Raw genomic sequence first — 72,089 nt, forward strand, 5'->3', positions numbered from 1 at the left:
CTGTCAGTTTGTGAGTTTGGGTTGAGACTGGGAACGTGCGTAAATTGTAATAAATCTTTTCCAATGTGTTATTTTCATCTATCTATCTATCTATCTATCTATCTATCTATCTATCTATCTCTTTATCTATCTATCAAAATATTTGCCAAAAACAACACGTTGCAGCGGTAGTTTATTTATGCTCATTGGCTCCTACAGAGAAACATCCAAAACAAATAGGGCTAATCCTCTAACTGCTTTATCCCATTAGTACCCCGCTGCTGCCTTCACACTTTATTCAATGGCTCCAGTGTAAATTAGACTCAATCCGGTCGCTATCGCAGCAGCTCCAACAAAACACATCTTTGGTTGCTGCTTCATTAATGCTGAACCTCGATAAGCTGAGAACCAAAGGCGATACCGGAGGCGCAAGGCGGAGAGGTCAAGTCCCCAGCTCTGGCCTTACTGAGCCGCCGTGTGTGTTTATTCTCTCGCTCTGTTTACTGACCGGCGCTCGGCCGCTTGGCAAAGTTTCTGTGCGTCTTTGTGAGGAATAAGGTTTGATAGGCGAAAGGCTGCGTAAATCTGAGATAGAATTGCGTGAAATGACGCACAAAGAAAGATTTTGCTTGGGGTTTCATTTCAGGCCCGCTGCAGTCCTACACATGTGACTTTACTGCTTTGGAAAAAAGTGTCTTAGAGGGCTGTACTCAAAAATAAATGATGCAACGGACAAATAGATGATTGCATGGACGCACGGATGGATGGTATACACGAGTAAAACAATTGTTCAGCTTATGTGAATACAGCTGCGATGAGTGATATTTCAGCACCAATAGTCAAGTTCACTTTCCGATGAGACCCACTGCAAAAAATGTCCACCTTAGCAAGCCATTTAGTCCAGTGTGTACTCTGAAAATCTGATTTTTCGTGGAATAGGTGAAAAAAAATCTGCTAATGTGGTGAGATACTTGCTTTCAATTCAGTTCCACTTGTTTCAAGATCCTTTTTTTATTACTTGAATTAAATACCATTCCATTCCTTATAGTGGAGTGGCCTGGCTTATTTCAACATACTTGATTCCAGAAAAAGAAAAAAAACCCTCCAAATATGTAAATTGGAAACAAATTTAATTATCTAGCCTCGATACATGTTTTCTTCTCTTTCTTTATGGAAAACCAGATTTTAAGACTCCATCCTCCCCCATATGACTCGCTCAGATGGACATTTTTTGCAGTGCAGAGCCTGATGTTCCAGGCGAGCTCGAGGACGGAGCAGCGCTATCTGGGCTCGGACAGCTAAAACACGCACAAGCATATATAGGCCTATAATTTACTGGAAAAGTGGCGCACTTTGAAGCCGGACATTGCAATGACGTTGGAGCTGAATTCAAATGACTGACAAGGTCTTATTGAAATAAAACATCCAGTGCAGAGCGCACACACTTTTTTCCTACTAGTGCAAGGGAGGCGTGGATCTCTCTCACTTTTGACATTCTCGCAGCAGTAGTAGCTTCTCCTCAAGGCAGGACTCAGATGACACCACCCCGCCACCGACTGGAGGGGAAACAAGGGAAGCTCTCTCTCTCTCTCTCTTTCTGTGCGCGGATGAACCATGTTTTGATACCAAAGGACAAGTTTTGCTGGTTGATCGAATGAATCTGAGCAGCGGACAGGGTTTCGCGTCTTCAAGATAGCCGTGGGAATACTTTCAGAGCAGTCTCTCCAGCTCGCCAAACTCCCGCACCCAAGGAGCGCCGGTGGCGGAATGTGAAAACCCCATTTTGGCGCATGTTCCTCTCTATTGTGCGCAACCTTCTCCTGCTTTCTGCGCGGTTGGAAAGCGGAGGAGGAGGAGGAGGTGGGACGGCTTTTCCCGACTCGATCCCTCGCCTATGGACGACGGCGGTCCCCTCTCTCCAAAGGCAAATGCTTTCAGTATTGCCTCTCTGATTTCGGCTGCAGAGCAAGCAGGAAACGCAGCGTTTGACAAACAAGGCACCGGCCTGGACAAGCCAGACCTGCACAACCACAGTTCCTTTAAAATGCACTACAGCACTGTCACCCGGGAAATGGAAGGTAAATTTGTTTGTTGATGCCCTTGGTGTGTATTATAGCTGCTGTAGCATGTATACATCTCAACCCATAACACCCACGAAATAACACAATCTGCCCCGTATCTGTTCGGTTCATTTGTCTTTTCAACCAAATAAGAAAAACCTCGGAGGGATGAGTGCTGCTTTCAACGCATGAATGAATTAATTTCAAAAATAAATTCTGGCAAAGTCGGCCGATTTAAATAATTCAAATTTATGCAAAGCCTCGTAATCACCATCAGAGAGGAGAAGACTATCCATACAAAGCAGCCAGAGTGGGGGGAAAAAAGTTTCCCACTCCAAAACCCTAAAGAGTTGTACAGTAGAGTCAACTTCAACTCATGGACAGGAGCACATACATTGAAAATGAAGCCAGGAGGAGGAGGGTTTACACGGGCACCCTGTGTGCGTAATGGTAAAAACAGACCATAATAAGCATATCCAGCTCAGGGGGGATGAAATCCAATTCCATAGATCTACCATTTGTCAAATAACGACGAAGCAACTGTCACCTGCAGCCTGTTTGTTTGCTCATGCAAATCAATGTGTGTTTACCTTGTAAACCGTTTACACTCCACTGTGCCAGCCAGATCCTCTATTGTTTGTGAACGGAGGGCGATGTGGGCGATACCCTTATCCAAAAGTTAAATGGGTGCCGGAAAGCCCATTAAAAAGGGGCGCACTTCTCTGTCAATCAGTCTCGTCCCAAGGCGAGGAAAAGGCACATTACCTGCAGTTCCTTATCTAAATAGAAATAAGAACCGGTTTTATCGTAAAGGGGAGGCCCTCTGCGTCAGATAAGAGAGGAGACTGGGTTGCAGTTTAACACACAGCAGTAGCGCACAACAGAGGCCGCTTGGAGTTACTTTGGAGCGCAGTAGGTCGGTTAAAAAAAGACATTACGCACACTCAAAGCTCGTTTTGCGCGGAATAGTTCTATGATTCTCCGCGAACAACGTTTTTGGTAAACCTATCGTCGTTATTCGGACGTTTTGCCATTTTAGAGCAGGCAGCCTAGTATGCTGGCAGTGGATGCAGCCTCAAGGATTAATGAGCAGTCGAGACGGAAACTTTTGAATCGAAAGAGGTGCATTTCTGCCTGACATCTTCATTTGGAGATCACTGAATCCTGCTTCTGTTTTTTGCTATTGTGTTATAACCCACCCAAAGTGCAAGGCATATTTGGTAAATCCAGTTTTTTGGGATGATTTCAGCCATATCCAGCCCGTGGCTGACGCAGCTGTCCCATTTTTGCGATGTTGCAGCCTTCACGACGAGCAGCCTGAGTAGCCTCAACACGCCGGGGGGCTACCACCTCTCTCCGTCCCCCGGGGACCCCTACAGCCAGCATGAAGCCCACTTCGAGCCCTGCCCGGCCGCGCAGCACAACTACAACTACCCGGGCTCCAACCCGGGCCAGGCCCAGCCGAGCGACGCCGGGACTCCCAACTGCTCCTCGTCGTCCTCCAGCTCCACGCCGAACAGCAAGAGCATAGTGAAGAAGAACCCCAAAGTGGCCAACATTAACGTCCAGCTGGAGATGAAAGCTTTATGGGACGAGTTTAATCAACTGGGCACGGAGATGATCGTTACCAAGGCCGGCAGGTGAGTGGAGGAGTGAATAAAAACACAGGCCTGGATCTGGGAAATCACTTTTCTTCCCAGGCCGTCATGCAACTTTATAGACTGGACTAATTCGTTTATTCTCAGTTTGGATGCATACTTTTAATATAGCATATAAATACTATGCATTTTTATTCTAGGCTATATCCTGCGTAAAGAACCATCATAACTTCTATCAGACTTGCAGGTTTTGTATTATTTAGTATAGTAGCAGTATTTGTGAGACATTGGTGTATATTGTTGAGTGGAAGGCAAAACCCATTTAAATTCAGTTTACCCACCTTTTTATTTAACATTTTAAGGCTTATATAAAGGTATGTGATGTAAATGCATAGTATACATCACGGGTAAATAGTATCAAACTTATGTAAGTTATATAAGGATAGGGTATTTTAATGAAACAAGCATAAATTAATGTTTTTCTGAGAAAAAAAAACAAATGTTTATATTGATATATTATTATTTATATTGATGATAGTTTAGCCACATTTTAATTTTCCATATCATTGTTTATATTTATATCAGTATATATTTCAAACAGCATGTTATGGGATCAGACTGGTAAAAAATAACCCAGCAATGCAAACATACTACAGGAGTGAACCTAATCTTACTTCTCACGCATTACTGCCTGTCATTTTGGTTTTAGCTTTATTCAAAACACATTCAGCATAATCTTGAATAAGCTGGATGGGCTAAAATAATAATAATAAATAAACACACTAACTTAATCTTTGTGCTAACGCATCGGGATATATTTTCCATTTGGTGTTCTTAAAAGTATTTTAATAAAAGCTCGTACAATAGAGCAGCATATGCCTGCTTAGTAGAGATGTTTTATACTATTCAGGACGCATAGATTAAGACACGCAGACGGTTTGATAGTTGGACGCTAACCTTACAGCTGTAAACACCATGTTGATCTGATCCTGCTGGGCTTTAAGGGCAGTCTGCGCGACTCTCGGCTGTTTCCCTTCACCGTCAACCTCAATTTTACGCACCGCTGTTACGGGCCATTATACGGCCTTTAATCCACAGACAGTCCTTACGTGTGTGAGCGAACAAAATCATAACAACCGAGCGTACATATTCTCCCTATAAGAGCCTATTACACTGTTGCAACTTTGTTTTTACTCGGGTCTCGACATGCGTTTGCCTCGGATGACATTATTTCCTAATTATAGGTCTACAGTTTGTCCGCCTCCCACCCTTTCCTCTTCACCGTCTCAGAAAGAAATAGCATTTTAGTTAAATAAACAGCATGCGCTTGGCATAAACCTGGTTTCGGTTTGGTGCGAGTCTGGTGATAAAACAGGAGGAGAGCTGCTTCTGGAGTGGGACTGCGCACATCAGGCCTTAAATCTGGCCTTTGTATTTGGACAGCCTCATTTAGTAGCCTAATTCCCTACTGAATTCGCTTATATTAAGCAGCAGGGTGGCCTGGTGGTTAAAGAGACCGGGTTCAAGCTCTTTACGTCGGCTAACATCCAGCCTGCTGAAGTGTCCTTGAGCAAAAACACTGAAACCCTACCAGATCTGACCTCTGACCTCTCTGTGCAGGGGGGAAGAGAAAGGAGGATTTCCCTACAGGGGGCCGTAAAATATCACATTATCATTATTATTTTTCAGCCAGTAAATACTAGACATGGCGTGTATTTAGAGGCCCTATTTAATGCCATACTGTAGGCTAAGTAAGCAAGTATTATGGCATAGAAACAGGTAGGCAATTGATTTCTTTGGTTCCAGAAGTGAAGGTAGAGCTGAGCCGCTCTCCTCTCCTCTCCCTGACAGCGGAAAGGAGATCCGCAGCAGAGCACTTTACAGGCTCCTTCAGCCTCACCTAGCCACGACACTGGCGTTAATTGAGCGTTGATTTTTTAGGATCCCTTTCACTGACTCGGCGGATTACTCAACTTTCAATTTACGGTCTTGGGGAATACACCCCGCAGAGCGAAGCTGGACGAGGAAAATAAGGGGAAAAACAAATGTGTTTGTGCGGCGGGGGCGTCGATTGATTAAACCCAAAGTCCCTGCATCCAATTCATTTAATAGCCAAACTTCACTTATATCCACTGAATGTCTGGGGACAAAGTTGAGCGATGACTAATGACAAGATTTTATTATTTGGTAAGTGTGATAAATTATTAGACGTGGGTGACCAATGTAGAGGGAATATCGTCTCTCAATGCTCCGTTGTGTGATTTATTTTAGATATGACTTCCAAATACATTTCTGGCAATATTTTGCTCTCCAGTCTAATGATAAAAACTAGTGCGACAACACCTTGCCATACCCAAATGACGCCCATGTAAATTGTGCATGTGTGTGTTTCTGTGTGTACGTGTGTCTGGAATTCATCAAAAGGGCAGAAGAGAAATTAAAGCGCACTGCCAGAGCGTATAAAGTGGAACTATAGGAGACTACAGACCCAAAGCCTCATTTGGATCAGGCAGAGTTTTATCCACGTCCTGCTCCGGTTACGCACGGACTGAATCACGTCATTTTCAATAGCTCGGGGCCTCTGTCTTCTTCCTACAGACCCAACCTCGGGGGCCAGAGACCGTATTGGCTCTGCAGGCCCGGAGCAGACTGTCGCTCTCTAAACACGTTGGCTTTCTGAGAAATATTTTTGGCAATATCCGTTGGCTGCTCTGACGCATTCCGAATAATTAAAACACTATTTTCAAGCCGGGCACAGGCTATTTAACAAACCCCCTCCACACACACGCACGCACGCACACACACACACACATACACACACACACACACACACACACACACAAATGATCCAATTTTAAAAAGTGGAACATGTAAACAAAATGTGCACCCACCCACAAAAGCAGCAATAGCGAGCATCTAAGGCCTACATTTAACTCATCCCACGTTTTCTTCCTCGCCAGGAGAATGTTTCCAACTTTCCAAGTGAAAATATTTGGGATGGATCCCATGGCGGACTACATGCTCCTAATGGACTTCCTACCAGTAGACGACAAACGATACAGGTAATGTTGAGTGTCTTTATAAAACTGAAACACATAATTAGTCATTATGGCACCATCAAAATATTGTAATATGTCCGTAGGTTTTTAATGGGTTCCATATCCACTTTGTGCAGCTTTTAGTCCCATGCGCAAAAATACATAAAAAAATCGTATAAAACATATTTAAAAATATATATTTATATATATTTTTCAGTAGTTTATCATAGCAAGCTATTCCAAGTAAATATATTTATATATAATGTATCATTGGGTGAATACATATGTTTAAAAAAAACCCCAGTAAAATTATTATATATTATGAATGATGTATTGTACTGTACTATACTGTACTATACTCATATTTCAAAATATACTCTTGTTTAATGGGTCCTGGTAAGCAACACTCAAGTTATTCCACGTCCAAAGTATTTCTGTACCATGCATTTAAATACATGCAAATGCACTAGAGCATACGTAAATGAAAGTGCACCATTGTTTGTAATACTGACATACGTTTCCTCCATATATTGTAGCATATATATATGCACATATGGTTAAAAGATACAGCATTTTATTTTATATAAATATGTGGTTTCCATACAGCAAACATGCATAAAAAATATATGCAAATACATAGGCCTTTATCTGTGTATGGGTATTAATGTTCTAACGTTGGTTTATTGAATTGAGTCCACAGAGATCTAAAAGAAGAAAACTAATGATGGCACATCTACCTTTTTGGTTTATTTTGTTTAAATGTATTTATTGTTTTTTGTCCGATAGGTATGCCTTCCACAGTTCCTCGTGGCTGGTGGCCGGTAAAGCTGACCCCGCCACCCCGGGCAGGGTGCACTACCACCCTGACTCCCCGGCCAAAGGCGCCCAGTGGATGAAGCAGATCGTCTCCTTTGATAAACTCAAACTCACTAACAACCTGCTGGACGACAACGGCCATGTGAGTACACGGCTGGAAGAGTAAATAAATCACATGCATGCAATAAAGATTCCAATATGAACACAAGGGCATCGCTATAGCCTACAGGCCCAGGGGTCAGAGAGTTCACGGCCTTATGAAAAACAGCAAAACTGTGGTAATTCTATAATCAATTTTAGAACACTAAATATCACAGCAAACTAAGTAATTATATATTACAGAAATACGATAGTGATAGGAGATAAAAAATAAAAAAACATAAATTAGGATAATCTCAGTTTAAACACGCTAGGAATATTACACTGATACCATAAGAGATAGAAATAGTCAATATTGAGTATCACAGACACGCAAAGTCCCTATAGGGATATTACAGGAATATGTAGTGATACTATAGGAGATTAAAAATAGGCTACTATAAAGTAGGATAAGGTCACTATAAACTCACCACTTAGACACACTAAGTTCTTATAGGAATATTCGTAAGGGAGAGGTTGAAGAATTTTATTCACCTTCAAATTGATTGATACAAGTACCGATACATAGTATTATCCTGTAGTAGGCTATTACTGATTGTAAAGTTTGATTCAACTTGCAGTAAAACTGTATATTTTCTGTAATAATGGGATGATATAGGGTTGCAAAACTCCAAAAATGACGGCAAGGCAATGGAACATTTCACCACTGGAAATTAATTCAGCCTTTTCCGTTTGATCTTCCTCTGCGCTTGCCTGTATTTCCGCGGGTGCCTGCATCTTGCATGGAATTTGAAAGCAAAGGGGAAATTTGAAAGGATTTTCAATTTAGCCAGCAATGAGGACAAAGGTGAAACATGCCTACTGGATGGAAATGGGCCTAAATGCCACCTCATGCATATGTTCAGCATATGTCTGTATGATTAGGATACAGTAGGCCTATAGGCCTACTTCATTATTATTGTTGCAGGGTTACTTTTTTTAAACGTGTTTAAAAATAAATTCTTACACTCCAAATGAGAATGGAGCTATTCATTATTCTCAGGTAGGCCTATTCAGGGCGATGACTTTTCTGCAAGCTCAAATTACACGTTTAACTGCACATTTAATAGGAGCGTCAAACTGTATAACTGCATCTAATAACATTTGCCAGCAAAACTTAGAAACCCGCTAATATTGACTACATTGGTGATGACTGAAAAAATATTAGGCTATTTGGTCGGTGTGATTAGTATAGGTCACCAACAATCATCTTAGAGGGAAGTTTATTTTTTTAGATAGGCTATGGCTTCCAAATAGCCTACATTTCTGGATTTTTATTTATTAATTATTAAATTCATTTAGCTTGATCTTTGCTCGTCATTATAATGATAAAAACTTCTATATGAGTGCTAATGCGTCCTCTTTCCATTGCAGATCATCCTCAACTCCATGCACCGCTACCAGCCCAGGTTCCATGTGGTTTATGTGGATCCCCGCAAAGACAGCGAGAAATACGCCGAGGAGAATTATAAGACCTTTGTTTTTGAGGAAACCCGCTTCACGGCGGTCACAGCATACCAGAACCACCGGGTAAGGAGCCGGCATGACCCACTAAGACTCACATGGGCTGCTGCAGCAGTTTCACCTAATGTGGCAGGGCAAAAACACAGTAACACTGCAGCTATGGAGGCATGTGACCTGATTCCATTATGAAAAACAACTGTACTTACAGACATCACAGCAAAATTAGATATAATATCATATTGGAATATTATAGGAATATTATAGTGATACCATAGGAGATAAAAAAACAAACAAACTGCAAAGTACGAGGTCACTATAAATCCACTAAATATATTATAGGAATATTATAAGGATTTTTTCTTAGGGCTATAACAAGAAAACAAAGTAGGTGTTGTCGGTTTACAATACGGTCTATAGAGATAGTATAGCGAATCACCAGTAGTATAATAAAAACAATATATTGAGAGACCAACAGTTTGCGCACGGAGAAAGAAACAAATCAGTTATGCTAAAGTCAATACATACCACAGTCTATTCAAGTGCGGGTGTTTTGTTTTTGCGCCTAAACGTCGGCATGCCGCTGATGTGTGCGCACAGCTGTCCGATGCCTCTCGTCTTCGTGCGTCTTTTCCTGCTCTGTTTTCCATCAGTCTGACCCCCCGGTGTCGGTTTCCACTCGCACCAAAATGGGAATTTTACATTTTAGGCATTCATCGGTGATTCAGAGCGACTTGCGATGAGTGCAACAGTAGAATAAGATTAAATTCCTAGATCAGCAACATTACAAAGCAACCGATAGTGAGGAGTGCAGTGCCATTATAATATTCCCGTGACCACAGGTTGATCAGTGTTAAGAAATGTAGTAGATAAGATAAGGATAGAGTTAGGAGGGATTTTGGTATTTTACGTCACTGATTTTCTACGGTGGAAATTATTTTTACACTTGAAGCCCTGATAAACGCTGATAGCCTACAATTTACATAAAGTAGACGCTAGCTTGCCTTAATATCAATTCATGAACAACTTAATTTGATTATGCTGCCCTTCTGTGGTTGATGATTGTTTGATTTTTTTGTTTTGTTTTTTAGCTCTATTTCTAATTGCAAGGTCTCATTTAAAAAGTAGATTCCTAATCTCAGTGACTAACCTGATTAATTCAATAAAGGTTAAATAAAATATTTCTTGCGATTAATGTAATTGGGACTGTCTAGAATTCATAGTCTTGATCAGTCAAACATGAGCTGGTGTCAGGACGCATAATAACTATTATGAGACACTTTCTCAGTGCATGTTATGAACGGATCAGTTGCCTAAAACTCTTCAGAGCATCCAAAAGACCTGGGGTGGGAATGTGGTTTGTCTGTATGGAAATCGATGAATGAAAAGCTAATTATACTGCACGAATATCTTTGCAGCTCTAAAAGGTGCAAACAGTGCACAATATACAGGAAATAATAAATAAGAAGGCTGCAACCAGCATTTACATGAATTCAAGTTTGAATAGACATGAAGCTGGTGCTCATCTATTCACTTACATATTTTACAGATGACAACCTAGGGGTTTATTGAGATTTGATTTTTTTTAAAGTGGCTTTTTCAGCTCTTCATCATGCCAGCCTACGGCCACTAATGGGTGTCTAGGCCTATCTGAATATACTGGAAATGACATTGTGACTAACGATATGACAAGGAGGTTTATTTGACGCTGTCTCGTGGATTTCAGATCACACAGCTGAAGATAGCCAGTAATCCCTTCGCAAAGGGCTTCAGGGACTGCGACCCAGAGGACTGGTAAGCATCTGCATGTAGAAAAAAAGTCAGACAGTTTCATTTGCATGTTTCCACACAGTGTGAAGAGGCACAAAGGAGCCGACCTGGGGCCAGAGGGCATTTGCAAAATACTTTAATTGTTTGCTTTGTCACGCTTGGGTGCCAGATAGATGGAGTTTGCCACATGAGAGAACAAAATGAGTGTGTAGACAATCACTGGCTAATGTTAACTGAGTATACATTGACAAATGTGATTGACAAATTACTAGACACTGAATTGTCCTAATGCAGTAAACTCGTCTAGTTCCCCAAGCACTTCAAAGCAAACGCTTAAGACTCATTTCCAAATAATATTCACCTAGGTCTGCATATGACTTAATTATTTTTTATATGAATTGAATTTACGACCCTGGAATTTACGGGGATCCTTGCTGTATCTTATAACAGGTTAATGTGAATCATGTAACAGGTTGCTTTACATAACTAACATTTTAGTCTCAGTAACTCAAGGGCCTGTTAATGTGCAAATGCTCATTACATGCATCAGTGTACGCTCTTAAAATGCACATACATCATCTATCTTAATATATAATACAGAAATTGCACCTTTGACATTCATTAAATGAGTATGTAACTGAATCCATTCTCCCTGCTGCAGGCCCAGGAATCACAGGCCAGGCTCTCTGCCAATAATGAGTGCCTTTGCCAGAACAAGAAACCCAATGTCATCTCCCCCTCAGCAGAACGGCACAGAGAAAGGTCTGCAGCTCGCTCTTTGTTTCATTTCAACACTGCTTCTTGCTATCAAACCTGAAACAAAGTCACATTAACTTATTCAACCTTTGCGAGAAATATGGTTTTTGGCATGGTCGCATATCCCCCCCCCCAATTTTCTTTTACATTCTTATCCTCAGCATTCAGAGTAAGGTTAGACTGATATATCAGGCAGATTTTGGACTTTTATTAAATATCACGTATCAGCCAGTCAATGTCATCCACCTCTGATACAATGGAGGTTCCTCCCTGACCACAGCTACATAAGAATGTCTGTAAAACCTGCAATTGAATTTTATTTTCTTAACGCATTTTATTAAATCAATTAATTCTTCATTTAAAAGCAGTAAGTGACTTTCCTCTACCACTGAATAGGTGTGGTGGGTGGTGGGTCACGCTGACTTAAAGAGCTGCTAATCCACCTAAAAGAATTTCATTAGTCTGGGGTTCAGTGCAGAGTTTTAGTGTGCCATAATGGTCTAACCGCTGTTTCAGAGGCTTTTCCACCCTGAAACACTGAATACTTGTCATTTTTGGGCATGAAAATGATCAAATTCGAAGATTTTGTATATCAGTGCAAGATATTGAGTATCGCCAGCTACAATTGAAAAGTATCAGCATTCAAAAACCCATGTCTGTTGAACCCTATTTTGGAGTACAGAACTAGAAATGCTTAATATTGGAACAAATACACACAACCTGCCAGTATAACCAAGAAGCGCTCAGCTGTTCCTGACTAATCCTGGTTTCTCTTCCCCTCCAGAAGACAGCAGGCGGGACTACGAGCGAGACCCCAGCGGCACGCCCATACACGCCGACCCGGCTCACCAGCTCATGTCCCGGGTCCTCAGCCCCGCCCTGCCCGTCCCCGGGGGCCTCCACGCCGTCCCCCTCACCAGCGGCCGGCCCAGCCCTCCCCACGACCTCCGGCCGGACGCCCACTCGCTGCCCCCGGACACCCTGCACCACCACCCTTACAAGTACCCCACCACCTACGAACACTACCTGGGCGCCAAGACCCGGCCGTCGCCCTACCCTTTACCCGGCATCCGAGGACACACGTACCACCACCACATGAACCCGGCCACGGCCAACATGTACTCGGCCACCAGCGCCCCCGCTAACTACGACTACGGGCCCAGATAATGACTGCTGCCCACCGGGGGGCGAACGGCCAGCGGCACTGCGGGAATGCGGACAGGCGGGAAAAACTCAACGCAAATCTGTCTCCACGTGGCTTACGCAACCCTGCGGGGCGCGTTCACAAGCTGCACGCTCCTTGTCGCTGGATAAACCCTGCCGTATTTATTTAAAAGGAAACGCATCTTTGCAGGAAGGACGGGCACACGCTCTGAGCCCCGGAAGAGGTCGGCTTTGACCTTTGAACCCAAAAAAACGGCAATAGCCCCGCATCAGGGCACCTCTCACCTGAGCAGTGCAGACATTGAGCCAGCAAACAGAGGGGACAGGAGGGACCTCTCCTTAACACACGGACGATACTTTTGATCACGGACTGGAATTGAATTCTTTTTTTTTTGTTGTTGTTGTTTTGTGTTGGATGCACTTTTTTTTTTGATTTTCTTTGTTTTCTCGCTTTCAAAAAAGCCATACGTTATATAGTCCATCAACCTTCTAGGTAGACGAGATGTTTGCATGTTGAGCTCATCAGAGAGGGTGTCGAAACACATCGAAATGTTTTTGTTTGAGGAAAAAAAAAAAAAGAGATATGATTTTGAAACGTTCTGAACATCTTGAGCCGCTCTGAGAAGCTTGTACCATGGCACTGACTTGCAGCAATTCAAAGTAAATAAATGAAGCAGAATGACTGTTCTGTATCTGTAAAATAAACATTAAATTCTTGTAATTCATAAAAAAAAAAAAAGAAAAAAAAAAGGTCTTTCTACCGGTCTTCCATTCAAAGCGCTGTCTGCTGTAGCAGGGCTAGGAGGGAGGGAAAAAAGCTTACCTCACTGATAGCATTGTTCGGGGTTTCTCCGACCGGATTTGCCCTGTTGAAATGGGTTGTGCTGCCCGCCGTTCCTGCAGTCAGTGGGAATGAGGACTTGGAAGCTGTCTAAACATTAGACCGCACTATTATGCACCGCAGTTCAAATGTTGAGATCTGCACCTGGTTCTACGAAAAACACACGTACACACACACGTACACACACTCACTCACAGAGCATACTTCCCATACACACAAAGACATAACTCTCCCAGTCTCTAGACAGACCATGTGTGCAACTAAACTAAGGACTGTGATATCATTACACACCGTAGTCTTCCAGTGATTGATGATGATTAAAATAAGCAGCTACAGGGCATTTATGTATTGTTGCAGTAAAAAGGTCATGACATCACATTTTTCATAAGAATAATAAACAGTTGAAACAATTAATTGGAAAAATACATTTAAATAATTAGAACACATGTCGTTCCATAGTTACTTATTAGGCATTTTTGCATGTATTTTTCATCAGACTGCTGCCCTGATAAAAATGTTATTTAATTAATCTTCTTTTAAAAGTGGTCAAATGTCCAAAGTGGGCTTTTCAACAACACCACTTCCCAGAAAATGAGAGCACCATGTCATGTCACACAAATAGGAAAAAAGAAAGCATTTACATTTCCCCCCAACCCAAAAGGACATCATTGCTCATATTTAATGGGACAGTCGGGCGATATTTTAGGAATGTCAAAACCCCCCTATCTGTGCAGCCATTTCCATCCCCTATTTGAAGTCCTATGAGGAATGCTTTGTTGTCAAGGTTAATCTTGTTGGAAAAAATACACAGTCTGCTTGGGGATTTGTGACTGTCAGGGTACAAAAGGAAACGTATCCTAATGATTCATTTCAATAATGTATTTTTTCTCCTTGAACCCAGCTGCCACTGAGCTGCGAGCCGGGAAAAAGGATGCCTGGGGGCGCCTGACCTCTGACTGTTTAATGGCTTGTAAAGGTGTCAAAGGTTAAATAATGTTTCCACTCATTTAAACGGCGACTAATTGGTTGTATAATATTTTTTTGTTTGGGGCAGAAACACCAACAACATGTGACACTCACTTACGGGAAAGATTGCTCTGGTCCTAAAACATTTTTATTTTTTTTTAGCGTAACTTTATTAAGAAACCAATGGGCCATAAAAGTGATAAAATTTTGATGACGTCTCGTGCACAAAAAGTATTAACTTTATAAAATTCAGCTGATGACGAACATTTTTTCAGGACAATAAGAAACAGCCCGCAAATGTATTGACCATTTTTAATTAGCCTAAGAGCTAGTAATCTCAAAATATCTATTTTGCTAAATTATGCTACACATGAAAATATATTTATGTCAGAAACATTGGACATCGGCCAGAAAACTATATTTTAAACCGATTCAAAACGTTTAGGCCAACCCTAACGAAAAATCACTATTTTCCTAAGGACGTATGGTCCTCAATAGCAACTTTATAGCGACCTTATCCGACAGTATGGTATTTATTTTTTCCCCATCTCGTATGGTATAATATTCATATAGGGTATTATAGTTCTTTATCGTAAAATAGTTGTCAATATTTTGCCTATCAAAATGCCAGTGCGGACTCACCAACACAACTTCTCCAGTTCAATATTGCGTGTTCCTGTGCGGCCTGGTCAGGAAGCAGCGCTCCGGAGATGCGAGGCCCGCTTGGTGTGAGTCGAGGCCGGGCTGGAGGTGCTGAGGAGCGGCCGGTCGGTCCCGCAGGAAGCCGTGGAGGACACCGGGACCCGGTTGAGTTTATCCGCGCACCGCCGGGCCTTGATGTGGGCCCGGGGCCAGTGAGTGAAGACAGGTCAAAGGCCGTATAGGGACATAGATATTACCGTTTTGACACGGCATAAGGAACATCAATGAGACTGCTGACAACGTCTCATTCCTATAACTCCATGCAGTGATACAAAAAAAGGGGGGTGAACTATGAGCTCCAGTCCTTGCGTCCAGTCAGTGGTCATTATAAGGCGAACAACCAGCAATACAAATCAATGACGAGGCTATATTTTCAGAAAGGCATTCATTTTTGCTAGGTTTTCCTTAAAAGACCATATCATATAACTTACATTAGTTTGATGCTAGCCTACTTACTACTTTTCAATTAGGTCAAAAAAAATATAGGCTATATATAGTATATATATATATATATATATATATATATATATATATATATATATATATATATATATATATATATGTGTGTCAGGCTAAAACAGGGTAAACAGGGTTTAGGTGGGTTTACCCTCCACTAGGCTACATCCCTATTCCAGTGGCTTCCAAACTGGGGTCCAGGGACCTCCAGGGGCCCCTTGAGGGGGTTGCAGTAGGTTCACAAGCAAAATGAGCAACAATTTTATTTCATTATAATTTCATTTAAAGATAGGACAGTGAGGTAATGACAGAGAAATACCTGTTCACTCACCCCACTCTCTTCTTCAGTAGTTGTCCAATTCTGTACCACATCATATCCAGCAACACAAAACTCCTCAGATGGGGGTCCCTCAGACAAAATCTCATCAAATGGGTCCCTGGCCTAATGTGTATCTGTCTGGGGGTGCTTGACATTAAAGCCTTAGGATACCCCCTGGTTTAGCCTATAGAAGTTAAATCTTCTAGTCTAAATAGGACCTATAATAGCCTACTATAATAGCCTAAGTTTGGGATATAGGAGAATGACTTTTCCCAATATGATGAAGCATAGCTACATCATATTAAGCAATAGCAATATAGTTTTTATTGGCCAAGGGTATAAACAATTATTATAAATCTTTGCAGTAGAATTAAAAGAGTGAACTCTTTCTCCAAGTTGGCATATCAAAGAAATTGCGCCTACTAGAGGAATTATAAAGAAATGCAATTCAATGCCAACCCATATGATGAGTGTGGTGCCTGCATTGGAAAATATTATCTACATTACATTTCTACACTCACACCTAAATAGGCTCTGGCATGCTTTCAACAGGCCTAGGCCATTCTGAACCATAATAATATACGCATCTATCATTCATTTCACACAGAGGAAGGGCGAAACCTGCGAGGGCCCGGTCGAAAAAAAATCGCTGAACACTGAATATGCCCAGATGTGTCGAGCTCCAAAGAGACAGGGTGCCAAGGACTTGCCAGTGAAGTATGAGGAGGTGGAGGATGGATGATAATGCAACCCGAGGCATCATTTGACACTCAGCTGCATCTGGAACATCTGTTGTGACAGGCCTATCAGGGCTTCACCGCGTTCGCTTTACCTCTGTGTACATTTCTGCCGCCGAGCCTCGCCCGCCCGCCATATCTGGGGACGGTTATTAAAAACAAGCCAGGTAAACCAACCGGAGTCCTCAACCTAAACAGCAGAGCACGTGTTCCACATCCTACTGCACTTTCCGCTGTGCGTGACACCGCTGACGGACGTTTAATGCGGAACATCAAAACACATCATCACCGCAGAGCGAGAGCCTTGATACACTCGTATTAATTCACATTCGAGAAAAAATAAATAAAATCAACTTGACCGTTGGCCCGGGCTCTGGCAGAAGGGGATTATTTTCTTACAATCATTCGTTGTCATCATTTATGTTTTCTAAACTATCGGGCTCAGTGCGTCGTCCCCACCTAGTAATACAATCCTCCATGAATACACCCAGGGTGATTTAGGCCCAGGGGGTGACGGCATCAACAACACACACACACACACTTGCACAGCAACACCCACAACCACATCTGCATGCACATGCACACACACACACACACACACACACAACTGAAAACGGATTATGTCCAATCACAAAGCCAGGCTGACCCTTGCCCTCCAAGGCCATGGAAGACACACGTTAGGTGATAAGTGAAGCACAGGGCCTATTGTGCAGCCGGCTCTGTAGTGGGGGTCTCCCTGTCCATTTATTGACTTCCTAAATGATCCATTATGAAGTGATTTACGAGGTCCACTCCCCACCCCCCCGTCCCCTGCCCCTTCTTAGGCCAGTGGGTTGCTGTCTGCTCCATTCAGCAGACATCTGCACCAATGGACCCGCCGCGTGATTTATCAGAGAATGGACGGAAGCCGGCTCACGCCACCTCTGGTGTTTGTTCAAAGCCTACAGGAGAGGTAGGAAGCTATTATGGATGCAAGATGTCACCAGCGGGGTCAGGGACAAAAGGCATGGATGGAGCTCTGCAGGAGACGAGGACAAAACATATCTGCAAACACGCATCTGCAAAAAAGTAAAATTTTAAGCAATAAAGTAAAGACTTATTTTCTCACTGGTGCCCACGCATTTTGGAAATTATAAAATGGGGGTTTTAACAGGTTTAGAGTGCCCAAGGGTCATGAGACTCATCCAACACAAAACTTTGGATTCCAGCAAGAAAAACCACCAAACCTGCAGTTACATGTTTTTTTCCGTGACAGCAGCAATATGGCAAGGCGGTTTGTCTCGACAAACGGCCTCGTCTTTCCTCTCTCTGCCGAGGGTTCGCGGCTATAATGCTAGTCTGGCTCTTTGATTTCTCGGGCCTTTCCTGTAAAGCATGATGAGCTTCTCAACTCGGGGTCATCCCAGGAGACAGATCCTTTATGAAGCAGAACGTCTGCGTGCCGTTTGAAGTCCCGGCCCGGGCCTCTCGGCACGGCGCTGCAGCACATGAGCGCCCATGCTGCTCAGTGAGTCTCAGAGATATTATTAGAGACAGTGGATAGAAAAACAACACCTCTCTATTTTCTCTGGGACTTCCACAACAAGACCGTTGACCTTCTTCATGACAAATATAATATTCCCAAAAAGGACATCTGTATTTGGCGTTGCATGTGAAGTAAATGTAGAAGTTAATGCAAGACAGTTGCAATAGCCCAAATGTTGAATTTTCCTTTTATCAAAAGATATACATAAATTATAGCCTATACATTTTTAATTTCTAAAATTATTACTTGACAGTTACTGTTTTTGAATTTTATATATGGCATATTCATCTTTTTTACTTTGCAAAGAGGCAACATTTGTTAAGAGAAACCTGGCAACAGTTCATAAACAGACAATGTTGGTTGTGGAGGGCCATTGTTGATCAGCAGCTCTACTAAACCAACAGCTCTGTGTTCTCTATGCTCCTGCTGTGATTAACCTTGTTTGACAAATACAACTCAGGTCAGACTGGAGGGCCCGTGTTAAACTAAGGCCTGCTAAAATAACAACGCTGGATTACACAGCCACTCAGGTGCGACTTGTACCTCAAATTCAAGTCCACTGGAGCAAATCTCCTGCCAGATAAGGCAACACAATAATATAGCTGCACAGAGCATCAGGCTTTGGCAAACAGTGGGAGGCAAAAGTTAGCTGGTACCTAATTATTTGAACGAGCTCAGCTATTTGGACTGGCTTAACAGCTAAAGAAAGAGTATACAAAAATCAAAATATTAAATCATGAGAAAATAAACACTGCCAGATTTTTTTGTCCATTGTGGATAAGGCCTTGATCTGGAATGCAGTTCTTCCAAGCGGAGCCAAAGTCCTACTTCAGGACTTTACGTTCAGTTCCTCTTGCATATTCACAATCACTGAAAACTCACTATATCAAGTGAGACAAATGTTCCTGTACAAAATATAAAGAATCCATTTATCCAGAGACCAATCCAGTGCTCCTGCCTATTCCAGATTAGCGCCACACCAACATCAATACAGATGAGGGCAAGACTCTCTAAGAAAGTATCAATAAAGAGTGTACAAATATCCACACAGAATTCTTTAGCTCAACCAGTGTCAGCTCCTTCGTTGTATATGGACCAGAGGCTGATGCGCTGGTCCTTGGATCCGGCGGCCAGCAGCCTGCGTCTGGGGTCCTGGTGGTCTGAGAAGGCCACGCTGAGCACCATGTCGGTGTGGTGCTGCAGTACCGCCAGCGGCCGCAGCTTCTTCCAGCCGAACACCCGCACCCTGTGGTCCCAACCCGCCGATGCCACGAGCTTACCGTCCCCCCGGATAGACAGCTGGGAAACCCCAGGGTTGACCAGTGAAACGGGGTCCTGGAGCTGAAGAACCACAGACAGAGAGGAGGCTGAGAGTCTTTAGAGGTGCTTGCAGCTTACAACCATGCATACAACATGCATGCAGAGACACTTGCACATGTATTAAATGCCTTTCGCACACTCACGGCTGTCACAGTGCAGATAAATACAGTTCAGTGCAAGAATGCAGTTTCTAAGGCTACTACCCAAAGGCCAACTAAAATCTTGCATAGCAAAACATGAGGACGATGATCAGCAGTTTCTTTGTTGTTACTGCCAGAGATATCTATTCCTAATACCAAAAAACAATTGTCTGACAAACCAATTAGGTCAGCAAGTTACTTAATCATTGCCGTCTAGGAAAGCGTGTCCAACACAAACAGCAACAGGGAAAGACTATCAGCTGATCTGATGATTGAGGTCGGAGCGGAGGGCTGGATGTCTGTTGAACCTGGCCGAGTCGACTCCTGGGACTCAATCATCGGCCATAAAACATTACGGCACGAGGGCCGCGGGCAAATCTCTCGGCGTCCCACTATTTGGTTTGGAGTTAAAGAGGCGTATTCTGGAGGCGCGACGGGGCTTGAGTTACCTTTGTCACATTGCGCGAGAAAGAGAGAGACCATCTCGCTGAAATGCTTGTTTGCAGAGGCGTTGTTGCTTTAAGCACCTCTGATGAATTACATTCGCACTGAAAGGTCTGGTCAGCGGGAGAAGAGACCCGATAAATACACTGTTGTAACGGCTGCCTGCTAAAGATTAGCCACAGCTCCCTCTCCCTGTGATCTACAGTGTCCCTAGGACTGTATCAATCTCTGTAAAGGGGCAACATTCTGACATATTGTAATGAATGGCGGCTAAGATCGCTATCTAAAAGGCCTGCTGTGGCGGACATTCCTGGGGAGCGAACGTGCTCTTCCTGCGGGTTGGGGATCTCCGCTGCGTCGGTAAATAGGACACAAACATCTGGCTCTGGGAGCTGAAATCAAACTGGACAGCGTAAAATTGACTTCATAAGCTGTGTCCAGGGAGACTAATGGCCCTGAGCGGGAGGAGACGCTGGAGAATTTATCTGCGTGCTCCTGTTCCGGGCTGGAACCATCCACAGGCTGCATGTGGAAGATATAAGCCAGGTACTCCAAGCCCGAGTGGATAAAGTGGAATGCAATGGGAGAAGGAGAGCAGGGAGGAATGTCATTGATCAAAACGGAGCAAGAAAGCTAAACTCAGAACAGGCAGTGGTGTGATTTTTTTTTTTTATTAATGGAACTTTTTGCGAGTTAATCAACCCATCATCGCTGGTACCAATAGTGCGAAACAGCGTGGGGCTGGTTAGACCAAACAAGCCAGATACAACGCTACAAAGGACCCTGGGGGGTGAAAGATTGTTTGGAGCCCTGTTATTACCTCAAGAAGTTGGTATGCCCCAACTTCACTCCATCTGGTTTGCATTACAGGCCTGATAATGATGGGTTTAAGTGTCTATTTTTGTTTGTTTTGCTTCCCATAGTTTGTGTCAGGAAAAGGCATTTATTTCATTAAGGGGTCAATCGTAAGCAGTAAACGGCTAATGATGTAGTAATAGTCATTCAGTATGGCCGGCTCGCTAATTGTTTTTACTTTCTCCAGTCTGAGAAGGCAGAGAGAAAAAGTCGTGAGGAAATGGCTGCAGGGTTGTCTTCAGCTACCACTTTAAATGGATGGTCCTGATTTGCACTTATAGCCTGGCTCCTCCACCAGACACTTCCTGCAGTGACAACAGTGAACAGGGTTTCCTCTGTGATTTTATGTAGCAGTAGCAGTGATGCTTGATGGTAATCTTTGTTTTAGTCACACAGCCAGTTTTGGTCAGGGTTGCGGTGCTAAACATTTTGTTCTTTGGATACTGTATCATAATACAAAATATAATTTCTCAATGTTACGATTATGCTTGTTTGTCCTTTAAAAGGGTATTTGGCTAAGTTATAGTGGCATTTTAATTTTGTGTTCTCCAGCAGTGGTGATGTTGTTCTTGCTGTGGTGCCACACCACTGTTGAATGAATACAGAGGAAACACTACGGATCTTCTAGCAGTGCCATTAGCCAGGGCTCAATTCCTAATGAAATCCATTAGTTCTAACCTGGGAGTCTTGGCTCACTTTCCTTGACGCCCCATTTTTCTTTCCCTTGCTCCCTCACTATCAAACTCTCATCATAGATGGAATCCTTCTTTGGGCCTCATCATTCATTTTTTTGTTTGAACACTCCTTCCTGGCCTGCGTTACAGCATGCACGCACACACGCACACACACACACGCACACACACACACACAGCAGGCCTGCTGTCTGAATGCCAGTTTTCTCAGCTGTCAGGAGGCTATCAGCTCTGCTCAGCAGCTGGGCCACAAGACTTTCTGTGGGCTACAGCGGCTCCAATACAAACTCACACTTCAAGATCCTCTTTTGTAGCATCTTGCCGACAGAAAAGACGTTCAAAAGGAGCGTCCACTTGGCAGATCTCATTCAAGTTTCACTCTCCTTTTCTCTCCCTCTTTCCCCTCGGTCTTGGCACCGATCTTGGCGTTCACGCTGATCTATTGAAACGTCCCATCATCGCTCACTCACTCGAGCCTAGCGGCTGGAAGGATTTTCGCAGGTATTTCTGACACACCCCGACCCTGAATCACACTCAGCAACGGGGAGATTACAGCCTTTTGTCACCTGGCCTGTCAGAGCTTGGCGCTGGCTGACAGGAGATGGACGTGTCAAACAGGTGAGCAGTCCCATTCAGAAAGAGGGGGGGAAAATAAACTCAAAAGAGCCATGATTTCTATGACAGCCGGCCCATGCATCAGAAGAGCTGTGACTGAAGACATACATCAGTGTTGCTGCAGACAGTGGTTGGGCCTGATCCGGACTGACTTATTGGTCACGTCACATCCAAACTGGTTGAGGGGTGAAGGAATTCCTGTTCCACGGAAGATACCATGCGGGTGACCGGGGGGAGACAGTGGGAATGTTTTCACATTCTGGTGAAGATGAGGATCAGGAGCCCCACCTATAGGGAACTGTCATCAGTCTCAGAAATAGCTCGCTGTCAGCCATGCCTGATTTACGCTGATAATCTTCCTCTGTCTATAGCCACTTTTTCTTTCTCCGACTCTCCACTTCACTCTCTTTCTCCATACTCTGGAGGAACCCGTCACTGCACTTGTCAATACATTTGAGTAGCCGCCTAAATATATGTCCACCTGGCTTAAAAGCTTGTAAACCTGAACGGCCACACCCTCATACTCTCACCCTGACACATTCACCAAAAATGCATTCTAGAAGGAGAGGGGGAAAAAAAAAAGCTGAATAGATGATGCATCATTACTAGGAACAGATACCAAGCCAGCCGGGTCTCCAAAGCTCATCGCGAGCAGATAAAGGCCTCTGGGAGCCATGTGTAATACATTAACCTTCATTCCTGAGGCTATCTGTCCTTATCTGGGCTTGATAAGCTCACTTCACCTCCACTAAATCATAACCACGCTGTGTTGTGTCACATTCAGTTTCCCCTCCAGCTCCCAAATAGCAACATCCCTCTGACCTGCCGGCTTGTTCCACTACACTGGGTGGTGGTGCGGGGTTGATTTGTGGGAAGTGGGATGCTGTGGCACTTACGGCCTCCTCAGCCTTTATTGCAGCCTCCCACTGTGAACTACTGTTCCCTTTACTGCAGATGTGTTTTTTGTTTGGCTAAGGGGCCTCCGAGGTTTTGATATTTTTATTACCTCTCGCGGGTCGTCCGTCAGGACCCGGGGCCCGGGGGCCGCTGCCCGGCAGGTCCCCCCCTCGCTACTGCCACACAAAAATACTTTTGTGGGAAGAACCGGGGATAGCTGTCTGGACGTCACACTGAGCTGCACTTCGGGATAATTTAAAAGCCCCTGCTGGATCCTTTCCCCCTCCTTGTGCTTTTTTCCTGTCATCTTCATCCTGGATTACATGCTGAATCAATATTTTGTTGCTTGAGCAAAATAAACCAAATAACCACTCTCCTCCTGTTTTTGGTATATTGAATCAAATCCTTCCCAGTGTTTTTCTAGACGCATTTTCAGGGTGAAAAAACCAGGGCTTTGCAAATATTTCTAATTCAAGCATTCATTTGTAAAAAGCCTCGGAAAGAATAATACCCCTTCCCACTGCAGGAGTGTACTATATCAGCCTCAGGTTCCCCTCTGCTGTGATTCATGGGGGCTGGCTGAAATATGGGGCCATTCCCTTTTGCTCATGAAATCAACAGAAAATATAGCATCAAATGAGGCGTTGCGACTCTGATGCGTTGGCTGTTATGCAAGATGAATTATGGTACAAAGCTGATGTGATCTCTTTTTGGTCTGAATCACCACAGCAGTCAGAGTAGAGAAGATGGTAGAAGATGCTCTGGCACCGGCTTTAGTGTAGATTTTGGAGCACTCCCAAAGTGTGTATGTGTAGTTATACATGATAGGACAAGACAGTACACCGTGTTTTCAAGGTATGGTGGCATGGATCCACAAAGTATGCGCCTTTACATTATCGCTGTCAACAGTGTTTTATTGCTTTAATTTCTTTAAGCGATAAATATAATAATTTATGTCTCTTTCCTATCCCAATGTAAAGAGTAAACCATATTGACAGAGGATGAACCTGTGTGAGTGCATTGGCTGGCATCTTAAAGTCATGCGTTAATGATTGTGTGATATTTATTGGAAAACACAACTAAGGGCAAACATCATTATATTGTCACAAATAAGAAAAATGTTGTGATATATTTTCCAGGACTATATCGGATGGTATTTTGATCATACTACCCAGGCCTAATGTGTGACTACATGTCAGTGTGTGTGTGGGTGGTTGGGCTCTGGAGTGACGGCCCGGCCCTTGGCCCTGGCCCTGCCAACGCTGTGTAACCAGCAGCTGATTTATGGCCCTGGAGCCCTGCTGAGCCTCTTTCCTCTTTGGCCCCCAATGTTTTCCCAGAGAGCCTGGAGAGAGAAGCAACCCTCTTCTCCTCTTTTAATATTTTTGCATTTTTAGGCATTAGCTGACACTCTTAACCAGAGCGCCTTGTGCGACAATAAGTGAGCAGGTAGGGGGTTCGGGGGCTTGATCAAGGACATTTCGATAGGACACATGGACAACACATTGGCTGTTGCAGGGATTGAACTTGTGACCTTTTTAGTTATGGGCAAAAAAAAAACCTTGCAAACTTGTAGCTCCTCCAAGGTGCATAAATCAAAATGAAACAACAGATTGAAATAATTCTGCTACTGTTGGAGAATTATTGACCATGCTTTAATATTAAGAAGATAGCCTTTGTCAGGCATACAGGGTTTGCATGCATAGTTTACAATAAATATATTCCATGACATCCAAAATGGCCGCATCAGGGCCCACTTAACAATCATTCCCCAGTATTTAAAAAAAAAACAAATGCTGTCTACTGGTGTATGAGGCCCCAGAGGGTTTTAACATTTTACAGACAGATTAATTAAATTCCTCAATCATTCCATTTGGGTAAAGACCTTTAAAACGGAAAGCTCTTAAAAGCCACTCTTCAGTTTCTAAGCAAATTTAAATTGCCTCCTCTTGGGATGAGAGAAACTTGTTGATGCATATAGGAGAAAAGTAACACATCAGAGGCTTAGCCTCTTTAAAATAGTGGGCTCACAGGGCCATTTAATTCATGTAAAGTCATGGAATATATTTATTGTCGACAATGCATGCAATCCTGCAACCCTGATGCAAATGAAATGCGTTGATTTTTAATTATAAACCTTTTTGGTTACAGGACAGTTTTCTTAACTCCTCTAGGCCACCCTGCTAACCTACGCCCCTCATCTGCTGACCTGCAGGTTGTTCTGTCCGTCCAGCATCCAGGGGAAGAGGTTCTTCTCCGAGGAGCCTGAGATGCCCCTCATACGCTTGGGGTCAAAGGTCAGGCACATGACAGGTTCAGGGTGGGCGACCGCCTGGCTCAGCGTGGACCTCTGGGATACATCCCAGAGCAGCAGGGAGCCGTCCTCGTAGCCGGCCAACAGGAGCGGTCCGGGACCCGAGTCTGGCTGGAAGGGAGGGAACAGAGGGAAGGAAGGAGGGGAGTTGGAAAAGATGGAAAACGAGAGGGAAAGAGAGAAGTGGGGGTACGATGTGAGATGAGAGCTTTGCAGTAAAAGCCACAGAAACCGCTGCGCTGTGCTAGAAGAGCAGAGCAGAGGTTATCATCCTGGAAGCTCCCGCCGACACCAGGAGAGACGCTGTGGGCTCCATTCGTCAGCCTGCCGCTCCCTCCTCCTAGCACTCCATTACAGCACTCGTCACTTTGCTCCTCATCTGTATCGCCGAGCCACAGGCCTCGCTGCTGCCACTGAGAAATACAGTGGACTAACACACTGCCAAAACAACACTGTCCCTCTAAAGACTTGGTTTACTCTTTGCATTTAATCTATACAATTTCATTAACCTATATTTATTGTATTTTTACTTCTGTATCATACAATTTTGTATATTTTATACTGTACACATTTTTCATTCACTTGTATGTATGTTCTACTGCTATTATTTTGCACATCTCTCATAGTACTGTAGTTCTTTTTTTCATATATTTTGTTTAAATAAATCCCATTTGCTATACTCTTATTTATATTTAATTTTCTTCTGCTGTATCCCATTACTATTGCTGCTGCAACATCCAAATTTCCCCACAGGGATCATTAAAGTTTTACCTTAAAATAAATGAAAAAAATGGGCAAAGTATGAATTACAGTGCATTGCAGAATACATACCGTATATATAGGGGCAAATGCATGCATAGCAAATATACAACACTGCACAATACAGCACAACACACACACATGCTCAGACAAACAAACTTGTATACACACATACAACGCACAAAAGACTTTCATTTTCATCTCAAAATACTAGTACAGACCCAGTGTTTACAAATGGTGCATTGTAAATCTTTCAAATGAGAACAGTTTTAATGCTGCAAACTGCATCATAAATGAAACATGGTACAAACACAAGCATGGACACTCAACCAACACCTAAACTGCCCTCAACCACCGCTGTTACAAAAATATAGAGCAAACACCGCAAAGCACATACTGAGCATAAATGTACTTGTATGCATATAAAAAGGGAAAAGGAAGCAGTATAGGAGTTAAAAAAGAATGACCACACAGAGGATATGATGTAAAAACTAGAAAAAAAGTTGAACACATAAAGTGCTATGATGACAAAACCCTCCAAAATCGAGCAAGAACAAAGAAGTTTTAGACTACACCATCATCAGTGTGTTCTGATGCAATGCTGTATATGTACTAACCGCTAATTCACTAGTATGCAGACATGACAACATTGTGTAATGAATATTTCCTGGTGACACAGATGACCTGCTGACAACATCGCCCATAAAAGAGTCACCTATGACCTATGTCACCCACAAAGCCTTGTCTGACACCCTGTCTGTGGACTATATGCCCTCTGTTGGGAGTCCCAGATAACCTCTCAGTATCTGCTTACTGGCTGTCTCTGGAGGAAGGAGTGTGTGTTATCGGCCGGGCAGAGGAGCTGCGCGGAGGAATACAGTGAGCTTGTAAATCACTTCGGTGAATGAGAACATAAAGGTGAGCTGATAAAAGCAGGGGGCTTCATATATCATGGCACCGCTGGAGGGAAGGAGGGACTGAGGGAGGCAAGGGAAGAAGGGAAGGATAGAGAGAAATAGGGAGGGAGGGCTAGGGAAATTTACAAAAAGAGAAGACTGCAATCCCCCTTGCCTTCCTCCCTCCCTCCCTCCCAAAGTCCCACCATTCCAAAGTCCCACCATTCCCCTCTCTGAGTATGTAAAAGACCACGCCTCTTGTTGCCTAAAACACGCCCCCTTCACATCCACCTCTGCCTGGGAAGTTATGCAAATGATGATTAAAGCTTTTACAATCTTAAAAGACAGAGCACAAAAGACAGATGTACATTGTTGTACCGACTCTTTGTGCCTTTGCTCTAAATTGCCGACAGGCCCCCAGCAATAGCAGTGTGCCCTGCATAGGCAGCAGTGAGGAGGAAGAGAAATTCTTTCCATATGTGCGAGGGGGCCAAGGCTGCCATTTTTTCATCCATCTTCAAGTCCTCTTCTCACTTAACGCTATATATATATTTCTCTTTTTCCAGCTTTAAACAAATTATAGACAGAGCCGTGTATTCCTTCCAAACACGTCAGCGAGGACGAACACTAAGGGATTATGAAAACAAATAAAAACAAGTGAAAATCAGTGGCCCCTGCTTGCCGGCAGGGCCTGGGCTAAGAGTTCCAGGCTGGGGGCCCGCCGTGGCCCTTTGCACTTCACTTAAGTGTAGGACCTCCTTGATTGATGATGTCATGGGTCGGAGGTCAGGGAACCCTGGGTAGACACCTAATTCATTATATCCTCCACAGGCCCTTCTACAAGAGGGCTCTCTGCTGGAGTGGGGCCGGGGCCTCGGGAGGAGATTCATCACTCCAGAGCAGCTGGAAAGACAGATGGATGGAGGCTGGAGGAAGAGGCAAGGCCGAGAGAGAGAGAGAGAGAGAGAGAGAGAGAGGTGTGGTTGGGTCTTCTACAGCACTGGTCAGTGTCCAACCTGTTCATCACCACACCAGCTTCTGATTGAAGATTGCTTTTATGGTATACAGTGGAGGGTAATGAACACGAATGACAGAAAAGTAGTTCTAGTGAAACTGCATAACGTATGTTGACAACTTGCCTTATTTTGAGCAAGGCACTGTCATTCTGGTAGTTTCTCTTGTAATCGTTATGATTATTTTATAAGCTCTTCATGAATTGGATTTGACTCACAATGTCACAAGAATGTGGTGTATGTCTTAACCCACTGAGCTACTGTCCTCTCTGGCATCAGAATCTCTCAATACTACTTCCAGAGTCTCATTAGGGAAATGGTAACAGAGACTGATACATTTGACCGATTAGTGGTATAAGACCATTTAATAAGAGCCACATTGTTCATATACAACACAGCTAATTGTCACTGGCTGAATAAGAGCCTTTGTTAATCATCATCAATAACATTAAAGCCAAAGATTGTGAGTAAAAACACACCTTTTCAAAACTGCTTTTAATCTCTAACTTTCTTTTGGCCACTTGGTCTTTTATTTTCTTCTCTTTCCCCCTATTTGATATGTTCTATTCTCTTATTCACTGATATTGTCTGTTATGTGTTTTGTATCTTGTTTACTATGTAATGCGTCTTAAGTATCTAGAAAAGCGCTATACAAATATAATGTATTGTTATTATTATTATTAAATGTTATGCATGCTGCCAGTGGGGTTAGACTGATGTATTGGTTTGCCAATACAATGCCAATGTCAGTATATCAATCCAATATTAGCCTTTTATTAAAACTTCGATATCGGCCAGTCAATGTCATCCACCTCTGATATGATGCAGTCTGACAACATATTTATTCTATATTTAATCAGTACTACACTGGTCGTTGGTCGTTCATGGGAAGCCCTTAACCTGAACTGATTCTAATGCAACATTTTGATCGGATTTCACACAAGTTTAATTATTATTAGTAGTATTAGTATCAGTATCATCATCATCATCCTGTGTTTCAACGGGAGAGTTTTAGTGTCCGGTCATGGTCTAAATGTTGTTTCAGAGGCTTTCCAAAACTAACAAGAACACTAAAAAAAACATTTTTTATTTGATGGCACAAAATATCAGCTATTGATATTGGTATTGGTAGTCTCCAGTGATCACCAGGTGTGACGTACTGATTTTCACTGTGTATTAGCAGCAAACACCTCTATGTCACTTGTTGATCATGTGGGAAGTCCCTCCAAAACCAGGAACAGCCAAGAGACCAAGAGCCCTGTTTGCTGATGTGGCCCAGGCAGGCACTGCTGCACATAAGGAACCAATCGCGTCCCCCGGTTTTCGCCCCGGTCCGCCATGATGTCATGGCCGCGAGGCGGCGAGGTGATGAGCTGAGAGTGATGGATATCTGTATAGGAACATTTCCTTTTCCCCGCCAGCCTCTGTTCACGTTAAAAGCCTTGCACATCATACATCACTACTGTCCCTCTGGCCGAGCCCGACATCCCCGCACAGGACAAACCCACATATGGAGGCACTTTCTTCCTCCACGCCCGCTGTAGCACTCACCGCTCCACAGCCAATCAGATTCGGAGAGATCAGATAGTGAGCTCAGTCACCTTCTGGATGGAGCTGAGAGCTTGAACTGTGGAAAAGTGCTGGGTGGGATTTTGTTGAAGGGAGGCTGAACTGAGAAGAAACTGCAGTTTAACCATGGCATTTAATCTTGCCCAAAAACTCGAGCATAGAGGGCTTAAAGGATGACAATAAATCTGTTGGTAGGTCTGTCTTAGAAATAATGGAGGATAATCACTTCTCGTCTCAAGGGGTGGAAGGAGGGAGGGATGGCGGGAGGAAGAGCGAGAGAGAGCAACAGAGAGAGAAAAAAAGATAGCTGTGTCAGTGGCTTCTTCCTGGTGTGTTAGCGTGTGTGTGAGAGAGAGAGAGAGAGAGAGAGAGAGAGAGAGAGAGAGAGAGAGAATGACTATGTCAGCGGCCGCCTCCCGGCGTGTGAGGTTAAGGAAACAGTGGGTAGCACATGAGGAGTTGATGTGAAAGACAAGATGAGCTTTTTCTTCTCCAATGATTGATTGACAGAATGTGTGGCCAGTGTTTTCAACATTGCCTGTAGGTGTGTGTGTGTGTGTGTGTGTGCGTGTGCGTGTGGGTTTGCGGTCTTTCCCCGCTGCATGGACTTTCCGAGTCGCTCGGTGACAGTAACAGATGAACATGCCTCAGCCTTGAAAGGAATCAGCCTGGAATGATTTAGAATCACCTGGGCCCTTCGGCTTTGAAGTCAGACAGCTGCCTGCGCTGTATTACACTGATATTATATAATTGATAATTATGTTTCCTGGCAGTCAACGCTGAAACTGCATTGGTTCATAAATCAGACGATGAAAGGAAACGGTGGGTGAAGCTTTGAAATCAAAAGAAAAACACAAACACGGTGTCAGTGTGTACTGCGAGGCTCTGTAACTTGTCAACATGGCTCTGCGTTAATGTCACCTGTATGGCTTTTGTACTTGCCGATTAAAATTATTCTGAACAGTATTGCAAAATTGCATTGATGTGTGCGGGTTCAGCCTCCCCGATTGCCACCGGCATAAATAACTACAGGTTGTGTTTTGATTCCTGTTGCCACCAAACTGCACGGCCCAGCAAACGGATCCAAACCACCCGCAATTTGTTTAAGTCTCGCATGAGCAAAAAAACGCGCTCCGCCCCTCCCCCCGACTCCAACCCCTCGAGAAAGAGTTAATAATTAAGCATGAAAATAATTACAGGGTCTCGTTAATGGGTGGAAAATAAAACTTTCGGCAGCATTTACAAAACAGAGAGCGAACTCCGGCGCGGCTCAGAATGGATGTACAGCTGCAGGCTGATATATGGCTGTGAACCCCCGGCCCTTCCAAACGCTCTAATTACAGTGTTGGGACTCGCTGCCAGCTGAGAAGAAACGCTTGGGAAAAATGGCCCAGGATGAGTTGGTGGGCTATAAATCACGTGGCATGTCTTCCGCGTGCATATTTGTTGACTTATCTATTATTGCGTCTTGTTGTGGGCTGCTGGCCAATCAGTTTATAGCTGGTAAATATAGAAATGGTAACATTTACAAGGAGGAAGAAAGAGACGGAAGGGATTTGACTGCTTTTGATGCTGGTCGCTGAAGGGAACTCGCTGAACTTGGCGTGTCGGGACTCATGGGTATTGCAGTTTAAGGTGAAGTGTGAAACCATAGCAACATTTGCTGTTAAAATGATACATGTGAGAGGATTGCCTTGTGCTTACCTGCCACAGTTTGATACACATGACCATCCCAAGCTTAGCATCTGGTATCAGGCTGCAAACCGGGGCCTTACTGGGCAGCTCAATGATCTTGATCTGCGGAGGAGACAAGACAATTAAACTTTAAAGCGGCACTAAGCAAAAATCAGCCTAAATGACCAAGTGGTGCTGCAACACCACTTCCTCATCTATACTTCACTATTTGAGGCACCATAGATTCGCCCCATTTGCCCAAATTATTTTCATTATCATTTTGGTGGCAGGTATGTTCACTTCTTGCCACACAGGAGGCGATAAATAGAAACTTCTGAGCAAAATACTAAAGTATCAAAGTGAGCTCTCCGTCCAGAGAAAGCTGGAGGAAGAATTTTCGTTCCGAGGAGTGTGGAATTTACTGACGTCACATTACCTGAATATCTTACCTCTCGTTGCCATTTGGGGCGTCAACATGCGAAACTCCCCAGTGCAGCTTTAAGTTAGGTTACTTACATACTTATGCCATGCTAAAATCGCCTAACTGACAATCTGGTGCTGTCCTGCTTAAACTAAAAACCAAAGATGACCAGGCCTTTGCCATCTTGGCCGCCTAGACTTTGGAAGGTCGCTGCCTATGGAGCTGCGGCTGGTAAAAATCTTTGTCACCTGTTAAATCACTTCTTGACACATTTTTGCAGACAGCCTTTTATACAAAATGGTTTTACTCCTTTTATTTGTTGATGAATTTGCCTGTTATTTCCTTGTGTAGTGTTTTCATTCATGTATTATCATTATTGAGGCCCGGCTACATACACACAAAAATATCACGTAACTGTAAGCTGTCGGCCAAGTCGTGATTTGTTTGCCTTTTGAATTCGACTAATAAAGCCGCAGCCTGAATCTGTCATTGTGGGTCAGGGCCTCGGCAGTTCAGAGTGCCTCCCACCGGCGGTACAGTACCATCCATCAGGGCAGAGCAGCCGCCCCGCTGTCTATAATAAATCCTGCTAAAGCCTGACCCCGCGACATGAATGGTGTTTTCCTGCACGCGTTGGCACTGATTCTGATAAAATACACACAGCCTAATGAAGCCCTGCGATCAAGTGCGTGCGTGCGTGTGTGTGCGTGCGTACGGACATCGCCGCAGCACCAAAACTCATTCCGCCGACTTCCTCCGTTGCTGATGATCCGCATATTCATCCTCATTAGGCCTCAGATTAAACATCCCTTTAAGGGAGCGATCTGTATTTTAGCGCTACGCCACATCTGTCCTGCATGTTTACCTCCGCTCGCCTGACAAAGAGGGCCTTTAAGGAGCTGCCTGTGCCTCAGGTGCTGGGCTGTTCTTGTGTGGCATCGCACTGCCCGTAAATAAAACACCAACACTATTAATTAATGTTTCTGCTATGGCAGCAATCCGCTGGCAGGAGTCTCATTGCGAGCAGTAAACAGTAAAACCGCCTGAAACAGCTGAGCAGGAAATTATTAGTCTGTGTTACGTACCTATTAACTACTGCCTATGGAGCTAAACCACACTGCTGTGCATGCGTATGTTTTCTGGGGGAATTTATTTGTGTGAGTGTTTAATTTGTGGATACGTGATAAGCATCTGCCTCGACCAGTGATCTCAGTGGAATGGGGTGGGGAGACAAAATGACAAAATCAGCTGCGGACTGGGTGTGTGTGCGTGTTTCTGTCTGTCTGTCGGCCTGCCTGTTGGGACAATGGCATTATTGAGGTGGTGGGAATCGCAGGCGCCCCGATGCCTGGCCTTGTAGACTGGAGTTAGCGGAGGCACGTTTGGCTGGATCAGGTGACTGCTCTGTCCCTTTCAAGTGTGGCTCCTCCACAGCGGAGTGAGTAACATGAATCTGGAGGCAATAAGAGGTGGCTGAATCGCTGGCCGGCCCCCTCCCCGTCCCGCCTCGCCGCACACAGACTGGCCCTACACAAAACCCCACACCAAACGTTACACCATGTGGGTGAACACACATTTGCTAAGAGACACATACTGTAATGTGCACACACAAATATGACCTCATTCCAGAGCACAGTCTACTGTACTATCAGGCCTGGAAATTAACTTTTTAAACCACCAGTCAAAGTGGGCTTTCATTCCAAAAAGTGGGTTTCATTCCAAAATCTAGTAGCCATTTTAACTATTTTACTTGTCAAAGTGCTTTTTAGAAGAAAAAACAGCTTGTTTGTTGCCTTCCAAAATGTCTGGTAGCATAATCAACTGACTTTCTTACCCATGCAAAGAATGGGGGCACACATAGAGTAGAGACAAGGTGCTTTGGATAAAAGCATTCACGTGGCATGTGAGCCACCGCCAAAATTAACCTGCATTTGGCTGGTGGCTAGTGTTAAATTCCCACCCTGGAGTCCATCCTTCTAATGCGCAGGTTGCCTTATGACATGAAAGCGGCTTTGTTAATGACGCCGTTTAAGATTGTTGTTTGACAGTTCCTGGCTGCAAAGTGCATGCTCACATATCATGTTGACTCACATCACATTCACTGACGCTCAATAACAACTATGTCATAGGCCATATGATTAAATTCAAGCCATTACACATGAGTGGATCAGAATAGATGCACAGGATCACAGCAGTATGGTGGAAGAGAAAGATGAAAGCAGTGCCAACTTCGATGTAGGTGAAACAGTCCATGGTGTGGGACTTCCAATTTTCCAGTTACTTAGGCTACTAAAAGCCACAAATATGCACGGACGCTGAAAGCCAATCCAGCAGACTGGCTATGGCACGTCAGGTCAGGTTTGTGCAGGTTGGCGTTATTTTTATCCTCAAGTGAGACTGTTTAACCAGTTAACCCGCTCACCACCCACCTGCCAGTAATTTCAAGGATGTTTTCTGATCTTGAACATAAGTGCCATTTAGTGGACACTTTCATCCAAAGCATTGACTTAAAAGTTAGAGATGTGGGCTTGTGACTGGAAGGTTGCTGGTTCAAATCCCCCAACTGGGTCTAAATGCAGTTTCAGAGGCTTTACCGCTGAATTACCTATTGAATGCTTTGAATTTTTTGGGAATTTTTGGGCATGAAAACAGTCAAAGAGTCCTGAAGTCTGACCTCCTCGGTCTGCTGTCCAGGGTAGGCCAGTAGCCGGGTCCCAGGGCTCGTCTCCAGCAGGGAGCACTGACAGAAGCCGACGCTGCCGGTCCACACAGAGTCCGTCACCTCGCCACGACCCTCACTCAGATCCCACTGACAGACCCGCATGTCCCGCCCCTGACTGCTCCACCAACAGGGAGAAACAAAGAAAAATCATTTAAAGGGAAAAATGTATTCCTCATTTTTGCTCATCTCAGCATCTGCTACTGCCGTCTTGGTATGGCACCCTGTGTGCATGCTATAAATGCATATATTTTCAAATTTTTTCATCCATGTATTTTTTATGATCGGCTATGTTATGCTTAATACCCTCCATTTGCTCTGTATTCTTATTTATGTCCTATTGGTTCTTTGCTGTATCCTATTATTCATTGCTGCAATGACCCAATTTCTAAGAGTGGTCATTAAAATTTAATCTAACCAAAAAAAAAAATGCATGTTTCTAAAAACGTTTTAAGCTGGAGCACATACTAACATATTATATTTCAACAGGCACCGTTTACAAAGTTGCTAACAGACACATTGAGCTCCAGCAGTGACAACGTTCTCCAATTCTTGTTTATATTTTGCACAGTAATGCATGGGCTTCTGTTGCGGATAGCTAAACAGAATACAGCATCCCCACCAGGAAGGCAAGACCCAGAGAAGCGTCAGACCGACCTGATGAGGGCGTTTGTCGACTGCAGTGTGCTGATCCAGATGACCGAGTTACCAGAGTGGCCTTCTAAAACCTTCTCAGCCCTCCTGGTGTTCAGGTTCCAGATATGGATGGCACCCGTACCTGACCTGCACAACACAACAACAAGGCTGATTTCGGAAGGATTTATAATGAATTATTAATAACAATACAAGGTAAAAGTAAACGTCCCCGACATCCACCCCCCGGGACAATCAGTAACAAATGTCACCTGGATTTGTCCTGTAACTGTAGCGCCCCTCTTGGGCTAATTGGTGTTATTTTGAAAATTCTGGAACGCAGTGGTGAGATGCATCATTCCCCAAAGATTCGTTAAAATTCAATCAGCGGTGTCCGAGATATTGTGTGTGGCTAGTGAGCGATGGATCCATAGTCGCCCTATCACTTCAGTGTGGGGGATGACTTAATACTTCTATGACGACTACTACTAATAATAATATATCAAAACAAAACAAAGTGACAAAGTGCTTTACAGACAATACAATGACAGATGGGTCAATTAGATGAATGCTAAAGAACAATAAAACCGCAGGAATGCTGTTTCTGCTAGCCTAAGTTCCTCAGGCTTACTTGCAAAAGGAAGAGGGGGCGTTTTCATAGATAAATGAAAACATTCTAGACTGTTTGAGGAAGACAAAGAGACAAAACATGGAGATATGTTGTGATGAATGGCTCACCCGGAGAACAGGAGGGGGGGGTCCCCTCCACGGCAGCTGAAGTGGAGGGTGTTGAGGGGCCCGCCGGCCCCCCTCAGGGTGTAGATGGGGGACGGAGCGGGACGAGACATCACCGGATCACTGTACGGATGCAGCGGAGGCCGCAAACCCAAATCACCTCACCCTCTGGAAGAGAAAACAACCCCAGAAATGAACCGAGCTTCAAAGATGTCCATTAAACGTAAGCTGGTGTTTTTGAGGCGAGGGAGTTAAGTGAAACCTTGTTGGGTTTACATTTGTGGTGTTGGGGGGGGATCACAGTTTGGAAGAAATGAGAAATGAGTTCATTTTGTGACTGACTTCAATCACTGGGAATGTTCACAACACTGCAAAATGTAGTTTCTCTAACAAAAACGGCAGATTGGAGACTGACTCGTATGCCATTTCAGCATACGATGAAAAATGAAAACGGTTCCATCCAGATCGGGTTGATTCAGTTGACTCCTGTTATGAAATGGAATATGAGAACGTGAGATGGATAAAAACATAAGTCTGGGCCTAACACTCCAAATCCTTAGAAACCTAGTCATTCCAATTTGTTTATGTAAAAACAATGAGCAAAGACTGATTGTCGGAGAGTGATTTGTTTTCGCCTCCAAGCCTTTTCTATTCGACACAGCAATCAGACAGGCGTGTTTAATGCAGTGTCTGTATTTTCTCTATTGTTAGTAGCTACAAGCCTGTGGCTGTTGGGTGCAGGAGCTCTCTCTACATCTTCCTCCTTCTAGGCTACGTGATAACACCTCTCTTACTCAATACGTCATAAATCACAGCCTCTGACAGCTTAATTACAGTAAACAGACAGAGATTCAGGCTTCTCACTCCTCTTGTGATCAACAGCCGTTGTCCCAGAGGCAGAGGCAGCAGCTCAGGCTTTTATGTCGTTTGTAGGCCGGGCAGCCGAGGAAACCCAACCGACCGCAGGTATGCCGAGAGGAAATGATGCGTCAACGTCAAATCACGGCAAGATCACACGTGAGTGGCTCTCGGTGATTGGCTTCACAGCAGGGTTAGACCGCCACAGGTTTTGGCAGGCCGAAACTGAAGCTGCCGATAGCTAATATTTTGCGCCGATATTACAAGGATTCAGTGTTTCCCCAAGAATTTTATTCTTGGCTGAGTGGAAAGCCTCTGAAACAGCATTCAGACCCTCATGACATTAGAACTCAACACTGAAACCCAGACTAATGAAATTCCTTTATTTGGGTTGGCAGTCGCTAAAGACAGGGTGACCCACCACCTATTCAATGCCATGGGAAACTATGGGATAGATTACTACCTTTACATGAAGAACTCACAAAAATATTACTGAACAATTAAATAGTAAGTAGCGGTAGTAAGAGTAAATAAAGTGTGTAAACAAAATAAAAATGCATTGCAGGTTTTGCAGACTGACACCCGTGAAGTTGTTGAGTAAAATCCTCCCACACCACATAGGAATGATTTCTCTGGTCAGTCATCTGAAAGAAATATCTAAAAAAAGGGAGGTCAGGGAGGAGCCTCCATCATATTGGCAGTGGATGACACTGACTGGCCAATATACGATATTAATAAAAGGTCAATATTGGTCTAATCCTACTAGTAAAAGTCTTAGAACAAAGCACAAGGCTAGACTTAAGCCTACTTTATCCTAATCGTAAAGAATCCAGTTCTCGGCCAGTATAGGCTACCTATTCAAGGTGGGTCATCTGAGTTAATGAGCACTACCCCCACCCCCCACCTCACCCCCCAACACTAACACACACACACACACACACACACACACACAAACAATCGCCCCTTCCCCTACTTTTACTTATCATAACCCCTTGCTCCCTGCAATCGGCAGACGCTGAAACCGGACCCCGAGGCATTCAGGAGCAGCTCATTTCAGGAGGTTAGTGGTTAAATTGTCCATGTGAATCTGTGAAGCGGAGAGACGGACCTCTGGCCAGCCTGCCTAATTAAGCACACAACGCCACAGTCTGAAGGCCTCACAAAGACACACTGTCATCCCAGCTCGGCTATCCCTATACCACAACAGACAGAAACACTGCATATTTGCATATTATTGAGCACTTTTTCCACCTTCACCTAAACAACAGCTCCCATTAAAGCTTCCGTTCTGCCAAGTATTCTACCACCTTTTTTTGCATGTTCCCTAAAGCTATGGTTAGATACTGCATCAACACGTTTTTTTTTACTGCCAATACCACATGAGTACTTTATCAGCCAATGATGAATACAGTTCCTATCAAATACTCACAATATAGAATGACAATTTTGTGTCATTACAAAAAATGTGTGAGAACTAGCATTCTCCATATGTGGGGAAAAAAAAGCAAAAAAACATAAAGTCATTTGGTTTGATTTCTGGCATGCTACACAACATGTGACTTTTAATATCAGATACTAATATTGGGGAAATTCTACAATACTCACATCCCATTTTAGCCTTGTATCATGTATATCTCTGGACCAAACCAACAGCAAACCCACTGGGGTTTGCACAACTGTACTAACTTGTTTTTATGTGGTATGAAGAAAATGGAAAAGGAAAAATGTCAACAGTGTTTTGTGAGGGTCTATTAGTTAAGCTGCTCTTCTTGTGAATGGGTGGGTAAGGCTGCATTCCTCGGCCAGAGTCCTGTGCGTGTGTGTGGGTGAGTGTGTGTGACAGGGGGAGGCTCACCCTGATAACAGGTGGATTAAGCTTCCCTTTTTGTCCTCCTAGAGCAGGCCTGTGAGTCAGGGACGCAGCAGCCTGAAGCTGGTTGTTTTCACTGCCTAAAGACCAGGGGCTTTAAAACTTTCCACTTGCGATCGAGCCTCTGTGTCAATCAAAGACAACAGCAACAATGACTGACAAGGAAGTTGGGGACAGTGAGGGAGACCCGCCAAACCTGCATCCAATAGACGGCTATAATGCCCACTTTTCCCCGCCACTACTTCCTCAGTCAACTGTTTCTCCTGTTTTCCAGGCGTCAGCATTTCCAGTGCCTGAGCTGCCTTCAACAATGGATCTGTTGTGGTGGCTGCTAGCGAGTCACCCGAAAACCCAAATACAAACATGCAGGCGGCCGTGGGAGGGAGAAACGGTTGGCAAATAAACAAGCCGGTGGCAGGATGTCACTCAGAGCTATTTGCGAGGACCCTTCAATTGTTTCGAGCTAACCCAGAGAGGCGGCCGAGCAAACAAACCAGCCTGCCACTTGTCAAACTCATATGTTTCACATCAAAACACAGCTCCAGTCCATGCAAAGGTATCTCGCTGATCAGTGGTCAAAGGATCCTCAAGGACTTTTCCGTGGATGAACAAAAAACGTGTTCTCTCTCCGGATTTCCAAAACTCCTCTGCCTCCCATCAGTTTTAATAAACCTAAGTAGCTTTCATAAAGTGATTGAGCAATAGATAACCACAAACCCGGCAGGTCAGTGAATTTTGCGGTGCAGCCTGGCCTTCTGGGCCGCACAATTACTCCAGTGCTCTTATTAAACATGTCCACGGGAAAAATCTCAGAAAGTACAGAACGGGGTAACTAGCTGGGGCCTAATTAAATCAGTGTGTCGTGGACGGGGCATAATAAATCAGACTGACTGATTAATATACCTGAGCCGGGTCTGGGAGCCAGTGGGAAGAGGCAAGAGAGGAGGATTGAGGCTCCTGCTGGCCCCGTAACAGATAAGACAGCTCTGGGTAATCTGACTCTAAGTCCGTGGATAAAGGCAGTTTGTCTCTTCTTGGGCCGTCTGTCCACACCTACTGGGTAATTAGGCCTAATTATGAGAGAGAGGTCCGCTTCCCCTTCATGTTATTAAATAAGAGCCAGCCTCGTCCGCCAAGGATCTCTCAACACCAGCAAGGGGCTGGCGACCTTCAGATCAAACGCAGCCACTATCTGTGCCCCCCCCCCTCCCACCTCAGCATCGCCGCACATATGAGGCTTCGGGTAGGGAGGGGATTGGGAGACCGTTCGTTATGATATGGGGCTTCAAAGTTTTTTTTTGGAGGGGGGGGGGGGGGGGGAGTCCTGTCCACATTCCTGGCCTGGACTCTTTGGAGCTGGTATCATGTGATCGGCAGCTACCCACCTGAGCTGCCCCCTTGTCATATTCTGCCATTCATAAATAAGAGCGGGGAGGGAGGGATATACTGATCACAGGGAGGGTTTATTATAGAAGCTGTATAATGCCCCAGCTTCACAGGAGCCATTATGGAGGCATGGGATCCCGAGATCCCCTGTTCTGATATCATCGTCGTCAAATATGAGATTTGAGCTGCGTGATGAAAAACTGAAAGCAGCTTACACATAACTCAAAAGCAGGCATTCTAGATAGGCCTACCAGTGGAAAGTTAGGCCCAGTCTATAACCTATCAGTCCAGAATAGCATTTTACTCATGCAGCTTCGCCAACAAAGTAAAAAAAAACTTTGTGACTGAATGTTTCAGAGAAAGTAGCCTAATCCCTCCTTTGCTGCCACATCATACCACAGCCATTAGTCATTCTGTTTTTTTTATCAGAGGCAATGGCCTTATCTGCTGTTTCCCTGCTTTTCACCGTCTTTCCAAGGGGTACTTCCACCTCTCTGGGCGGGTGGATGGGTGGGTGGTGAGCTGGCTCTGCAGCCATTAGTCAGCCTTTCTGCCCTGACCCTGCCCCCGCTAATACCGATCCTTCTGAGGAGGAAACCGACGTCCCAAATGGAGAGCCAGGTCCATTATAAAAGTCCAGTTAGACAAACAGCGCAGGAAGTGGCGAGGAAGACACACACCCTTTATTGTGTCTTGGTGGGGGTATCTGGGTTGGATAAACAGCCCAGCGTCAGATAGAGGCTGAAGTCAGACACAAGTGCGCCAACACCCACTGTCACTCACAGCTGCAGTGAGCGGGAAGAGGCGGCATTGTTCGCGTCAATGGCGTGAATGCTAAGCAGGGGCCATTGCAGATAAGGGCTCAATGCCTTGTGGGTGTCACTGAGGCAGGCACTGATGGAGCACTGTGTCAGAGGGTCCTGATTTAGGAGGTCTTGACTGTGGTCAACAGGTACCGGGGACCTTATCTGTTTGCATTATCACCTATTTCCTCCATGGGGTCATTTACCTGGACACTAGAGGATAAAGGGACACAAGAGGTTTGACAGCTGTAGTGTCATCGTACATCACCAGACATCTCGGGTGTGACCGCCTCCAGAGCTATGGGGATTTCGCTGTGCTTGCAGCCAAGATATGAAAACAAGCAGATGTTTGCTGTGCTGTAATCCCAATAAGACAACATGCAACAGGGGGAAGCACACACTGATAACACTCCTTACAGATGCTACACTTAGTCATCTTCAGGGGTGTGGTGAGTGATGACTTAAGGGAGACTGAGTGATGAATGATGTTGGACTCTAAACAGCTTCTAGAGAGGGGCCAGTACCCACCAAAAGTGATGTCAAGCATTTATATATAAGCAACTTGAATAAAAGCAAAACCATTACAATTGTCTGACGTGTGCAGCATTATCCTGACAGATACTACTAGCTGAATATGGGAGCTCTATGATCAATTTCACAACTAGTGACAACTAAGTAGAATGCAATTAGATCAGACTTAGAGTCTCAGCTCACCCACACACCCCTTTCATTCAAAATTGCAACCAAACTAGGGATAGTTGCATCAGAGCTCGCCCCAAGACGTTCCATGCTCTCATCTATGGAAAGAAGGGTCACACCAAACTCCATTTAAAAATCTGCCATTTAATGTTGCCTTGCTATTCGGAAAAGATACATCAAAGAACATAACGTTTAATTGTGAGAGTCGTCATACCCCTGATCCAACAAGCAGCACAATTCAGTCAAATTTCAACTTTTTTTTGGTTCACACTGTTCACTACTTCTCCACAATACTGTATATATTTTGTGGGAGGGAGACTATGAAGGAATAACAGGTGAACCAGTTATAAAGCTTTTACATTTTACTGACATAAAATGCTGGCTGTTGTATTGGCTGTATGCCGAAATGCGAGGTGGCTCCAAATGATACAGAAAAAGTTTTAAATGATGGTCTACGAGGTATGTATGTTTGCCGATAAGCACGGCAGATATAAATTACCAGCTTTTTGAATGGAGGTTGGCGACCTGTTCTCTCCATACAAGAGAGAACGGACCGTTATCGAGGCTACATCAAAGTCCCTTTGGCAACAGATCCTGTGTATTGCTGAATGTCTGATGAGGAGGTCTCTCAGTCTCTCACTTAGCCTACTTTACTTGGTTGGGCTACGTTGTAGGCTACGTTGTATTTATACCGGTGTCCATTTCTTACGAGTCTGAACCTTTGGCATTGCCTCAAATATTGGTCTCAAAAAGAGAAAAGGTAAAAATAAAGCACATCTACAAGCACTTGACTTACATACTCCAAGTCTCTGGCATGTAGCAACAAGCTAGCAACATTACCTACCAAACAACACAGTCCATTCCTCCAGTATGAGGCGCTGACTGAGTAAAGAACAGTGACTATGGTAAAACGAAAGCGTTTACAAAACTTCACAAAATACCATTTGAGTGAGACATCGGTGTTTTGACAGTTGTCAGGAAAGCTGCACCAGCTTAGCAAGGCGAGGAGAGGAAACAAAACATGCGCCGTTGAACTTGAAGGACCCTTATTTTCAGCAGATGAGCTGCCCTAAAAGGTGCCTGATAGAAAAAGCAGGCGCAATCTCTCTCTCTCTCTCTCTCTCTCTCAATTCAATTCAGTCTGCTGCTGCTGCAGTGTCTCTCTCTCTGTGTGTGTGTGTGTGTGTGTGTGTGTGTGTGTGTGTGTGTGTGTGTGTGTGTGTGTTTGTGTGAGACAGACAGAAAAAACAATATTGAATCTAAGCAAGCCAAAAATAAATGAATAAATAAATAGCCAGTTGGATTTTCTGTTATAAAGAATAGAATAGAATAGAATAATTGGGAGTTTTAAAATTGTAATAAATATTCTAATAATAGATATTCTAGATTAGATTATCTATTAGAGAATTTGGGCTCGTATCAAAAACTTTGATGGCTGCCTTATAAGACATTAGGCATTAAGCTGTAAACATAGAGATTTTTAAACACCTACCACTAGTATAATACTATCTACAAACACTGGTTGACGTATTTTTGTGAATACCTCAAAATCCATAAGGACTGAGCGATGAGTATAGAACCTGCAAAGCCTTATGATACTGCGCAAACAGGAGAGTCTTTATTTTTTTCATCCTTTTCAGTCTAATTGAGAAAGAGAGACAGAAAAAACACAAGGCCCTAATCCACAGAGCACACAGACCCCTTTCATGAGAGTGCTGGGAGAGACCTTTATTTGTCCATTCCTATCATGGAGAAAGCGGGTTTCAAGCTCGGCTAGGTCTGAGCGGGAAGATTAGATGAAACCAGAGTGTTTTAAACCTCTTCTGTGGCCGTGGATTAGAGTCAGCCAGTCCCCCTGCACCCCTAAATGAAACAATAAAGAGTACAAGCAACCAGGTGGCTCAGTGGGCTAAGGTGCATGCCGTGTGCAACACTGTGGGTTTGAATCTGGTTCACAACTCTTATCCCTTCTTTTTTTTTTGATCTTTCCTGCCTTTACATTGTGTATCTAATAAATCAAAAACGGCACTGAAGTATTCTTAAAATAGATTGTTCATTATTGGTTGTATACTTTTATTAAAAATCAGATATCAGCCAGTCAAGTGTTGTCTATGTCTGATATGATGCAGGTTGTTTGATTACATATTTATGATTGATCAATACTACACTGGTTGTCTATGGGAAGCCCTTAACCTGAATTGATTGTAATGTGGCATTTTGATCAGATTCCACACATGCATACATGAATGTCTTGAATATGAATGTATTATCATTATTGTTATTATTAACCTTTGTTTCAGTGGAGAGTTTCAGTGTCCCAAATGCTGTGTGAGAGGCTTTTCCATCCTGTCAAGAATAAAAATCTGAGGGAAACAATGAATAATTGTAATTCTTTGGCATGAAAATGCTCAAATTTAACAAAATTGAGTATTGGCACAAAATATTGTGTACTGGCAGCTTCAGTGCAAAAATATCAGTATCAGTATCTGCCTTCAAAAACCCATTTCTGTTGAACTCTACTCATAGTGTTTGGTGCGTTGAGTATGAATGTAATAATGCACATTTAAAACATCCTAGTCATCATATATTCAAATTATACCAAGTGAGATATGTTTTCAACCTGGAGGGTTGCCAATAAATCTAATTTGCTAATGAGACGGATCGGACACATAAGCCCTTGGTGACATATATGATAAGGGTGTGCCTAGGAGGTTGGAGGAGCGGTGAGTTTCAACCAATTAGTGCAAATGGAGGTGGCGGGACCGTAACCCCTCGGCGGGAGGCGGGAGAAAGTGTCTGCTGACCGGCCTGGTTCTGTGCCACGGCCTACATCGTCATCAATTATTCCTCTGCTTCTCGGCTTACCCAGGAGGGGGGGAAGCAGGACAATGCCAGGGTGCACTTGAGACCTGGTGCCTTGGTCTCCCCGTGGGTCCGAGGAGGAGGGGACGGAGGGGTGTGGGGGTTGTGTGTGTGTGTGTGTGTGTGTGTCGTCGGTCCAACCCAGAGACCGCCTGGTAAGGAAATCCCTGGAATCCCACTCTCGCTCTCGCCGCCCGGCCGCAGGGGCCAGGCGGTTCACTTTACAGCTCATCACCAAATTAGAAAGGCTGTGGGCTGGGCAGCGAGCGGCCGCCAGGCCACAGAGAGATAGAAATAGACGCAGGCCGCTGCATGGCACCCGCTCACCAGGCTCCTCTCTCATCATGGGAGAGGTAGACCGCTGAACACCGTGGAGGGCAAAGCTCCAGAGAGGAAAACTAGAGAGCGCTTTTAAAGTCCTCCAAGACAGAGCGTACAGTAATGGATACATAGTGAGGACACAGAGAGCTACTGTACCAGGAGACCGATGAGCAGAAGGAATGCTTCTACAGTGAAATACGGGGAGTTTGGGTTAGGCAAAGCAACATCAGATATGTACACTCCTGCTAAGCCAGAAATCAGTCAATATAATGATAAGGAAAGCCTACAGTTCAGTGGGATGAAGAAAGTGTGAAATCTACATCCCATAAAAGTTCAATGATCTTTAGATCTGGTGGTTGAGGAGTTTGAGTTCTTGAAACCACTCTTGAATTTGTTTATCAGTGTAAATGGAGGCATTCTAGGAATATGGGAACATCATGAGAGAACAGCGTTTGCACCCTAGGGTGCTCCTGGTCCTGTGAAATGGCCTCATATTGTCACGTTGCTTTGAAAACTTGGATGTAAAAGTGGCTTTCAAAGCTGATAATAGAACCTACAGACAAGGATGGTGGCAAACTCAAGGCTTGAGAAGTTGGCTTGTGCCCAAAAGATCACTGGTATGAATCCTCAGTGTGTCTGGAGAAAGTTATCCATGGGAATTAGAAAAAAATACACCACCAAACAAGAAAATGGGCCAGTTTTAACAGTTTTAAAGTGTTCCAGAGTAGATTTTCCATCTAAAGTGCCATCGAGCAAGGCACTTAACTCCCAGCTTTCATAAAGTGAACAACAGTAGCAGACTGTGGTCGCACTGGGCAGCTCCCAGGCGTGAACGTGTGCATGAATGTGAAACAGGATAGTGCTGAAAAACAGCATGCGTGCTCAGTCAACTTTCCCTGGATCTAGTTTTTTAAGGCAGTAGTAACAGCAGGTGTCAGTGGATGAGTCAGCCACGAAGTTATCAGAAGAGAGAGAGACGATAATGTGTATGGGAGTTTATGTTGGATGAGCAGGTATCATGGAAAATGTAATCCAGAGGCTTCCCCTTGTTTTCCTTGGGCGTGCTGGCGGAGGCAGGTCGGTGGTGTGAATGGAGAGATCTCAGGGAGGGTGAGGACTGACTGGCCTGGCTGCGACTCGGAGGAGTAGAACAAAACAGGACTTTAATGAAGACCCGAATCAGTATGCAGTGGGGAGGAGAGAGCAGATGCACAGACACTATCAGCACCACTAAACCATCCTCCCTTTGGAACAGTCAAGAAGGGGAGGCACCCAGTGTCTGAGGTTAATATTCTTATCAGTTCTCTCTGGAACTCCCCCCTTAATGCTGATGGTGCAGCCCAGGCTGATTCTCATGGTCACTTACACTGAGAGCAGCAGACAGGGGGAAAATAGCTATTTTACTCCAAATATTAAAAGGAAGGTTCAAGATTTTTAGAAGGCTATCCTAGTGATCACTAATTAAGTCCCCTGCTAAGATATACACAAAGTTTTCACTGCACTGATTTTGTTCCTGAGACATTGGCACCAGCCTGGTTTTAGCATTTATTAGCAATGCTAATGTAAGTCAATGGGGAATGAAACACTTGTACATTTGCTTCCAAAAGTTGCAGTAATAGCAACCAGGGTTACATCAATATATCAGCCACTCCATGATGTCCACCACTGATATGGTGGATATAATTCAGTTTGTTTGATTACTCATTTGTAGTATAATTGATCAATACTACACTGGTTGTCTGTAGGAAAACCTTAACCTGAATTGATTCTACTGTGATGTTTTGATTGGTTGCAACATACAGTTTTTGCACCATTTGCAGGTAAACGGAACAAAGACGAAGTCAGTCTGGAGATGCCTTTGGGAGGACTGACTCCAAATCAGTGAGCTGAGACACAACAAGATGCTTCCCCTTCCAGCAGACGCCTCCACATACAGTAATGACCACTCTCCATACTCCTGCTGCTACCTCATTTGTCATACAGTACGACATAAGGCCAAGGGTTGCATTACACAGACTAATTACTGGTCCGGTTATATATACTTTGGTCTCTGTGTGTGAGTGCATGTGTGTGTGTGTGTGTCCCATAGTTTGGCCGTGACTGTGACATCCCTATTATAGAACTGTCATCTGAAAATGTTGGATTTGTTTTGGAAACACAGAGCGGAGGTATAGCTCTCTCTCTCTCTCTCTGCTCCGCTTCCACAACAACTTTATTTTTAGGGAGTGTTTATGTGCACTGAATACAGACACATGCCCACACACTGACATTCACACACACACAAACATACAGTATGCATGCACATACAAATACACACAAGCGAGCACACGTTGCTGACACACCTATGCACGTACATTCCCGTCTGCCCACACACACACACACACACACACACACACACACGCAGTCACAGTATCACACAAAACATACCACGCAAGCCATCTCTCATCAGATCAGTGACCAACAAATAAACAGCGGCAGGCATAAAAGTAAACCTGTGAGTTCCAGAAGCAAAGCTAAGAGATACACACTGCATGCGGGGTATGACTATGTGTGTGTGTGTGTTTTTCATTCACAAGCTGGCCGTCCCACTACACAGAGCTTCTATTGGCTAAACAGGAAAGACAGAATCAATCAGAGAGGCATCGACAGCAGCCTGAGGGCGAGCCCAGCATGCAGTCCATCTGCATCACATAACAAGTCCATCTCTGTGTGTGTTTATGTGTGTGTGTGTGTGTGTGTGTGTGTGTGCAAACTGTGTTTATGTGTCGCCCCTGCCAGTTAAACTAGTTACGCTCAACCCCCGGGCCCGGCCAGTTCCCCGCAGCTCCAGCAAGATGTTTTGGCTGCAGAGTGCGGAGCAGAGTCGCGGCGCTGGAAGATAACGCTTTGATTTATGTGATGTGACTCGGGCTGATAACACCCGAGCCCCACAGCACACACATTCAGGGGGGGAAACTGACAGCTCTTTGTCGACGCTGACGCTTTCTCTTCGCCTCCGCTGCTTTGGGGAAGCTTTTAGGAAGTGTCACGAGGAAGTTTGTCATCATTTACTGTAGACGTTTGTTTGTATCTGTCTATTTATCTATACTAGGGTTCGGCCAATATGGGTTTTTAAAGGTTGAGACTGATGTTTTTTTCGAATAAAGCTGACAACAGCCAGAGAATATCTATACATTTGACCGTTTTCATGCCATAAAATGTAAAAAAGTAAGTGTTTCTCCAAGAATTTTTGTCAAAAATATATTCATGTGTGGAATCCAATCATATTAGAATCAATTCAGGTTAAGGGCCTCCCATAGACAACCAGTGTAGTGTTGATCAACTATAAATACATATGTAATCAATCAAACTGCATCATATCCATCATATCAGAGGTGGATGACACTGACTGGCCAATATCAGATTTTTGCTAAAAGGCCAATGTCGGCCTGATATATCAGTCTAATGCTAATCTGTATGACTACAAAGTAATGTAATACTGAAATACTATGAATGCAATGATGAGGTTTCCACGATGCTTAATTAATCTGTACTGACTATTGAAGAATGAAGGATGAAAAATATTCTTAGCTGATAAAACATAAAATGGCTTGAAGGTTGTTAGAGGTGAGAAGGCATGACAACATCATAATAATTATTCCTACAAGTCTAAATATTGTGTGTGTGGCATGTCTTGTTTAACCCCAAACATCACAGTATGTTATTTTTGGATGCAGACTGCTAATGTCCTGATCGGCGGTGATTTGGCGTGCGTACACACACGCCACACACAAACAATGTCCCTTTGTTGTGTGCCATCGGCAAACAACAGCTCAATAAATCTCCCAGCAGCATCCAGAGGTAATAACGCGGCTTCCTGTGTGGCCAGACCTGACGAGATGATTTAGGAGTTGAGGTTGCCGATCATAATTGCTCTCTTATTGACGTCTGGGGATCGGAACCGCAAACTATGACATTGTCGCACACCCTTATTACTGTTGGCCACAGGCGCTGGGAGCCTACGTAAGGCTGCGGTCGGCTGGACCGGACTGGATAAGCCAAGCTCGACCGCAGTGCTACATCTTGCTCCTTTTCAAACACCCACATCCCCTCAGATAAAGGCCTCTCCGGGAGCCATGTGTATCGAATTTCGCCAGTTCCTGAGGGTATCTGCTCTTATCGGGGGTCAGATAAGCTCATTTCACAGACCCTCACCTCCACTACCAACAGGAACCCCGAAACCGTGTCTTGTCGAATCCGGTTTCTCCGCTCAGACAAGCGCTATCTAAGGCTGCCCTCCGCCTACTGTACCTCAGCGTCTGGCTGAATGAGACGTGAAGGAGGGAGGCATCTCGTTGACGTCGAGGCTTTGTATAGGCGACAGCCGGAGCCAAATACCCTACCCTGAAATATGCAGTCTGCAGATCCGCTCTGTGGGTGAAAGAACAGAGAGAGACAACCTTGACATTCCGGAAAGGGAGTGAGTCAGGCTGCAGACTCAGTCGCAACCTTGATTCCAAACTAAAACGTGTCAGTAACCTTGGCCTGAAGAGTCCCTACCAAGCGACAACAGCCCTGAAGTAATGGGTAATATAACCAGCCCCCCCCCCCCCGAACGGTGTAAACTTGTAAGGCAAATGACACTGAAAGCATACAAGCCCCGCTCAACACCCTTGTTCAAATGGTTGTTTTTATGAGCCTACCATTAGGCTCAGTACACGGCTTCAGGGGGCCCTTTGAGCTAATTGTCTTGAACCTGGGAGGCCAGACGAGGGAGAAAAGCGCAGAATCCAACGGAGCAGCTTGGAGACTCACCTTGGCTTACCGGTCTGAGGGCCCCTTTTCTCCGTCAAGCCCGGCGAGGACCCCTCCCCGAAGCCACCGCACCCTGTCCGGGCCCTGCAGGCATCTCAGGCTGACAGCTCTGAGCCAGATACTGGCAATACAACAGAGCAGTCATAATTGGCCCCTATTCATTTCTCAGGGATAATCCTTGCCTCGGTTGAGCCTTTTCTGTTCCTAGCGTCATTTTTTTTTTTTTTTGCGCAAATGTTTACACAAGGTATGTATCGGTTTCTCCCCTACTCCCCCCCCTCCTCCTGGGGCTTTTGCTCCGGCCGTGGGGCTGTGTACCCAACATGTGTGTTTTAATGCATGTGAGTGGTTCTGCTCTTCCAGCGTGGGTGCTAGGGCTCAAGGCCTGAAGTGACAAAGGCCTCGTGAATGTCGGCTCGCAGACACGACTGTCAACGTTCAATAGGCCGGATTAAGACGGAGCGTATAACCGAGCGCACCCTGACATGTTGACATGTTCTACTAAGTGCATTTCAAGGTGGATTTAGCCTGTTTGCTCCATTGTGGAGGGGACATAAGAGACACAATTGCTAAATGGGGCTGACTATTCTCGAGACGGCGGGTGAACTTTACTCCTGCCGTCTGGGTTCAGATTGACACCAGCTTCGGTCTCAGGGTGAGAGAGGCTGCTGTGGATCCTGAGGAGGTTCAGGGGTTTCAGAGAGCTCTGTCCTTAACCAAACAAACACACTGGAATTTCTGCCATTGTTGGTGCAGAGGGTTGAGTGACAGGGCCGCATAGCAGAGCAGCCTGTCAGCAGAGACGACCGGGGGTCAAAGTGTGACCACCCCACATGCAACACTGCTTAATATTAGGGCTGGGCCATGTAGCATATTTTGAGGGAGAACCATGTTGATCCAGAGAGAGGTATGCATATTTACCAACACTGTCAATGGTCTCAGTATGTTCAATTGCACACCCTTTATTTTTGACATTTTGCACAACCTCATAATGCTGTGATATATTTTTTTTTAACTCTCCCAATCATACATTTATACGAATATGTTCCTGAAAAGCTGGAAATGTGGAATATGTTTAGAATGCATTGCTTTACTGTATCGTATTATAATTTGGCTTGCTTTCATCTTATCTCATCTCAGTGAGAGTAAACAAATTTCGTTTTTCCAACATTAATATAGCATTTTGAAATATAACTCTTTATATACACACACGTACTATGCATGCCCATACATGCACACATACACGCTAGTAACCATGCATTCACATATGTGCATACAAAGAACACCTACAAGCACTCAATCAGTGGATATAATTATTTTAATGGTGACAGTGCATTCCAATATGTTATTACTTTACATATAAATTATGTATAATAAAGCTTTTATGGCAAATTAGACTCCTCTATTTACAGTAACTAAAGTTGGTGACCAGGTGACATCAGACATGCACTCCCCAGTTTTGGGTTTTAGTGCAAGTCATCATTAGCTGGTCGACCTGAAAGTTGAACCCTGACCTCTGGGGGCACGGCTGGGGCTGAGGCTGAGGCTGAGGCACTCTGATCGACAACAATGAACGAAAAAACAAACTCGAATAAGACGGATATCTCATTAAAAAACACTATTCGGACAAAAATCCTGATTCATTTTGTGCGTGTGTGCAGCCGTACTCCAAGTGAAATAACAGGGCAGATGAGGTGGAGAGGAAGCAGGAGGGTAAAAAGCAAACAGACATTACTGTTACACTGATCGCCTCAATGACTTCCCTCACACTGCCTTGGGCCCAGCCTGGGGTCTCTGAAGTGGCTCGTTAAGCGCAGGAATATAGACTCAATTACCCTGGGCAAACACGGCGCTACCGCTCGGTGCCGTGCTGGTTGGCCCTGGTCCCCCCCCCCCCCCCCCCGCCCGCGGCCACCCCGCCCTCCCCCAACCCCCGGCCCCCGGGCCCCTGCCGTGCAGCGCTGGAGCATGTGAGCCCTCTGTGCTCCGAGTGATAGAGTCAAGCTGTTCCTGCTGAGCGGAGGTCAGGGTCCTTCAGTCAGCACCCCGGCCCTGAACAGAGCACACAGGAATCCCTCCTTCCCTCCCTAACCAGGCAGCGTCCCCGCTCTCTCTCCTCAGGCCCAGGTCCAAATAAACCTGGTAGCGCTCGCTCTCTCTCTCTCTCTCTCGTGCTCTCTCCTCTCCTGTCTCTTTCCTCTCTCCATCTCCCAGCACGCTGTCACTCCCCTCGTCAGGATCATTAATCAGGTCAGGCAGATTAGACTTCAAACACAAATAAACTAGGCCCAGCGGCCTCCTCTTAGCCCCCCCCCCGTATATCTGTAGCAACCCACTTTACTCACAGTCCCCCTTCTCCTCCACTGCTTAATAAACCCAAGATTAGCTGAGGATGTGCAGTACAGCTAACAGGTTGAATATTTGAGTACTTTGGCAAATTGTAGCGGTCTATTACTGCTTTATTGAAATAAACAACTTGCCTTATCTCTGAGGGCGATGACTCTTGAGGGCTAACCCGCCATCCATGTAAATACACAACAGATAACCCTTATCAGTTTGGCACCCATAAAGCCAGTCTGCTTTCCAACTTCGTCCAAAAGCACATATCTTTTATAAGGATTAAAGGGATTAAATGTGCACCCTGAATGTATTCAGGCTTATGTTTTATCCACTGACTGCCTTATCCTTCCTTCCTTGCTTTCTTGGCCGGCAAAGGGGAGAACTGGAGGGCAATAGTGCCACCTTTGGGTGAGGCTGAGTACTGCAGCTGGAGCAGAGTTTTCACCACGGCTCTAGCATGGAGGGGTAGGGTTGCCCCGGCCTGGGCTGAGGCGTCCGACAGAGCCTGTTATTGTAGTCCCACTGTATTCCTTTGTGCATTGGTGAGGAGAAGGGCATGGGAGGAGGAGGAGGAGGAATGGGGTGGGGGGTGGGTTGGGGGTTCACTGGACTCTTAGAGGGCTCCAAACAAGCCGGGCTCTCTGGCCAGGTCTCGCCGGCTGACTGACAGGCGGCCCGCCGACTGTTTGTGTGTGTCCATGGGAAATGGGGCGGTGACGCTGTAGCGACGGCCCCGGGGCCATCCATCAGTGTCATGGGGAGGGGTGGGGGGAGGAGTACGGTATGTGTCACCTCCAAGACTAATGGACAGGAAGTACAGCCAGAGAAACAACAATATTTGCAGAATATATATTCAGAAAAACGTTAGGGCCCGGTCCGCGTCTCTCGTACGGTTTCAACAGAGCCCCGAGCCCGGGCCCTAATCCTGATGGATGAGCCTGTTTGTTTAAAGGACGCTCGCTCTGCGGCCGGGGCTTTCACTAACCGAGATCTATAACCCCGTGCTTTCAGGGCGTACGCACACAACTTGGGTGTATATGGGATAATCATTCTCTCGGTGATCACGTGACGTGTCAGTGACACTAACCTGGCCAACAGCACACCCGTGATGACCTGCATGAACTGCCTATGACGAGACCCAGTCGCACAGGACATGCGGCGAAAAACCCTGAGAGCACTGTGAAACTGGGAGGCCATTTTGGGGCCACAGAGAGACGGACAAGGACAGGGAGAGAGAGAGCGCACTAAACTCAGAGGATGACGAGAGAGCAGGCAGATAGGTGGACACCAACTAACGCCTTTCTAATACCACTGAGGGACCCTGTGTGCTCACTAGTGTTCAGAGACCGGGGCGGCTTAACCTCAGCAGCCGGTGACCGTGGCGTCCAGGCCGGAGCGCTTGGTGATGTTGAGCTTCGTCAGCTCCTCGGCGCAGGTTGGGTGGATCCCTACCGTCTCCAGCAGGTGGGAATAGGTGGCCCCACACCTGGAAGACAGACACACACAGACACACACACACACACACACACACACAAAGGTCATTCATGGTGCTTCTGCTCCCACTGGCTTTCATTATTTCTATGACAGGGTCTGTATGCTGAAGTACTGATACTGAGATACTTTTGAATAGTTCCATTGGAAACAGTATTTGTTAATCAAGGACTTAAGTTACTTACTATCCTTTATAAAGTAGTTGTACTATTATAATTTTTTATAATTTCATGCTATCAATCATTCTGTAAGAGTATTTTTATCCTCCACATGGTGTGCATCTCATTTGTGTCTTGTGTGAGGATCTGACAAAACACCCTGCTATGAATTTTATATATGACATGTTTTACAGATACACTTGGGTGTCCTACTGATCCAAAACACCTGGTAGAAGTAGCGCTTTATTAATTCATAACTTATAGATTAGAGCTGCCAAGGCTAGGGCCCACGGGCCAGAATTGGCCTCAACAACATTCTTTTAAGCCTTTCATAGGGGTGGGTGATAAGATATTCCGATTTAATCATATTTGAGATCACTTACTTATTACAAGGCATATAAACAAACTCCATGAAGACATAAGACCTAGAAAGTTAATACCTTCTTGTTACATTTCAAAATAATCAACGATCTATCACATTTGTTCATATGTCTCATGGCCCACCATGTTTCGTTTTAGCCTTTGGCCCTTTGTGTTGAAAAAGTTTGGGTATCCCTGTTGTCGGTTTAACACTTGCAGTTCTGTGTTGGTGATACTAAAGCATGTGTGCTGAGTTTAGTCTCAGTTTTTGAAAGTCTATTCAGTTTAATTTTGGCAAAAACAAAGACGGAAGATACAAGCTTTCTACTTAAGAAACACCATTCAATACCTGTAGTCAAGTGTAGTGTAACTATTATATTCATTTCAAATAAAATCAACAATATGAATGATTTTCATCACATAAGCCATTTTGTGATCACAAATCTTTAAAATGCCATGGTAGGACACAACTATTTGCAGATTTTTTTTTGTTTGTGGTTGACATTGGAATGTTTGGTTTGTTGTAAAACATGAAATCAAAAGTATCACTCACTAAGTGCATGTGTGTTAAGCGTGAAAAAGCCAATCAGGAGCAACCAAAGCCTACAGAAAACGTCAATCATCACATCTTGGTGGAATGAACATTCCCATGTCATTGTGTATTACCATCAAGTTGTTCCGATGGTTATTCCCATGGGGTGTGAAAACACAGCAAAACACTCAATTTTGCCTTAAGTTCACCTTATCTTAAACAAACTAGGAATTATCTGCCAGTTGTATTCAGCCCAGGACAGTGCACTCCAACTAGACTGTGAGATAAGAGTTTGTATCTGTTTCATGCTTTCATTATAACAGCTGGGAGGAACTTACTGGAAGCCCATAGCGAAGCCCTGGGTGACCTCTCCGGCGTTCGGACCGGTGAAGTGCAGGCCGAGGATCTTCTGGTCTCCGCCCCGCTCGCACACCACCTGAGGCAGGGGGAGAAAGCCAGATTTACACCCGGGAGCTGGAGCCACGGAGGTGCCTCATTTGGGCTGCGGCTGGCATATTTGTCCAACCGACCATCAAGTTTTAGGAACATATCTATCTCTTTGGCTGGTAGAATAGCACAAGTGGCTGGTTACACCCAGCCCAAAGCAGACTTCTGCTACACCACAGATGAACACATCAAGGGTTGGCAAGACAGCCTGGTGGTTAAATAGACCATTTCATCTCTGCAGTCCATCCCTTTCAAAGTCTCCTTGAGCAGGAGTCCTGGCTGCTCCTGTCCTTTGACATAATTTACATATATTTATGCATGTGCATCTCAGAGGAATATGCTAAATTCCTAGTTAAACAGTGTATAATATGCCGATTGAATGTGCTCCTAGAAAAAAATTCTGTGCCAACGGGCTGTCTGGTCTGCGGTTGATTCCTACCTTTATGTAACACTGGCTGGCATCCCGCTCAGCTACTGTGAACTCCAGAGGCTTGTAGAAAGCATGGTAGACCTACACACACACACACAAACACATACACACACAGGGGAGTTGGTTTACACACACTTTATACCAACTGTTACTTTATTGTAAAGGATATACGTTTAGGACAATGTGCAGAAAAAAACGTATTATAAAATGGATAGTTGTGGAACATTTTGAGCATTCTTCCTACAGCCATTTTACAAAAGTAACGAGCCAATCAATGCAGTACTTTACAGTGATTTTAGAACAGCTCAGCAGGGTTTTACTCTGCCTTTGTATCGTGCCTAACAATGCTGTAAATACACTGTAAAACATGGCCTCTTGTGGGTTATTGCTTAAACTAGCACCGGTTATAAAGCTGCCAACAGAAACACTGAGGAAGTCTCCAGCAGTGATGAGGATCTCCAATTCTTGTACACATTTTGCTCAGTGATGTATCCAGTTTCCTAAACAGAATATAGCAGCCCTGTTGGGGAGGTAAGCTTTATTTGCACGGTACATCTCAAAATGTGCTTTCCAGGCAATAAAATCAAAACAAATATAAGCCAATAACATAGTGAGTAAAAAAAACACATGACTCGAAGTGCATTGTGATGGAATATAAGCAGATAACAAACTAATTAGAAGCAGAGATAAAATTATGCAATACAATCATCTGACAAAATTGGAATACATAAAATTTAATGTCATAGCCCCGTAAATTATTCAACTCCCTAATTTGTATATTGTGTTTTTACATCATAATCAGATTCTAACAATTATCACGCCACATGAGCACCACTTCAATCAAAGTGTAAGTGTAAAAATCTAATAAAAATCCCAGAGCTTGCTCATGCTGGCGACGCATTTCGAATCCCTCACTGGAGACCTGTGTGCAGTGTGTTTTATATTGGGAGCGAGCGTGCCGACACAAGTCGTGAGGACCATGCAGCTGTCGGGGGCCGGTGCTGCAGCTCCTCCTCAGATCTCCCGGCGCCTGTCATCACCCCATACACACCTCAATCAGGCCTCCTGCTCGCCTGTCAATCACGGCGAGGAGCCCCGCCTCGCCGGCTAAACCGTTTAAGGTCGGCCCGGTGCAGGTGTTGGCTAGCATCTGGCCCGCCGCGCACGCACGCAAGCGTGGAAAATGTACACTTGCGCGCCTTTCCATTGTATGTGTGTCTCAGACTGTGTGTTTAGGGGTTAGATGTTCTACTTTTAGGCACTGTCACTGCCAGGGTTAGGGGTTCCATTCCCTGTGGAGCTCAATGGGTTGAGCAAGGCATGTAGTCTCTCATACTGTGATAACTGTATGAAATGTAATAAAAGAAATGTAATAAAAACTCATTATGGGCACTTTTAGTTTTTATTACAAAATGTGTACAGTCACAGTACTGTACTATATTGTACTGTGCTGCGTGGTAGTGTAAGCATCCAGCAAGAGGCATACTGTATCTTCTGTATGAGGAAACACATGTGTAAACACACATGCGTGCACTTTCATGGTATAAAACTCAAACGTAATACATGCATCTTATCCAAGTCCTCCCTATAGCAATCAGAGTTGGGGTGAATCCATATTCAGTTCAATTATGTCAGGAAGTTATGAAGAAATGACTGAGAATCTTCTGATTGCTCTCTCATTAGGGGATTTGCAGTTTCTCTTTCCATGTTGACATAAGTCAATTGAAAGGGGATTAACCGTAACACTAAAAGCAATGTACTGTAAACATATTAAGGGCTACATTCTGGAAAAATGTTGCAATCTGAAATTAATTTGTCACCACCTCAAAAACACAGATGAAAAAACAGAACTATTTTGTTACTAAAGGTCTTAACACAACTCATAATTTTAAAAGCAAGGCATAAGTCACTTTGCAAAAGTAGGCGTCAATTTTCTTTTTTCCAATAATTTTGGAGCCAAGTTCATCATATATCACCAGTGAGTGTGAAGTATAGTATATACTGGTTTGTATGTTGACACATCTTACCTCTAAAGCTTCTTTGCCATGCCTGCTCTCAGCCTCCTCCTCAAATAGACCCACACAGCCGTACTCCAGAGGGGTGAACACTGTGGTAGGCACCTGACGCACACACACACACACACACACACACACACACACACACACACACACACACACACACACACACACACACACACACACACACACACACACACACACACACACACACACACACACACACACACACACACACACACACACACACACACACACACACACACAGAGTGAATACCACAAGCCACAAACAATAAACATAACTTACACAATACACTATAAAAAAAACCTATAAAGACTATAAACTTAAGTCTAAAAACAATAGGCTTTTAAGGCAATATGTCTGTCATCAGAAATGCATTTTGGAAAATGCTGGGGAGTGGGCTGTTACACACTATGAGTCACGCTGAAAAGGGAATGGAGGCAGGGTGGGGCGTTACGTCAGGGACTCCAACCACAATGCACCAGGAATGGCTCTAATTTGCCTCAAACAGAGGCATAAAACAATAGCCTCAAACGACCACGTAGACACGGGCTGTGGAAAGATGGGGGGACATTATTGGCCTTTCAGTGTGTGTGTGTGTGTGTGTGTGTGTGTGTGTGTGTGTGTGTGTGTGTATGTTAGTGTATGTGTACGTCACTGTGTGTGGTGTCTTACGTTGTCGTAGTTCATGAGCTCAGTGCTCTGACCAGCCAGTCTGCGGGCGAGGAGCTTTCCCGCTTTAATGGCCGTAGGGGTCAACTCAGGACGACCCTGGAACCAGAGAACATCAATAACTTCAGCATCTCTCTCTCGCTCTCTCACACTCACACACACACTAGACCCATTGCAAAAATAGTTTTTAATGTTTGTTTAACCAGCTTGCAATAAGAGAAGTGCAGGGTTTACAGCATCAGAGCACCCATTGGTGTTTTAAAAATGTAATTTGACCCAAGTCTCTCTCTCAAACACACACACACACACACACACACACAGTGCAGAAATACCCACAAACCACTAGGTCGTGAGTCAATGCTTGACAATGAGTAGAAAGTGCTAAACCTCTAAACAGGGTAGCACACTTAAAAAGCTATCAGAGTTTCTGTTGAGCTGTGTTTTTGAATTTATCGCACAGAAGTGGTTCTGGATGTGTGCCAGGACAGACAAACAAACACAGACACATGGATACAGACACACACTCTCACTATCTCTCTCTCTCTCTCTCACACACACACACACACATACACAAAAACACAGTACAGGAAATGGTAGGGCTGCGGGGCAATTTTAAAAGCATGACTTAAGCCATCAGCAACCTGTTAAATTATCACCACACATCCTGTTGTCCAAGACATCTCCTGCAGCTCTGCGTGTGTGTGTGTGTGTGTGTGTGTGTGTGTGTGCAAACGCAGCGGTATTCCAGTTACTGTTTACACGGCAGACAGCCTGCGTCATTCTAATGTCTTTCTTGGCACTCTGTAGGTGTCTCCATTTGTCGATGAGAAGAAAAAACAACAAAGCGCTGGACGCATCGGCAGAGATATCAACCCTGCCCCCCCCCCCTTTCTTAAAAAGCCTCCCACTGCCGTGAAAAGTTGACAGACAGATCGGGGCGAAGCACGACTCATCAAAGCGAGGCGTCACTCAAAAACGGCGAGTGTGTGTCATGAGGCCTGGGAGGCAGGAAGTAAGCTCACAGCTGGTCGTGGTGAAAAAACAACACTTGACATTACATCCAGCAGGTAGAACTAGTATTAACATGGCTGGCTCAGAAGGGCCTCGCGTAACAGTGTTCAGCAAGTTGTTGTTGGACACACATCCCTGCTGTTGGATAACCACCATGCATCTGCAAAGTCATTTATGCATGTAGAAAAACAGCCTTGCTTTCAGGTTGGCAACCGTGCATTTTTGGAAGTCTATCATTGGATTTTGAATGAGTTTCATCGGCCTTGACAGGGATGTGGTGGAGGGTAAACCTACCTTTTTATCTGTGGGTTGGAGTTTACTCACCTTTTTACATGTGTCGTATTATTTATGACCTAAATTCATAGCACATATCTTAAGAAGTGGTATCAAACTGATGTAAGCTATATGAGAATAAGGTACTTTAAGGGAAAAAGGATAAATCAATGAAAAACCAATCTAAAAATATTATTGATTTTTGCTTATATTGGTCGTTGTTTACCTTATGGTGATCACTGACTGGAGGTCATATTTTACCCACTTTTTCAACAAGTTCTACTTACCAAGGACCATGTAATCCTTCAGATCAAGTAAAAACATAAAAATCACTAAAATTAGAGGTACTAGGATTTTATGTGATAGTGCAGAGCAAATTTCCCAATGCTTATACGTGATGATTTTTCAGTGACAATTATTTGGAGTTGACAGGTGTTGATTGGAGAGCTGGTTGTCCTCTCACAGAGCTGACATGGCTCTGGGGCGGCTGTTCAAAACTATCAATAAAAAGTGTTAAATTAACTCGGATGGGTGTGGACTTCTATAAACACTGGCACAGCGTTGATTTTTACGCTCTCTGAGTTTAATTAACACTGACAGTTTTGCTGTGTGGTGGCGTATCTACGATGTCTATCAGGGCCGTTTCTGCTGTCAGAGCGGTGTCGACTGGGACACCTACCTCGCCGATATCGCCGAAAGCGTAGACGTTGGGCACTGAGGTGGATTCGTCGGCGCCCACAACTATTTTCCCCGTCTCCTTGTTGAGCTGCACGCCGACCGTGTCCAGGCCCAGGGCTTTGGTTTCGGGGGCTCTGCCTAGGGTCATGGGGAGGAAACCGCACAGGGTCAATATTACATTACACATCGGGAGAGAGAGAAAGAGAAAGAGAGAGAGAGAGAGAGAGAGAGGGGTGGGAGGGGAGCGAGGCTTTCTGTACAGTGTTCATAACACATTCCATTCAGCTGGCACGCTAGCACAGGGTTTTGAGGCATGTCCCGCCACTCCCCGTCCAACACAGAAAACCTTATCCAGGAATTAGAAGAGAGTTATCAAAAGCATGGATACTGGAGGGAGGGAGGTTATCTGTTCAGTGTTCCTAACACATACAGTACTCGGTATTCAGCTGGAACACGAGTGGGGCTTAAATCGGGCAAGGGCTTAGCAAAAATCACATATCGGTCAGTCATTGTCGTTCACATCCGATACAATGGAGGTTCCTTCCTGATCCACGTTCATGGGTGTCAATCTGTAAAACCTGCAGTGAAACCTGCCTCACCCTGCTTCAAGGAGCTGCTAACCCATCTAAAAGAATTTAATTAGTCCGGGTTTCAGTGGAGAGTTTTAGTGTCACATGATGGTTTTAATTTTTTGGTGTAAAAATGTCCAACTTAAAAAACTCAAAAAATAGCAGCAATTGGCAGCTTCAGCGCAAAAATGTCAGTTTCAGCCTTCAAAAACCCAAATCAGTCGAACCCTACCTACTAAAACCCTGTTCCTCCATTCTCTGTCCAACAGATACAATTTTATCTTACAATTAGAAAAGAAAACACCTGCCTGGCTGGGAAGGAGAGAGGGATGGAGCGATGGAGAGGAGGAGAAACTGATGAGCAACTGGGAAACAATATCCCATAAGCCCTGTGGGACACCCAACCCCCCCCTCCACCCCCGGGTGCGATTTCTGCCACTTCCTGGGGGATGGTTGACTGATGCTGTCGACACTCGGTCGCCATGGAGATGGACCATGTACCCCCACCCCACCCCCCTTTCTCCCCCTCTCCAGAGCTCCTCACTCCCTGCCTGGGTAGCATAATAAACACCAGGCCCCGAGGTACCCACGTAGATGCTATCGGACAGCAAGAATAACAAACCCCCGAGACCCTTTTCCTGGCTGGAGCCGAGGAACAACCACCCCCCCCCCCCCCGCCCGCTCTGCCGAAGTCAGACCTGGGGCTACAGGGACCTGTCCATTACCGCAGCATGGGTGGTTGAGGAGGACAGAGAGAGAAGAGAAAGAAGGAGAGAGGGGGAGATAGGCAGCGAGGACTGATTCCCAAAAGACCAGAGGGGTCAGACCCCCAAATAGTTACATATTTGGCCACAAACTCCCATTTGACAAGGTTTTGTCCCAAGGACCCCAATATAGGAAGAGGTCTGTTGTGGTTGATTTAGTAATGAATTGTATATCTGTCTACACCTTAGTCATGCCTAGACATGCTGTAATGGGGGTAATTTCTTGGGAATTATAGTAAAATTAAACTTAATAAAAAAAAGAAAAAACACTGTGTAAAGGAACTGTGTTTTGAGTGAAAAGTACAAAAAGCATACAAAAAGAATAAACTGTTGAACACATTAAATATACTGTAATCATGGAAATGGGTATGCATCTGACTCCTGACATCAATCCAATGTCACCCCCCTCACTTGCTTCCATCTTTCCTTTCTCTCTCCCCTACACACTATCACATAAAGTAAAAATGTCTTTAAAACAAACACACACACCCACCGATGAATTGAACTTTTTACGGCAGCATACCAGCTAACCATCTTGATATCTTCACTCTCTTGCCAAGTAGAGTTAGACCGATGTGGTTTTGCCGAAATATCTGGCCAATATTGGCCCTATCGGCCAGTCAATGTCGTGTACCTCTGATGTGGTTCCTCCCTGACAACAGCTACATAATAACAGTCTATAAAGCCTGACGTGACATTTTATGTCCTTTGCTCATTTTATTTATTCATCCAATTGTTCATCATTTGTTTTGTAAATTAGTTCTTCATTTAATGGTAGTTATGTATCCCTGAGTTTCCCTGCCATTCAAAGAGTTTTAGTGTCACACGATGGTCTAAATGCGGAGGCTTTAAAACCCTTATAAGAAGAAAATTCTGAAACACTGAATACTTATGAAAATGGAGAACTTGAAAGATATTGAATAACATAAAACATTATCTATCAGCATCTTCAATGCAAAAATATCTGTATCGGCCTTCAAAAAGCCATATCAGTCAAACCCTACTGCTAAGTATAGACATTCTCTCTACATATCTGGCCTTTCCTGTCTGTCTGTAGCTCTAGTCACTGAGCTGTATGAGCAACCACAGCTCCATTGTGTGGCGAGGACACAACAACAGTGGGTTGGCTGATAAGGGACTTGGTCGGAGCTTGGACACATACACACACACACACACACACACACACACACACACACACACACACACACACACACACACACAGGGTTCCGACAGATAGGCCACTCTGAACAAAGCCTGTTGTGACATTATGAGGAAGCCTCCAGACCGCTAGGCTAATTAGCCACAACAAAACCTCCACAAGTTGAAATGAGAGCTGGATGCTTATCTGATCAATCAAATGAACAAAGACAAAAGGGGGGAGAAATGTCGGGGGGAATATTTTTTTTTTTAGAAATATATTACACAGGCTGCCAAAAATTGATTACGGTTTCTGTTTCACGCCAAAAAGGATTTTAAGATGCAAATCGATAATGAGCTAACTGGCTCTAGAACAAAAGACTTATTTCTCTGACATGAGTGTATGACAAAAGATGTTTCTGTCACTTATAAGAGGAATACATAATTCATAATCCATATAGCCAGAAATTACAGATTCGTTTGATCCACACCCTAATCTATAATGCCCCTCTGTATGCAAAGTTACACAGAGAGTGATTTGAAAAAGAGGTGACCGACAGTATCCAGGATGAATTTCTCTTTATGTTTCTTACCTGATAGCACTGCTATCAGATGTAATCCATGCTTTTATTTCATCACACCTTGACTACTGTAACTCCCTCTGCTCCTGTCTAAGCAAGAGCTCCCTCAACCATTAGCAACTGGTGCAAACTGTGCAGCCAGACTTTTAATTTTAGAACAGATTTGAAGATCTTACTGTTAAGGCTCCATGAGGTCTAGCCCTACGTTATGTCTTGGACACTTTTCATGCATTATGAGCCTAAATGCAGCCTCAGGCAGTGCCCTCCTAGCTGTCCCTAGATCCAGGCGTAAAACTAAAGGTGACCGGGCTTTCAGTCAGAGCCCCTTTGCTGTGGAACAGCCTGCCTGAGGAACTCAGGCTAGCAGAGTCTGAGCCATCTTTTAAATCCCTTTAAACGGTGTGCCCCGGTGGCTCACCGAATAGAGTGCGTACCATAAGGCTCAGTCCATCCCGCAGCAACCTGGGTTTGAATCCAATGCCTAAAAAAAATCCCTTTAAACCTTTTTTTTGTTTCATTCTCCTGATGTGGTTTTTGTTAGTCTTACATTTTTTTCTGTTGTTTTTGGCTCTGCTTTTATTCAGCTTTGTTCTAATTCTTTTGACTTTTATCGGCTTTGTTCAAATTGTTTTTGGCTTTTAATTTGTGCTCTTGCCTGATTTGATTACCTTTGTTTTAGTTCCTTGTCTCTGTAACTATCTGTACAGCACTTTTCAAAACAATGTTATTATATTATTATTAATAATAATAAAAGCTAATTTTGGTGTAAAAGCCACAACAAATATCTAATGAGTTCCTAACGTCAATTTCGATGTCATTAAGTCAAGAAACTCGAGGCCTTGTATTGTATAACATTAAAGTTTAGCATCTGTGTTCACAAATGCTTATCGCAATATGCTATGCCATAAGAATAATGACAGACATGTTTCAATTGAGAGTGACACCTTAAAGTGAAAGTAACAAGAATATGAATTGCCATTGCAATTGGTTCATATGTTCAGTATTATGTACTAGGGTTAGACAGTTAATGGTTTTTTAATGCATTTTGTGCTGACATTCAGTATCTTTAAATGTGTTCATTCCAAAAAATCCCCAAAATTCCAAGTGTTCAGTGCTTCAGTATCAGCCCTATTATGTACATCACTATAATAAGAATAATATATAAAACAAAGCGTTTATACTTCGGCTCACCTTACACGCTATCTCGCAATCCTACTGTAATTTAGTGTTTGTAAAACCTTCCAGTGGGACAGGGGCTGAGAGACATAGAAGAGCAGTACTCAGGGATGCAATTAGAAACAGAAAAAGCCGGAAAAAAGGCAGGAAAACAGTAATCTCCCATTAGAAATAAATGGGAGTTGAAAGTCCAAATAACCTGGAAAAAAAAAAAATCACATCCCCGAGTACTGGAGAGTGGAGTGAGGAGGAAGACTAATGTGCCCACTGTCCACATGCGGAGAGGAAGTGTGGAAATGTGCCGTTTCCTGGTGTGTTTCTGCGGGAGCACCTGGAGAGGGGAGCGGCCCCGAGGCCAGGACGGGCCAGGGGAAGGGTGGAGGGAGGCAGGGGCCGGGGGAGAAGGATGTGGCGGACGGCAGTGGTACGGTCCCTGTGGTCCCCTCTGGCCTTTAATACCTCCGCGGAGGCCTGGGACCCCGTCTGGCCTCTAGTGTAAGGTCACAGTAAAGGGAAGTGGTCTTGTACTCTCGGAACTCCTGCATGTACACATCAAAGAGGAGAGGGCCTCGCCGTCATGGACTCACAACACTAACGACTGTATGGACAAGGTCAGGCTATCATGGATATAGCAGGCTGAAGGCTCATGAGGTTTTAGCTAGTAGCACTAACACAGAGGCACTAGTTGTGGCTCCTGCTGCTGTTATGCAAATTACTGAACGCCTTTTTGAAATGCAACACTGTTTTGGTATAAGGCAAAATGCCTTAAAGTTCACGGTACTTTTGTGCCAACAGCTCATCCTTTCCATTGGAAATGATAGGAAAAATAAATCCTTGGTGGATCATTTGCAGCAGTTGGTGTACTTGATAGATTGTACTTTTGCTTTGGTAGGTCCCAAAATGTCAAGAGCACTATTGACTGAGCCTGGGTGAGAAGAGAAGCCATGGCTCTAAGGGACATAGGAAATGCACCGGCTGCACCATCTCACGCACGGCAAAGCACCTACTGATACATACACTCAGTGCAAATATCATTCTCACCGCCAGTCGCACGCTATTTCGACCATGGCCGACGCTGTGGTTGATGGCTGAGACGATGTGGGAATTCAGCCGTGGGAGGAAACAAAGTCATCTCAGCTGCAGGGTCACACACATCCTTGTCGCTGTCACACGCTACAGGCCCCCTCCTCCTCCCTGTCCCCCCCCAACACACACACACTCACTTAAAGCAGTCTGGGGTAGTAGGCACAAGCTATTGACGTGGGACCCTGGAAAAGCTTGGTAGTCAGATTTTTCGAAAGCGCCTCATCGTCTTTGGGACCACCTCAACACAAATAAACCGGCGGCTGTGGCCTCGACGGATGTCCCCTCCATTGTTCCCTCACGCTGCTGGTGGAACGGGAGAAATGAAACGATAGAATAAAGAATGGATAGGACGAGGAGGAGGAGGAGGGCCGGTGGTACGGGCGGGCAGGGGACCGCGGGCAGGGATGGCAGTGACAGATGCAGGCTCGGTTTCCGCAGGGCTGGCACGGGGCAGGAAAGCCCAGGGAGGGAGAACAAAGGGGGGAACGCGGTGACCCTGTGCCTGGGTGCATCCTGCCCCGTCCTGCCCCCTCTCCAGTCAGGGAGCCAGAGAGCCAGCGCTGGGTGATTAACGCTTCCCCTGGCCATTCCCATCACTCAGGCTTTATTACTTTGTTTTCAGCCTTGATTCCTCTGCTATCTGCTGACGCTGCACTCTATTGAGGATGACAATGAAACTGATGGCGGCAGGGAGAAAGCAGTCACACCAACGTTATATTACAAGGATGCATTACTGTATATTACATGTGATATATAGGGATAGGGTTTTGAAACAGGGGCTAAAGAGTTCACTGCTGTTTTGGTGCTTCAAAAGCAATTGTTGGTGATTCCCGGTTGGTGTCAATTCACTATCAATTAAATCAATTCATGAAGTAGATTTTCTTCATAATTCAGAGGTTCTTATATCAAGTTTATAAGAGAGGCTCTGTCATTATTATTGTGGCAGGAGGGCAGCAAGCTGGCTTAGTGGTTAGAGAAACTCTACCTCAACTGCAGATTGTTAAAGTATCACATTCTACATCATCACGTGAATTAAAGTTTCTGTTTCAAATTGAAAGTGAGCTGACCTTGAACCTGAGACACACACACACACACACACAGACTCACCAACAGCCCACAGCACGGAGTCATAGGTGTCCTTTTGCTCGTTGCCCGTCTGGGTGTCGGTCCAGGTCACCTGCAGGGCTCCTGACGACAGCTTGTCCACTCTCTTGGGGACACACTTCCATGCAAACTTGGTCCCATAAGCCTCCATGTAGTCTGTCACTAGACCTGCTATTTGCTGCAGAAACCAAAAGGAGAGAATAGCCACCTTTGAACATTACAAAAACTAAAACCTTTATTGGCTAAAGTCCATTATGAAGTATTATCGGTACAACCTAAATTTACACCATAAATGTCTTGATTATTCCATGAATCTTAATCTAGTCAGCATAACCTCATGCCATGATTTCCTCTACAGTTGCAACCATAGTGTATGCTATGCTGCTTGACGCTGCATAGCTACAGAAAGGATATACTGTATATAGAGTGACATGTATAGTCTAGTATTATCCATATTATGTCTTGCACTGTCTCTTTTCCCTGTACGAGTGATCCTTGTTGTCCTTGTACCATGTGTGTCAGTGTGCATTGAGAAAATCTATAGCTGTCAATATGTCTCTTCACCAACTAAGCTTTACAAAGAGATGAGCTGACAGAGAAGGAAAAGCAATGGACTGTGGTAGGGAGAGCAGTACCTGATCAAACCCCCGGAGGGCAATGCTGCGAACCATGACTGTGGTGTCCAGGCCAATGCCTGTCAGGAACCCTGCACACTCCAGAGCCACGTCTGAACAACACCATGTTCAGGATTACAACGCAATCAGCATATAGCGCCTTATGTGTGGAATCATTCCTGCACACCAAGTAAGAGGCTAAAAGAGGGGGAAAACATTGTTGTGCAGCATCAAAACCAGACGTAGGTCTTGTATTTGCAAAGAATTCTTAATGTTTGTTTTATCATGATTTACCAGATTGGTTGGGTTTGCCGCATAGGAGAATAATATAGGTGCCAGAAAGTACAGGCAACCACAGGGACGAAGGTTTTCTTTGACTGACAATCTTATTTAGGGTCTCAATGCTGTAAATCTCACTGATATTGTACCCTAAGGAGGTAAACAATTACGAAAAATTATTCGCAAATTTGACACAGGTCTGATCACAATATTAAGTCTAGGGCAAAACAAGTTCATCACTCAACTATTTACCACACTCCTGGACTCTTACAGCAAACTATGCAGTGGTTCCAGTTACAAGCCAGGCTCACTGGCACACAAAAGGATACAGCTGGCTCCAACCACAAGCCTGCAAAACACAAAGAAAGAGAAGCTCTTTAGCAGAAATAATAACAATACAATCAAAATACAGGTACTGTATACGGCAGTCATTTTGTACAATGCACTTGGGCCAAATGAAACAAAGCAAATCCAAGGCTAAAAATGTTTACTTTGAATCCTAGAATTACGAAGGTGATGAATTACAAAACTTCATAACCTCAGAGGGAAGTGAAGAAGTGTGAAGAAAATGTAGACACAAAAAGAAGTGTGTGTGTGTGTATTTGTATGTGCACTTGTGCCGTCGCTGCATATGTGCGTGTGTGGTCCAGGTAAATCACACTTGTTATCCAGCCCTGAGATACGTGGCGTTGAGGAGGGCTAATTGCTAGCGTTTAGGCTAATCCCTGCGGATGGGGTGTGCCGTGTTCAAGGCTCAAGTCCACACATCAGCCCGCTGAGTGAAGCCCGTCACCCGCATGGATGAGGCCCCTCTTTCCCTTGTTTTTACCACCCCAACCCGGACCTCCTTTCCTTAGGTCTCCCCCACCTGACAGATTGGGGAGCCTGCGGCACATCCTGCCCTTGTACATGCTAACGCTATCCACTAAAAGCTCCAATACCCATTCTCCCCATGTCCGTGTAATGCACAGCTGCACTTAGCACGTATTGTGCAGCGGCTTAGAGAAGATTAGGCAAGGAGCTTTAGCTTGATTCCACACTTTCATCACTGAGACACTGTCTCCTTTCCTCTAGCTCTTCTTCTTCCTCAGTGTACTTCACAATGGTCTGGAGTCTGTAGGCATTTTCCAGCTGAAAGTTGAATTTGACCTTGCTGTAGACCCTTTTATAGTTTTTAAACAATGGTGACATTTATGGGCATGCGGGCACATTTTGGCAACAGAAATAATGGCGGAGTCCAATAGTTTATCCAGCTACAGTATGCAAGGGCATTCAGTATCAAAGACAGGGCATGCCACCTACACACACTGAATGTGTCAAACAGTGAGCAACCTCAAGATCCTTATGCAGTTACTGAATGGGTGGAAGACATTGCAACATGGCCTTATGTTCAGTGGCCAGATATATAAAGGGATCAGTGGAGAAACCTAGCATGTACACCAAATGGAGAAATTAGGAGCATACAAGTCATCATATGCGTTCACGTGATAACCACCATGATATGGACCATGATTGATATCAATGTTACATACCAGGATACTTGAATCCAAATTACCCTCCTGTACCAGAATCCACTTTTAGCATGGTGGCGCCTGTGGGAATCAAACCTGTGACATTACACTACTCAACTGTACATGCAAGAGCTACATCAAAGACATGTTCGCTTTAAAAGTTTGATTTCAATGTGTAGAGTAAGCCAAGTCGGTGTATCTTCAGGAGATCGACTGCAGCTTAACACCATTTCCGTTGCCAAAGTGCGTGCACATCTTTGTGATCACGTTGGCAAAAAAATAAAGTCTATACTGAAAAATGTCAATCTGTTCCCTGCTCCCCACTTTGATTTTCCCCTACCTGTGCCAAACAGCCATGCTGCCTGTTTGGAGATGGCAGTGGCAGAAAACAGCCAAAAATTGACTCAAGGGAAATGAGGTTGGCCAGTCCAAATGTGTGGTACACATCCCATACGACACACTACATCAGCCCAGCTGGACTCCCCTCGGAGGTGGCAAATTTGACAAGCAGCCATCCACATAACAAACAAAAACATGATAACATGTTTGAGGCTTGGCTCCTGAACACATGCCTGAGAGGCAGCACCTGGCTGGGATCTCAAGCCAAGGCCTCACTGCAGCTACAACTCCCGAGGAAGGAGTTTTGTTACTGGTGTGCTGCCGCTAACCTTGGGCAGTTTCTGAGCAGCCCCAACACTGATAGAGACACTGTGTATCTGAATATTCCTGTATGTCTGGCTAGAGACTGGGTGGTGTACAATAATGGGTATTTTGGCAAAGGTGAGTCCAACTTTTATATTTTTATCAAATGTCGCTTACACTCCCTGAAAGCATTTCAGTTGGACCAAAGTTTCAGAGCCTAAGAGACAATGGACCACATATTTTATAGCACAACTTTCATTGTTTTGTGTTGGCCTTGCCTAAGTTGCTACATGGACTGCATGACAATGTAACACAGAGGATGCTCAAACCAGCCATTCAACCATGTAAAACCCTGATTATAGACTTTATTTTTGTCCATTCATGTTTGGCTGATAACACCATATACACGTATTAACACTTCAAAGCTCAGCACTGAAAATGTGAGTCTGGTCCAAGCCAAACTATGCCAGGCGCTTTATATGAGCTCAAACCTGACTACAGCCTGAAACTGATAATATTTTACTTTAACTGAGTTGCCAATAACAGCATTTTTCAACAATATTAAACCCAAGCTTGACCTAAACCGGAGCAATTAAGTGTGAAATTCAGCCCAAGCTGACACAAGCCCACAGGTTACAGTTGAGTCCTGTCAGATTTGGAGGAAACTAACAGGTGTGTACACTGTACCGAAGGTTAGTCAAATGTAGGGTTCAACCAATATGGGTTTTTGAAGGCTGATACCAATATTTTTGGATTGAAACCAATCCAAACCAATATTCATGAATTCACTGTTTCCTCCAAAGTTTTACTCCTGGCAGGGTGGGAAAGCCTCTGCATTTAGACCACGAGACACTAAAACTCTCTGTTGAAACCCAGGACAATAATAATATTACTACTAACAATAATAAAAGCATCCATACATAGCAGTGTGGAATCCGATCAAAATTTTGAATTAGAATCAACCCAGGTTAAGGACTTCTCATATACAACCAGTGTAGTGTTGATCAATTATACAATAAATATGCAATCCAACAAACTGCACCATATCCAATAACTTATTCGAAGTGGACGACAATGACCGACCAATATAAGATTTTTAATAAAAGGTCAATATCAGACCAATAGCAAACCACTGCTCTAACCCTGGGCCAGCATCCATCAGTCCTGTTGGCACGTGCTCAGTGGTTTCCCCTGATAGAGTGATGATGGCGGCCCCCTGCGGGCTGAGGCCCCGGGGCCTGAATCTGTCATTCAGGTGTGTATGTGCTCCGAGGCCCATTAGACACCCATCACTCGCCTGGACCCCCTCCCTCCCCACTAGCCCTGCCTGCAGACACAGCCTCTCAGCCCTCACCTGCACAGCTGACAGCTCTGCAGCACAACAACAACAGCAGCTCCTGCTAGCATATGTAGGTTAGTAACCCTATGGAGGAAGCTAATGCTAACGCTAAGCCCTCACAGCCTGCGGGCGGGCAGAGGACCCCACTAGCCGTCCCACTCACATCAAAGGGCTTCCTGGTCTCAAGTGGTCTTTTCTGAGTGGATAATTCTGCTTCCCATACAAAGATGTTTTGTTGAGTGGGTGAATATTACAGTGGTAATTGTTTAAGGACGGTTTGTTCCACTATGCAGTACAGTGCGAGCAGGTAGGTCAGCAGTCCACAGATGGGGACTTGCGGGTTATAAATGATTTCATACTGCCACCAAGTGGTCAATCGGCTGAACAGCAGACTTATTCTTTATTGGAATACCTAAGTCAAAGGAGGGGGATTTGACAGAACAATTATAGAGGAACTGATGATCATAAACAAGACAGAAAGTTGGAATAAGGCAGACACACACTGTCAAAAATACACCAGGATTAATGTTCAGCCAAACCCGCATTTAAAAAACAAAACAAAAACAAAAAACAATATAATCAAAAAGAATAAAAAAAAATTCTATGCCCCAGGGGAAAACAAGCTAGATTCATATGCAGCTTGAATATCGGAATAATTATTTCCTCATATCTGTCACCACGGAGCACACAGCCGCCACAGCCCAGCCACACCACAACCGCCAGTCATCGTGTCTGGGTTGCGCCGGGAGGAAACATCAGGGAAAGACCAATTAACCAGGTGATGACAGGAGGTAAATGGCTGGATTAAAGGGCTTGTTCTGTAAAGGTCAGGATGCACGCCGCTAATCTGAGTCATGAGGTGAGGACAGGATGACAGGAAGAGCGAAAAGCAAACAACGTGTCACTGCTGAATGGTTACAGTGCGTGACAGAGGTGCATGTCGTGTCAGCGAGCTGGGTAACACAGGGTAGAGCAGGGCATTAATACTGCCAGGGGTAGGGGTTCAATTCCCTGTGTAGCTTAATATGTAGCGTATGGTACCAACAATACCAGGGTGAGGGGTTTCCCACTGGGATCATATCTATATCCTATAGATCTATATCCAATTTCATGCCCAAAAAATAAATAAAAAATTACAAGGACCAGAATTTTATGCTTGGCAGGGCAAGAATAAATGTCTCTAAACAACATTTAAATGTATCTAAAACATCACTTAAACCTAGGGTAATAATAATATATATTC

The 72,089-nt window shown here is 44.5% G+C and overlaps 3 protein-coding genes across 8 annotated transcripts in view; 1 reads left to right on the forward strand and 2 right to left on the reverse strand.

Annotated features, from left to right (window-relative positions):
* The first annotated feature begins 1,540 nt into the window (after positions 1-1,540).
* Positions 1,541-13,731, forward strand: tbx1 (T-box transcription factor 1). Of its 5 annotated transcripts, none has more exons than XM_071525668.1 (8): positions 1,541-2,057; positions 3,289-3,679; positions 6,598-6,699; positions 7,462-7,633; positions 9,004-9,159; positions 10,817-10,884; positions 11,522-11,622; positions 12,404-13,731. In XM_071525668.1, exons 1-8 carry the CDS (start codon positions 1,874-1,876, stop codon positions 12,781-12,783), a joined length of 1,554 nt encoding a protein of 517 aa, XP_071381769.1. In that variant the 5' UTR covers positions 1,541-1,873; the 3' UTR covers positions 12,784-13,731. The 5 variants fall into 5 exon arrangements, with proteins under 5 accessions (XP_071381769.1, XP_071381771.1, XP_071381768.1 ...); XM_071525670.1 differs by having other exon boundaries at positions 3,340-3,679; XM_071525667.1 differs by having other exon boundaries at positions 12,401-13,730.
* A 4,814-nt stretch (positions 13,732-18,545) lies between these two features.
* On the reverse strand, positions 18,546-42,632 carry gnb1l (guanine nucleotide binding protein (G protein), beta polypeptide 1-like). Its single transcript, XM_071525672.1, has 7 exons — positions 42,580-42,632; positions 36,026-36,190; positions 35,312-35,437; positions 34,610-34,772; positions 31,545-31,637; positions 25,499-25,714; positions 18,546-19,667 (listed from the first exon to the last, which is right to left on the reverse strand). Exons 2-7 carry the CDS (start codon positions 36,133-36,135, stop codon positions 19,389-19,391), a joined length of 987 nt encoding a protein of 328 aa, XP_071381773.1. The 5' UTR covers positions 36,136-36,190; positions 42,580-42,632; the 3' UTR covers positions 18,546-19,388.
* Positions 42,633-51,566: 8,934 nt separating this feature from the next.
* The window catches only part of txnrd2.2 (thioredoxin reductase 2, tandem duplicate 2), a 26,061-nt gene continuing 5,538 nt past the window's right edge, over positions 51,567-72,089 (reverse strand). For both annotated transcript variants that reach the window (XM_071525663.1, XM_071525664.1), the window contains 9 exons: positions 67,684-67,703; positions 67,097-67,188; positions 66,465-66,639; positions 60,046-60,182; positions 58,086-58,181; positions 57,401-57,493; positions 55,383-55,454; positions 54,835-54,932; positions 51,567-53,441 (listed from right to left, as the gene is read on the reverse strand). In XM_071525663.1, the coding sequence (XP_071381764.1) occupies positions 53,318-53,441; positions 54,835-54,932; positions 55,383-55,454; positions 57,401-57,493; positions 58,086-58,181; positions 60,046-60,182; positions 66,465-66,639; positions 67,097-67,188; positions 67,684-67,703 (907 nt within the window). In that variant the 3' untranslated portion in view covers positions 51,567-53,317. The remainder of the gene's footprint in view (positions 53,442-54,834; positions 54,933-55,382; positions 55,455-57,400; positions 57,494-58,085; positions 58,182-60,045; positions 60,183-66,464; positions 66,640-67,096; positions 67,189-67,683; positions 67,704-72,089) is intronic.

The sequence above is a fragment of the Centroberyx affinis genome, unplaced genomic scaffold, assembly GCF_046629955.1.
Source record: "Centroberyx affinis isolate AG114_WGS23_722 - 3 ecotype Tasmania unplaced genomic scaffold, CSIRO-AGI_Caff_v1 ptg001323l_1, whole genome shotgun sequence".
Taxonomy (NCBI): domain Eukaryota; kingdom Metazoa; phylum Chordata; class Actinopteri; order Beryciformes; family Berycidae; genus Centroberyx; species Centroberyx affinis.

Excerpts from the sequence above, each read along its gene's own strand:
- tbx1 (XM_071525667.1), top strand. The coding sequence starts at position 1,874 with ATGGACGACGGCGGTCCCCTCTCTCCAAAGGCAAATGCTTTCAGTATT. Across the intron at positions 3,680-6,597 it reads ATCGTTACCAAGGCCGGCAG|GAGAATGTTTCCAACTTTCC; the intron begins GTGAGTGGAGGA and ends CTTCCTCGCCAG. Across the intron at positions 10,885-11,521 it reads GACTGCGACCCAGAGGACTG|GCCCAGGAATCACAGGCCAG; the intron begins GTAAGCATCTGC and ends TCCCTGCTGCAG.
- gnb1l (XM_071525672.1), bottom strand. The coding sequence starts at position 36,135 with ATGTCTCGTCCCGCTCCGTCCCCCATCTACACCCTGAGGGGGGCCGGC. Across the intron at positions 34,773-35,311 it reads TCGACAAACGCCCTCATCAG|TCAGGGGCGGGACATGCGGG; the intron begins GTCGGTCTGACG and ends TTGGTGGAGCAG. Across the intron at positions 25,715-31,544 it reads TGTGTATCAAACTGTGGCAG|CCAGACTCGGGTCCCGGACC; the intron begins GTAAGCACAAGG and ends CCTCCCTTCCAG.